The 71,383-nt window shown below is 37.7% G+C and overlaps 5 protein-coding genes across 9 annotated transcripts in view; 4 read left to right on the plus strand and 1 right to left on the minus strand.

Moving 5' to 3' along the window:
• The first annotated feature begins 10,331 nt into the window (after nt 1–10,331).
• Nucleotides 10,332–11,749, plus strand: LOC122092180 (TMV resistance protein N-like). Its single transcript, XM_042662522.1, has 2 exons — nt 10,332–11,075; nt 11,199–11,749. Exons 1-2 carry the CDS (start codon nt 10,573–10,575, stop codon nt 11,200–11,202), a joined length of 507 nt encoding a protein of 168 aa, XP_042518456.1. The 5' UTR covers nt 10,332–10,572; the 3' UTR covers nt 11,203–11,749.
• On the plus strand, nt 11,662–15,537 carry LOC122092178 (disease resistance protein At4g27190-like). Of its 2 annotated transcripts, XR_006144124.1 has the most exons (3): nt 11,662–12,183; nt 12,603–14,644; nt 14,678–15,537. XR_006144124.1 is itself a non-coding variant. In XM_042662520.1 (2 exons), the coding sequence occupies exons 1-2, from the start codon at nt 11,675–11,677 to the stop codon at nt 14,476–14,478; spliced, it is 2,385 nt and encodes a 794-aa protein (XP_042518454.1). In that variant the 5' UTR covers nt 11,662–11,674; the 3' UTR covers nt 14,479–15,537. The 2 variants fall into 2 exon arrangements, 1 of the variants encoding a protein (XP_042518454.1); XM_042662520.1 differs by having other exon boundaries at nt 12,603–15,537.
• A 16,704-nt stretch (nt 15,538–32,241) lies between these two features.
• LOC122092179 (GRF1-interacting factor 1) lies at nt 32,242–44,019 on the plus strand. The gene is made up of 4 exons (XM_042662521.1): nt 32,242–32,612; nt 42,246–42,322; nt 43,145–43,229; nt 43,353–44,019. Exons 1-4 carry the CDS (start codon nt 32,532–32,534, stop codon nt 43,788–43,790), a joined length of 681 nt encoding a protein of 226 aa, XP_042518455.1. The 5' UTR covers nt 32,242–32,531; the 3' UTR covers nt 43,791–44,019.
• Nucleotides 44,020–46,645: 2,626 nt separating this feature from the next.
• On the minus strand, nt 46,646–49,579 carry LOC122090742 (F-box/kelch-repeat protein OR23-like). Of its 4 annotated transcripts, none has more exons than XM_042660443.1 (3): nt 48,532–49,579; nt 48,325–48,358; nt 47,041–47,178 (listed from the first exon to the last, which is right to left on the minus strand). In XM_042660443.1, the coding sequence occupies exons 1-3, from the start codon at nt 49,479–49,481 to the stop codon at nt 47,173–47,175; spliced, it is 990 nt and encodes a 329-aa protein (XP_042516377.1). In that variant the 5' UTR covers nt 49,482–49,579; the 3' UTR covers nt 47,041–47,172. The 4 variants fall into 4 exon arrangements, with proteins under 4 accessions (XP_042516373.1, XP_042516377.1, XP_042516375.1 ...); XM_042660441.1 differs by having other exon boundaries at nt 48,325–48,380; XM_042660440.1 differs by having other exon boundaries at nt 48,325–48,404.
• A 9,439-nt stretch (nt 49,580–59,018) lies between these two features.
• The window catches only part of LOC122091530 (myosin-9-like), a 26,399-nt gene continuing 14,034 nt past the window's right edge, over nt 59,019–71,383 (plus strand). The window contains exons 1-24 of the mRNA XM_042661540.1: nt 59,019–59,844; nt 60,692–60,820; nt 61,429–61,572; nt 61,682–61,827; nt 61,907–62,063; nt 62,165–62,223; nt 62,696–62,855; nt 62,975–63,124; nt 63,232–63,368; nt 63,457–63,603; nt 63,723–63,824; nt 63,934–63,991; nt 64,077–64,178; nt 66,527–66,564; nt 66,760–66,886; nt 66,974–67,144; nt 67,312–67,443; nt 67,546–67,655; nt 67,856–67,916; nt 68,208–68,385; nt 68,614–68,819; nt 68,907–69,026; nt 70,147–70,245; nt 70,475–70,791. Coding sequence (XP_042517474.1) covers nt 59,842–59,844; nt 60,692–60,820; nt 61,429–61,572; nt 61,682–61,827; nt 61,907–62,063; nt 62,165–62,223; nt 62,696–62,855; nt 62,975–63,124; nt 63,232–63,368; nt 63,457–63,603; nt 63,723–63,824; nt 63,934–63,991; nt 64,077–64,178; nt 66,527–66,564; nt 66,760–66,886; nt 66,974–67,144; nt 67,312–67,443; nt 67,546–67,655; nt 67,856–67,916; nt 68,208–68,385; nt 68,614–68,819; nt 68,907–69,026; nt 70,147–70,245; nt 70,475–70,791 — 3,053 coding nt within the window. The 5' untranslated portion in view covers nt 59,019–59,841. The remainder of the gene's footprint in view (nt 59,845–60,691; nt 60,821–61,428; nt 61,573–61,681; nt 61,828–61,906; nt 62,064–62,164; nt 62,224–62,695; nt 62,856–62,974; nt 63,125–63,231; nt 63,369–63,456; nt 63,604–63,722; nt 63,825–63,933; nt 63,992–64,076; nt 64,179–66,526; nt 66,565–66,759; nt 66,887–66,973; nt 67,145–67,311; nt 67,444–67,545; nt 67,656–67,855; nt 67,917–68,207; nt 68,386–68,613; nt 68,820–68,906; nt 69,027–70,146; nt 70,246–70,474; nt 70,792–71,383) is intronic.

Genomic DNA, 71,383 nt, shown 5'->3' on the forward strand with positions numbered 1-71,383 from the left:
AAAAAAAAAAAAAAAAAAAAAATGACTTCCTGAAATTCTCCAAATCCTTTTGAAAACTAATCGGATGTGGATATAAATAATTTTTTATATTCGATTCAAAATTCAATTGCTTACATCCCTACTCACACAACGCCTCTCTCGTCTGCACCTTTGCATCTCCTATTTGCCCTGCCCAAGGCCTTACCTTCACCTTGTCCCATGCATCTTCCCCAACATCAAAAATCATTTGCGGTGAGGCATTGAGGTGCAGTGAGCATCTAAGATGCTCACCACACCTCATCGCTTGCTGCAAACAATTTGGACTCTCTTTCCCACACACCCCCCAACCCCGAAAAATCCCATGGTCTATAATTGTGGTTAGATTCCCAAACATTATCAAGGACTACCTACACCCTACAAGTAGTTTTGAATTTATCCATGCATCGCATAATCTTTCTTGGATTTGATGTGTCCGATGCATATTGCATAGGGCAAGAGAAGAGACTAAAAGGGATTGTGGGAAGCAATGGATTGGGAGAGTGAGTTTAGGAATTTTAATTTACTAGGAAAAACGAGAGGTGAAGATTATTTTTGGCAAAAGAACTTTACCTAAATGCGCATCCCAATGCCTAGACATAAGGGGTGGTGAAAAAACCACTTTGCCCCTTGGTTGGATGTCTATCCGTCTCCCCTAATTAGTCTCACACTAGCACAATGACCACATGACTCGGTAACGGACATCAACCCTTTATTTTATAAAGAAATAAAAAGGAATTTTGAGGTAGGAAAGTAGTTTTTTTTTTTTTTCTTTTTATTGAGAAAACTTAATTTTTTTTCTAAATTATTTTACATTTACGCAAATATAACTTGACGATGGCATGCCTTCAATTTTTTTTTTTTTCCTGATAAAATTGTAGAAGCATGCCTTTAGTTTAGGGGCCATAATGAATTTTTTATTTTTTTGGGTAAAGCTCAATGAATCACATAAGGGAAAAAAGGGACATCAGGTTTTAATCAGTTCTAGGTTTCAATTTAGTTGCATCGTTATAATTTAATGAAATTATGAATCATATTTTAACCCTCATGTCAGATTGAATACTTGATACCAAACTGGACCGGCTCAATCGATTCCCACCTTGTATGGCTATAAATTATCCAATGCTGACCCACTAACATTGGTTGAGGTCCTAAAAATCTGAGTTACGAAAAAGAATTTCTAAGGCGTAAGTGCTAGTGCTCTATTGACTGAGCCTTGTTAATTAAGAGATAAGCATCAAAGGGAATCATATTTTCTCAGTATAATATATATATATATATATATATATTTTTTTTTTTTTTTTTTTAGAGACATATCTTGTGGAAACCCTGCTTCACATGCTAGTCCCTTGGATTTCCATTTCTTAATTTACTTGGCATGGCAAGTGACTTATGTTATGATTTCGTATCAACCATATGGGTGGTAGATTCTATATCGATTCTAAAAAAGATTTGATGTGCACAGATATGATCTTGTATTTTTTGATCTTGTAAGTCAATTTATGGGGTAGAGTTCTCCCAAATTCAATATCAGTGGTATCATAGTAGCTGATATTCAACCCAACCCTCATGCAAAAAAGGCAGAGTGGACCAGATTGATTCCGTTATGAAAGGGTTGAAGGGGACGGCCTGATGCCAAAGTGAAACCATTAGTCACTTTGGGATCAGATATGATCTTGTATTTCTTAACCTTATAAGTCAATTTATGGGGTTGAGTTTTCCCAAATTCAATATCAGTGGTATCATAGCAGTTGATATTCAACCCAACCTTCATGGAAAAAATGCGATATGGACCATATTGATTCCGTTAGGAAAGGGTTGAAAGGGACGACTTGATGCCAAAGTGAAACTACTAGGAAACAGGCCTGGATACCTGTTATGACTAATTTCCAATCTCCCAAAAGGCTCAAAATTATGTCATTCTTGTAACCAACATAAGGTGTGATAATAAGTATGACCCCACTATTTCAAAATCTGCAGTCCTAGAGTTGGTGGCACTGATGCATAAAATCATAAAGAACGGGCAACACCATATATTTTAGGCAGGGATAGCAAACAATATCCGAAATTATTCTTCTGAGATAACCAAATAGTAATTATAACTCTTCCATGGGCAATTAACCTCAAAATTATATATATATGGAGGGGCAGGCTCTGTGAAGAATAATTGATCTAGTTGCTTTCAAAATGTGAATAATTCTGTCAAAAATTAACCACTTCTTATCTACTGGGGGAACTATACTAATCCGAGAAGAATCCAACAGGTGCCTCCTCGTTTTGAGAAAAGGGACTACTCCCCATACTTACTGTTACTCAAAGAAAATTGAGAAATCCACGGCAAATCTTGAGTGTAGAATAAAATATAAAATAGATTAAATTAAAAGGAAAAAAAAAAAGAAATTTTCTCCACATTTTTAATCAAAACTTACAGATATTGAAGACTTAATCACCAGATTTTCCTCTATCAAGCTATCAGGGTGAAATAAATAATCTTTCCTACTAAACTCTAAAATTCCTAAATGCACCCACAGAACACTGAACACTGAGAATGGCTTTGTCTGAAAACAGAAGGGAGTCAAGCTTTCGGAGATTGAAGAAAGAATTAAGTAACTGAAGTAACAATAATGAATATCATTACATGTTTATATTCTAAATGCTCATACCATAACGTTGGACGGACAAGAAAAAGTACAGGTCACCACCAAGACAGATTTCAATGAACAACTCAGTTATCTAACTGAAATAAATAATTCTATGATTTCTAATAACAAAGTTGATATCGGAAGATGAGAGTAAAGAAATTGTGTTTTCCAAGTTAAAAACACAGAAAAATATCAGAAAAGAAGTTCAGAATCAGTTTACATTTTCCAATTCTCGTTTCTCGTCACTTGTGAGTGGATGGTAGAGAGGAACTGTAGATATCTCGCCCAATTTCTTCAGATCTCAAAGCTAGAAGTACTGATTTCAGAATCAAGAATCGAAGCATGGAAGGTAGAGGAGCTGTCGATTTAGGGTCCCCGATCTCAGCGCGTAGAGGAAGCCATAAATGAGGGCGAAGGAAAGAAAAAGGAAGAGAGGGAGAGAGAACAAATAAAACCTGAACCCTAGAAAAGCTTCTCAAATGGTTCGCAGTAGAGACATTATAGAGGCTCGTGTGGAGAGTGGAGACTAAGAAATCATTTACTATTACTACTGCCATTATAGATTATGGAGAAAACAAGTTCTCTGACTTCGCCTTCCTTCTTCTTCTTCTTCCTCCTCCTCCTCCTCCTCCTCCTCCTCCTCCTCCTTCTCTTCTTCTGTTTTTTCTTCTTCTTCCTTTTTATTTATTTATTTTTTTTTTTTTTTTGGAAAAGGTGTTGGGTATGCCACCAATATCAAGTATGCTAACACCCATTGTGTCTATCTCTCTTTCATTTTTTTCTGAAAAATAACCATCATATTCTTTCCGAATGATCCTCCATCATGTGATCCTATTGGTGCTATCCGCTAGTATACTTCATATTAGTGGCATTATCTCTCTTCCTTTTTTTTAAATGCAGTTGAAAGATTGATTAGGTTTTTCGACTCGACTCGACTCACCTTGCCTTTTTAAAAAGTTGATGACTCGCTCGGATCAAACTCAAACCAAATTAGGATGGGTCAGATATGATTAGTGATATATAGGATGGTCTTAGATGTACTCGACCAATGGGAGAGCGTGGCCTATAATCAGTTAAATCACTGGTTGTTTGGTTGCTGGGTTTCCTATTCGCAGCTTTGTAGGAAGATGTCGAACTTTGTCTCGAATGAATAATTATTTCTTAAGATACCATCGATCAAACCTCGAACCATAAGATTCATAAACAAAGTACAAAATCTCTTCATATTTATACTTGATTTTCGAGCGAGAGCTCTCACTCCGCTTTTCTTTGCACCATTATAAACATGTTCAATAATATAAGCACATCTAATTAAAATATGTCATTTACAAATTTAATAACATGTAATTGCAAATCCTTATGGGTTTTGCAAACTCAACATTCTTTTGTGCACAACGACCTTGGGTGGTGGCTTTGAACCCAAAAAATAAAAATTCCATCCAACAATGGGATAAATCAACCACGAAATTCACAACCAAAACAAAAAACGAACAATAAGAATAAATTCATGTTCAATAAAAAAATATGCATCGATTTTTGTTCTGTGCAGTTGGCTCTGATGCTACTTGTTAGAACATGTCATAGGTTCAAATCTCGAAACCTTAGTTGAAAAAACCACACAAGAAAAGCAATAAACGAATCTAATAAAATTATCAAATCACACAGGATCAACCTTTCACCTAGTATGTTGAAGACGATCGACGTTGTTCTTAACATTTTTCCCTCTCTTGGTTATGGATTTTCTACAGTCCCTTAGACCTCTTTGGTTCTCTCACTTTAGTGATCAAGTAGGAAAGAGTGGATAATGACTGTAGAGACCCAAAACCTAGTGTTTATAATATTGTCCTGCACCCAAAATCCTACATCACAATGGTTTAGGTCAGCATATCCCTAAACTTGAAGGTGGATCATATCAGTTCATGCAACTTGACTCTCACTCATTTAATCAATCTGAATAATTAATTAAGCTCATAAATCTAATAGTGCCCATTACAAGTTACGTAAGGTACTTTATTTTGAGTTTGAGAGGTACAGGTTAAAATCCTTTGGCTAATCTTACCGGAAATGGATAAAATTCAATAAATTTAGAGAAATTATATGAATCATGAATTATTCACAAAATCATGAGTAGAGACACCAAAGACACGAAAGAATAATAAATTGAAAAAGAAGAAATTACACTTCTATCCCCTATATTTTACCTAATTATCAATCACCTTCACCCTACTTTGAAACATATCATAATCCTCCCTTGAAGTTCCTAGATGCTTACTTTCGTTCCATTATCGCGGGTTATCACTGGTAAATAATGACATCAGACTAACATCCATATTGCATTTTTTTACGAGATTCCTAAAACACCCTCCCCTTAACGAAAGCCTTTTTGTGGTCCCCCATGGTATTAGTTAATCTGACCCCTTTTGATCGTCTTATCTATTGCTTTTGGATTGGCGTGTGGAAGGGTCTAGGAAAGTGCGTCCCCCATGGTATTAGTTAATCTGACTCCTTTTGATAGTCTTATCTATTGCTTTTGGATTGGCGTGTGGAAGGGTCTAGGAAGGGTGTAGGAAGGTTCTCTCTCTCTCTCTCTCTCTCAAAAGGATAAAAATCGTCTGTTGTTCTCAATCTCTGTTTTTCCATGTTTTACTAGGTGCAGAGTGCGACACGTAGACAATCTATCACCAACGGTCAAGATTAAGAAGGTTGGTTGAGGGTTATTCATTCGGTTTACAAGTGTGAATGACTCGAACCGGTTCATGGTCTCAGTGTGAAATGAAGATCCAAAATTCGATCTAGAACCAATCTCTGATCTCTCGTCTCGGTCTCTCTCGCTCTCTTCGTTGTCGGATTTGGAATCGGAACTCGAGGTACTGTAATGGTCACCCCATTCGCTGCAATGAACTTCTTCCCTCTCGGTTCCTTCATCCTTTTCGTCCTCGTCTTCGTCGAGGTGGGGGTGATCGTTTTCTTCATCTTTTGTTCGGCGGTAGAAATCAGAACCGGGAGGTGAGGGAGGATAGAAATTCTCCCAGTTCCAAACGGATGAAGTCTGAGAAGGAGTGCTAGAATAGGTGGAGAGGGTCGGGAAGTTGAAAGGGTGACCATATTTTGTGGCCGGTTGTTGGCGGGGAGTGGAGGAGGGGCTTGATTCAGAGAGGATGTGTGGAATCTTTGAGCTTGCGATAGTGGGAGAAGGAGTTGGAGAAGGCGAAAAGGCAGGGGGAGGCAGAGGAGGAGGTGGAGATGGGGTCAGTGGTGGTGATGGTGGTGGTGGTTGTGTTGAACGGAAAGAGACTGAGGAAGGATTTCAGAGGAGAACAGCTGGGGTTTGGGCGGAAACAGAGAAAGGTTCTCTGGCGGCGAAGTCGGAGAGAGCGGAGCCAGTGAGGCGGAGGGAGCGGAGGTAGTCGGAATGAGAGGCGGCGAGGTGGGAGAAGGAGTTGGAGAAGGAGAAAAGGCAGGGCGAGGCGGAGGAGGAGGTGGAGATGGGGTCAGTGGTGGTGATGGTGGTGGTGGTTTTGTTGAACGGAAAGAGACTGAGGAAGGATTTCGGAGGAGAACAAATGGGGTTTGGGCAGAAACAGAGAGGGGTTCTCCGGCAGTGAAGTCGGAAAGAGCGGAGCCAGTGAGGCGGAGGGAGCGGAGGTAGTCGGAATGAGAGGTAGCGAGGTGGTGGCGAGCGTAAACCGCTTCCTTCATGAGGCGACGCCGCTCCTTGCAACATCTGACTGTGCCTTCATTGTCGAGCTTGGAGGCCGTGCAGCCCATAGTGGTGGCCCGTGGCAGTGTTGGTGGCGCGTTTTTGCTTCACTCGCGCGCCTGATGGTCAGTGCGGTTCATTTCACACTGAGACCACGAACCGGTTCGAGTCATCCACACTTGTAAACCGGATGAATGACCCTCAACCAACCTTCTTAATCTTGACCGTTGGTGATGGACTGTCCACGTGTCGTGCTCTGCACCTAGCAAAACATGGAAAAACAGAGATGGAGAACAACAGACGATTTTTATCCCTCTCAAAACGGTAGAGAGGTCAAAATTTGATTTTCTTAGTAAAGACTAAGAGGATATGAAGATTCTCCGCGTTAACGTACCATGTAGCAGGAAGAGACGCGTTTGCGTCTTAGATGGGAGCTCTCCTAAGGTTTAATTAATTCTTAATTACCATAAAAGTCCAAAGACTTAATTAATTAACTGGTTCTTAGTTCTTACATCATTATATAATTAAAAAAAAAAAAAAGCCTTTCCTTGGACTATGCATTGAAATTAGGTGTGTCAAATGGCCGATTTGATCCGGTTTTGATTGGGTCGATAATATTTGAAACTGAAGCTGACCCAATAAAGGAAGATTCGGTTGTTTCAATTTTATCTTATCTGACTGTTAACGATTTGATCCGATTTGGTTTAGGTTTATCATGTGTATATATATATATATATATGAATTATGAATTATTCACAAAATCATGAGTAGAGACACCAAAGACATGAAAGAATAATAAATTGAAAATTAAGAAATTACACTTCTCTCTCTTATATTTTACCTAAATATCAATCACCTTCACTCTACTTTGAAACATATCAGAATCCTCCCTTGAAGTTCCTAGATGCTTACCTTCGTTCCATTATCGCGGGTCGTCACTATTAAATAATGACATCGGACTAACACTAACATTTTAATAACCATATTGCATTTTCTTAGGAGATTCCTAAAACACCCTCCCCTTATGTCTTTGGGTTTGCAAAGCAAGTTACAAATCCATCATCTTCAATCGATCGATTTGTGGTTGCTCTTGAGCCCATGGTTTTAAGTATCTTCGATATCGATACGATACCCTCCGATACGTATCTTAAATTTAGTCGACCGATACGATACACATCGATACGATACATGAATTTTTTAAATCATTTCGTATCGATATATATCCTACAATACATACGATATGCATCAATACACCACTAATACACATCGATACGATACGATATGCCTCGATACGACTATGAAAATTATAAAATTGAGGTAAAATATACGTTTCGGTATGTATTTGTACGTATCGGTGAGTATCGGTATGTATCGATCGGTACGTATCGGTGAGTATCGATATATATCTGTATGTATCGGTGAGTATCGATATATATCGGTACATATTGGTGAGTATCGGTGAGTATCGATACGTATCGATGAGTATCGGTCATATAATGGCCAAAATATGTAATTTTTCAGAAAACACAAGATTTTTTTAAGGGTTTTTGTTTTCCAAAGTTGCTGTCAGTCATATTTCTCTATAACTAAAGTGGAAATCAAGGTTGAGAACAAGGATTTTACATTTATGGGACAACTACAAACCTTGAATTCTTAGTACGATACCCTCAATTTAGTGTTTATGCATAATACATGTTATCAATAGCATTTTTTTAACAAATTCTTTATGCAAAAGTATTTAAAAAAATGTTTCCTATCCATTTATGTGTGTATCTTTAGCGTATCTTAGTGTATCTCCGATACGATACGATACTCTCCGATACGTATCTTAATTTTGGCCGACCGATACAGCTACCGATACCGATACTTTAATCCTTGCTTGAGCCTCACCTAAAATCATTTCAAGATTAGTACGAACTCTCTCTGAGCTAAACGAGAGGAACTTCAAGCTGAACAAAGGTATATCATTCGTTTTCTCCACCCAATCTCTGAGCTGAACGAGAGGAGCTTTGATTATGCAACTCAAAAATGAAATCTCCATCTTCCCAATCTCCGACTAAAAGAAAATATAACCCCTTTGCTTCTGCAACTCAAGATCCAGGCCAAGACCAAATACTCTCTCTCTCTCTCTCTCTCTCTCTTAAAGATACCCTAATTTCTAAATTAACAGGGGAATCTACCATACGTAGTTGGACAGACAAGATATTTGAAAGAGCTTAAGCTATTACCTTTACTTCAAGTCATTCGTTCCCTTTTTTTAATCCACTATTTTTATGTATTAAGTGCTGAGAAGTATCAATCGAAAAATGCTAAGATTGTGTGGAGGGCTTACACTTGTGAGCCTTAAGGTAACCATGTTTCTTTTTTTGTTATCATGAAAAATTTTAGTGGTCAATCCAACCATTAGGACGATCCCCATCTGAGTTTCACTAATAGTTTATAGGTTTAAAGATTACAAGTCGTATGTCCCACTCTATGTATGTGGCCTATTGTAAAAGATATATGTGCTAGTTTCACACATAAATTAACAAATTTGGATTCGAAGATTATTCAAAATGATTTATTTTGTTACTTAAAAATTCAGTAAAGAAATTTGATTAAAAAATCAAAATTTATCTCATATTCAAATTAAGATTCAGAAATTATTCATTAACTAAAAAAAATATTCAGATGTTATTATTTATTTCATATGATCAATCACAATTATCACAAAACATTACAAAGGTTCAAAATATTCCCATAGTAATGAGTAGGATCTCTTTGTAGGGATCTCAGCTTAAACATTGGCATGACTTGCACATAGGAGGTGGGCCATAATATTATCACTGTGGTTCTACTTCAACTTCAGCAATTGCATGTTGGTTCCCTCAACCTTCCAAAGTAACCAGTAGGATCTCCCTTCATCAAGCATATTTTAATGTGGTGTTTTGATCAAATTAAAGTGCCACTGTCCATTTTGACAAATCACAGTTTGGACGCTATTTACAAGAGTATAATTAAGCCCACATGATCCAATGAGTCAATATCTTTTTCGATCACAGTTTAAAAAAATGGGAATTAGATCAGTGAATTGACCGATTTAGATCGAAATCGGTTATGACCGATCCATTACGGTCTAATATTTATTTAAAAAAGGAAAAATTATAGAAGTGCTGAGTTTTCAATCAAAGGCTGCCTATCTTACTTTTCGACCGAAAGCAGACGAAAAGATAAGGGGCCATTGGGGTTACTTTTCTTCACCAATAGTACAATTATTAAAAAAGGACAATAAATTTCGCTTTTAACTTCTTTTTTTTTTTGTCATTTTCTGCCTTTTCTTTTCTCCTCTTACGATGAATGAATAATTAAGTAAGTGTCAGCTTCTCATTTTATTTTCTTGTATAGACGATGACTTGAGATAAAGGGAGCAATGTCCGGATGTTCACATGGGTAGCAGAGAAACTTTAATTATTGCTGATCCTATTTGAAGCTTTTATGATGTTGCAGGTTTTAAAGCATTTAATGCCGCATGCAGAGTTGAGACCTACCAATTCTACCATCCAGATCATATGGGGTCATTAGCTTAATAGCATTTCGAATTTAATGTACCCAAATGTATGATGGAGCATCTTGTTTGTATTTCTTAGTTAATAAAATTCTTATCATTTGTTTAAAACAAAATGAGGTTTCAAATATTCCCAAGAAAATATCTTATTATACACAATATATTTGAATATAATTTTTTTTTCTAGGATAAACAAAAAGAATGTTCCATGATAATTCAGGCCAAAGCCTTCATAGAGGAAAAACATTTTTGCAAAATCAGTGAACGATAATGGGATATACCAACTCCATTAGTAAATACTTATATTAATACATGCTCTAAATTATTTAGTTCAGAATTACCCAAGAGGTAATTCTGAACCCTAAAGAGAAGTCTTTTCTTTTATATGCTTTTATTTGTACCAACATTGTAATCTCTTTACATATTAAAGAATATAGTTACAAATCCTCCCTCACATGGGGAGGAATTAATCCATTTCAAGAACTCTGTACATCTGAGACTCTAGACGACCTTTTTTGGCAATTTGCGCGGACACAACATCTATATGCTTCTTGATTCGGATTAAGTGGCCTGGAAATAAAAAATGGAAAAAAGAAAGTCTTCCATCCTTTTGTGAACTCAACTTTTTACAATTTCTTCACGGCGAAGTTCTGCAACTCTGTTTCAGATTAATGGCCGCTGCCGCGCCCACAGTCGTCCCGTCTTCATCAACCTCATCGTCCACGATTCAGTGGGATGTATTCTTAAGTTTTAGAGGAGAAGACACACGGGACAACTTCACATCTCACCTCTATGGGGCCCTGGTCAGTAAAGGGATCAAAACTTTCAAGGATGATGAGGGACTAAAAAAAGGAGAGCTGATCTCTGAAGCGTTGGAAAAGACAATCAAGAAATCAAGAATTTCCATAATCATATTCTCGAGGAACTATGCCAATTCCAGATGGTGCCTAGAAGAACTGGCCTTGATTATGGAACGCTGGAAAAAGAATGGCCAAAAGGTTATTCCAATTTTCCTCAAGGGTATCGATCAATTGGACGTAAAGCACCAGAAAGAGAGTTTTGGAGAGCCTTTTGGAGAGCACGAAAAGAACTTCGACCGAAAGATGGTGGAAAGATGGAGGTCAGCCCTGAGAGCAGCTGCTCAACTCCCCGGATGGAGCTTTATTGATTTTAGGTAATTACTTCCTCTTCATAGGATCCTCTTTTAATTTTAATCTTAATAAAACTGATCCATGTGATTTCACTTGTGGAACATTTCGATCTGTTCGCCTCATGTCAATTGTCCTGTTTTTGAAAGGTAAATGTCTCTGCTTCCCCAATTGGAAAATTTTCCTGATAGACCAATAATACTAGAGCTTTCTAACTCAGATTGGGAGTTGCAGGGGAGGGATTGGGGGTTGGGAGAGGTGGTTACAGGGAAGAGTGACCGGAGAAGAGGGAGGCGGAGGCGGGGCCGGCCCGGGGCCGGGCCCGGGGTTAATAATGGAAAAATATAGCCTTACTTTTTGAAAGGGTCCCACATATTCATTGATTGTGGACGGTCTGTCTTTGCTTCTGTTTTTTTTGGATGAAATCAACTCTCAAGTCCCAACTCCCAACCGAGTGTAGAATAATTGAGTCAGTGGTAGGGAAAGGTAGGACGTGGCCGGGTGGGAGGAGGGTTAAAAAGGTTGGGCGTGGAGTGGGACCTCGAGTACTGTGAGCATCTTTACCTTCCATCTCACTTCCAGAGTTCTATCAAATTAGTTCCGCAACTTTGGTTGCTTCAGGTTGATGGCAACCCATACTGTTATCCCGTCCTCCTCCTCCGCCTCTGGATTCAATTGTGATGTAGTTTTGAATTACCAAGAAGAAGAAGAAGAAACGACAGGGAACCATTTCGCAAGTAACCTCTACACTGCTCTGGAGAGGGCCAACATCAAAACATTCAAGGACGATGATAACTCGAAACAAGGAGAACAGATCTCTGAAGCGCTTTTGAAAGGAATCAAGGAATCAAGATGTGCAGTTATATTGTTCTCGAGGAACTATGCTTCTTCAAGACGGTGCCTTGAAGAGCTTTCCTTGATGATAGAATGTAGGAAAAAGCTTGGCCAAAGGGTAATTCCTGTTTTCCTTATGGGTGTCCAAGGATCGGACGTACGGCGTCAAGAGGGTTGCTTTGAGGAGCCTTTTCGCCTCCACCAACAGTGCTTCCCGCCCGAGGTGGTGGAAAGGTGGAGGTCAGCTCTGAAAATAGCCGGTGAACTCTGTGGATTCAACTTGAAAGACATTCCTCACGGGTAACCAACCACTTCTATTTTATGTTCTTATAAAATAGAACATGATTCTGTGAAAGGCTTATAAGAATTGAGAAGATAGGGTTCAAAAGCTGATGCCGATACCTGGCTGATCCTGGATCGGGTATCGGTTTTGGAACAGGGGAAAAATTGTAATGGAATTGTTTGTGAGAAACTGATAATACCTTGCAACTTCAGCTATACAACCTATTTACTCATATCCTGATGTATGGGAGATATACTTTTTGTTGTATTGTCGCCACTTCAGCTATGCAATTTGCAATTTTCAATTCTTAAATATTCTTACAATCTTTGGCTACTTCTGTAGTATTTTCTTAACTTACAGTTATGTAATTTTTGGCTAATTTTTTTCTGTTATTTTTGTTTCCTCTCTGTTCTATTGCGGGTTCCTATTATTGCAGTGATGAAGAGAAGTTGATTAAAAAGATAGTGAAAGACGTAGTGAAAGACGTCAACCCGTTTCCCAAAAGCAAGAAAAGAAAGCGAGAGACAAGGCCGCCTGTGATAAAGGTTCCAAACGACGCAATGATCGAGAACCAGCCATCTACCGAACGCATGGTGCAGCAGATGCTTGAATGGATACTTAATCCTGATCCACATTTTGGCATCATAGGAGTTTATGGAATGGGGGGAGTAGGCAAAACCACTCTGGTCAAAGAAGTAAACAATCACTTTGAAAAAGATTTGTCCGAAGGAGAAGGGATACCTTTCGAGATTGTGATAATGATCACAGTGTCTGCCACTCCCAACATACCAAATATCCAAACCTATATCAGTAAGCGCCTTGGATTACCAAATGATAGTGAGGCTGAAGCATTGTTCGATGCCCTAAGGAAGAAGAGATTCCTTCTAATTTTGGATGATGTGTGGAGCAAATTAAAGCTCCAGGAGATTGGAATCCCTAACCCTCGAACCCACAAAGGGAGCAAGATCCTAGTGACCAGTCGAAGTAAAGATGCCTGCACTGATATGGGTGCTAAAAAAGCAATAAAAATTCATCCATTATCAGAAGCTGAATCATGGGGGCTCTTTGTTGAAGTAGCTGGTGACCATGTTGTTGCCGATGAGATAAAGTGTTTTTCTGAAAGAATTATTGGAAGATGCAAGGGTCTCCCTCTCGCAATTGTCACTGTTGGTCACGCAATGGCAAATCGACTTGGGGTCGGGGAGTGGGCAAGTGCAGTAAGGGAAATGGAGCTATCAACCACAGATCTCCGAGGTATGAAGGAAGAAGTATTTGCTCCCTTAAAATTCAGTTTTGATAGATTGGAGAATGATATGCTTAGGAGCCTATTTCTTTATTTTGCTTGTTTCCCTGAAGACTATAACATAAAAGAATATGAGATTGTAAATTATTGTGTTGGAGAGGGATTAGTAGACAAATATGGTAGTCTAACAGCTGCCAGGAATAAAGGTGAGGATCTGATAAGAAGCTTGAAAATTGCTTGTATGGTGGAAGATGGAGAGTATAAAGGCAGTGTGAGGATGCATGACATGATGCGAGAACTCGCACTTTGGATTGTTACTTCTTCTTCAGAGTCTGATAGCAATGGCCCCAGTTTCTTGATAAGGACTGGTGAATTAGTTATCGAGACACCACAGGCTCATGAGTGGCTAAATGCAACAAGGATTTTATTTTATTGGACCAGCATAGAGAAGTTTCCGGAGTTGGGAGGGAGGTGCCAAAAACTAACCTCTTTCCTATTGAGCCATAGTTACATCTCCACTGTTTTTCCCCCAACAAATTTCTTGCAACACATGGATCATCTTAGCGTACTTGATCTTTCTTACAATAAATCGCTTTCTCTCCCAGATTCCTTGTCATGTTTGGTGCATCTTCGGGTGCTTAGGTTACAGGGTTGTAGGGACTTGAGATCATTGCCTGCACTGGGAATGCTTCAACTGTTGCAAGTTTTAGATTTGAATGGGTGTGAAGGATTAGAACAGAAAATCCAGGAATATGAATGGGTGGGAGGTCTAAGTAATTTAAGATACTTGGATGTGGCAAATTCCACGGTTTCCATTCCTGTGGGGGTAATTTCTCGTTTGCACAAATTGGAGGAATTGAGAATGTTGAAAGCAAGAAATATAAAATGGAGGATGAGTTCCGCTGAAGATGAAAAATGGGATTCGAGTGAGACTGGTCGTGAAGGACAAAAGGATGATCATCGCTCCATCATTGATGTGGAGGAGTTGTCCCACTTGACCATCTTTAACCATTTCATTCAAAGATATCATTATTTTGGACTATTTCAAAACTTTGGCCAACAAGATTAATAGTTTGGATCTGGATTGTTGTAGAGTCGTAAAACAAGATGCCCTACAAGCTCTCAATAAATCCCAAAATCTACGGGACTTGAGAATTCTAAATTGCTTGGGTCTGACATGTGTGCGAATTGGTGCTAGGTTTACTATCATACAAAACTGTGGAGATTTGAAGGAGGTGATCATACAAAACTGTGGAGATTTGAAGGAGGTGATCGATGGACCGTACTGCAAAGATTCGGAGGTGGTGTTGGATGGAGACCAAGATTTTGTTGGGAAAAACATGTACTTTGTGCTAACAAGTTTGCCAAAATTGGAGAGGATATGTGTCAGTCTGGAACCACGAAATTGCTTTTCTCAACTAAGGAACATTCAAATACTGTATTGCAAAAGCTTGAAGATGGTCTTCACGAAGGGAATGCTACACCTACTCAACAATTTGGAGTCCATTTATGTTTTCAATTGTGAGAGAATGGAAGTAATAATTGGAGCAGAGGAGGAGGAAGAGGAGGTAATTGGGGGAGGGGAGTTGGAAGGACGAGTAGTCATCTCACCCTTCCCAAGACTCAGACAACTAACTCTATTTCACCTACCAGCTCTACATGACGTGTGCAGCAACCACATCTTGCATTGTCCACTGTTGACTGCCGTGTGGGTGAATGATGAGTGTCCCAGGTTAAAGAAGGACCCTCTCAACATTCAAGATCGGGACGGCCGGTTAATTTCCACCGACTGGCAATATTCACGTACAAGCATATTCGGAACCATTCGTGCATGGATGGATGGGAGAAAATTGAAAGCTTTTCTGTGAGTTGCAATGTTGCATGAGGGACACCAATTCTGAATGGGACCCACATGTCTTTGATAATCTGCTCTCTTCTGTGCTCTCGATCACCTCTCCATCTTTCTCTCTACTTATCGAGATGTCTGTGTTGAGTCTGTTGACACAGCCATTTTTCAGGTTTGAACAAAAATGGTAGTCTCTAACGTCGTCTCTCCATCCATATTTTAACTGGTCCTTCGGGAGCGAGATGGATGCTATATCTACTGTCTGATTAGAATCTACCAGCCCAAACTCATCTTGATATTGATTAAAATCTCATCTACCCAAATCTGCCATCAACAGGTACACAATTTTGACCATCCAAAAATATGACAAACATTTTTTTTTTCTAAACCAATTTTTATTTTTAATTGAATTAAAATATAACAGCTCAATTAAGGTAGTAGAAAAGACCTAATTTTTCCTTCGGCTAATGAGTAAGTACTTTAGGCCAAAGACTTTAATTATGTTAAGCTGTGAGTTAGGTAAGCATTCAGCTTCTCCTGCATTTTGTATTATAAATAGACATAGGCTATTAGGAGAACTAAAATCTTATAGTTCACGTTATTCTAACTAAGGGTGTTAATTGGTTAGGTTTCGGTTTAAACGGTGCAGATCAGTTTGGTTCACATTTATTTGATTAAAACCATAATCGTACGATTTACTAACGGTTTCACTTTCTGAAATCGTGATCATTTAGTAAACGGTTTTGGTTTCCATGGTTTCTAAACGGTGTCAGTTTCATGGTTTTAAACGGTTTCAATTTCGGTTTATTCCATACAGTTTGTAAAACGATTCACAATCAGTTTGTTAAAACTTGCAATCATCTCTAAACTGAAGATCATAATCTTATCAAAAAATATTTGGCAACCACAAATAAGAGATTCTATATTAACGATGGTATGCCTTAATTTGATAATCTAGTGTTATTTCTTTGTATGGTCATTTTCAAACATTTAGAACTAATATCATACAACATCCAAATCCAGCCTTCTACAGCATAAAATATTAAAATGACAGGTGATTCAGCCAAAACAATCCATCTATGATAACAAAATAACATAGTAACATATATGGATTACAAGTTTATAATCTAAAGCCTAAACTTGAACTGAATTGTAATAAATCATGCCAAAGCAGGATGGACACTTAATTTAATTGTTAATTGTTATACGGATTACTGTCCCTTCTTTATTTAATTGTTAAACGGATTAATCGGATTGATTTAAATGGTTTCAATTCGGTTTGAAACCAATGGGTTTCGCGGTTAAAACTGACCTGAACCATTTAGTTAATCGGCCTGAAACTTGAAACCATAACCGCACCATTTACTAAACAGTTTTGCAGTTTCGGTGTAAGCGGATCAGTTCGGTTTCGGTAAACGGTTTCAATTATAAATTCACATCCTTAATTCCAACTAATAGAAAACCCATATATAGGGTGGATATGCTATGTAATGTAAATATTACTGCTTAATGAATATTCTTCTATTTGGCTAATCAAAAAAAGTGTGTTACTAATATCATGGCTATTCCATATGACCATGCTCCAATATGGCAATGAAACATATGAGATGGACCAACATATATAGAAACACTGTTATGGCCTCCTCATCCACTCTTCTTCTTCTCCATCCAATAATACCCTACTACTAATCATAGTAAGTTTGGGAATGACAATAATACGGGAACGGATACGTTCGGAAACTAAACGGGTCATACAGAAATAGTACTTTTCAGAAATCCAGCGTAATAAACGTGCATGGTAAAGATACGGAATATGTTTAATATGATTGCTATGTAAAAATCCGGGAGCAAAAATACGAGTTTATTTTGGTATTAATAATGAACTAAAACTGATTGTTTACAACTAAATTCTAATATCCTATGCTCTTATGAACACCTAAATCCAATCTAGCTTTCCAATTGGGGATCATTTCTCAATTGTTTTCGTTTAACATCTAATTCTGATAGGGATCATGTCTATCATAGCCAATGTTGATAGGTGATCCATCAACCATTTTTTTTATCAAAGTAAATAGCATGTGGATTAGGGGTGTCAATTGGATGGTTTGGTTTTATTTTAATCGGGTTGAATCGGTTTCGGTCTAGGAATGAGGGAGAACAAAACCAATCCGTTAAAGAACTTTGGTTTTCGGTCGGTTTCGGTTTCGGTTTCGATTTTAGTCCTGTTTGGTTTCGTTTTATTTCGGTTTTTTAATGTCGAGTTAATACCTGTTTAGATCGGTTTATTATTGGGCTTAATCCATAATGAATCTTACATTCATAACTTATAGTGACAAGATTTGACGGAAAACACACTTTAAATTTATGATCAAATCATGGTTTATCATTGTAAAGGAAAAATTAATATTGAAACCAATGGATAACAAATTACTAAGAAGATAAGTAGATAACTAATATTGAAACCACAAAATGAACCCTATTATTCAATCATACATTTAACTAACTAGTTTTCTACAGTGAACAAAGAAATCAATGGAAGCATTATTACAATTTACAAATCAATTTCTTTGTTCATAACCTAATATTCAATGATATGTAAAAATTCCTCTTACAATAAAAAATTTATTTATATATAAATATATATATATATATATATATGAACCAAATGGTGAAAATTAGTTCTTATTTTATCATTTTTATAAGTTAGGATTCAATTTTGTTGACTGTTGACCAGTAGTGTTGTCTGCAAGGGTAGGATTGAATGGATCTTGAAAGAATTAAACAATGTCTTCTCTTTGAACATATATAGGAAGTTAATATGGACAACCATGGTATATTTTAAGTTATATATCAAGTTTAATTGGTTTGAACTTGGAGCCCTCTTCTATTCTTAGAAGTTTGATCACAAGATTACGGGTTAATTGGGTTTAGTGACCTAGTAGCTAGCCTGGCCTATCCTGTCCTGTCCTGTCCTGGCCCAAATATTAGCCTAAACTTTTCTTGGCAACCTAGCCTGACCTTGCTGTTTGAGATATTCTACTTAAATCTCAATGTATGGCTCAATATACAAAATTCTTGTCGTTGATGTGTCACAAATACTTTTATTAATGTATCTCCTAAACTAGTTTCTGATTCAGAAACACTTTTTACTCCCTGTTACAAAACGTGTTTCACTCCTTCAGTAGTGTTCCTTGAGAATATATAGAAATAAGAAAAAACATTTATGGCTCATAAACACTTATATGGAACAGAAGTGTTAGCAAACGGTGCCTCTAGTGGGAGATACCATGGTAGTCTAAGAACATGAGAGGTATAGAAATTACCATTTTGGGGTATTTTGGATTTTTTGTCCAATAAGGGATGCGAGTTTATTCTACTTCTATGGTTTGCTACCCAACGTCATGATGTCCTAAAACTGCTCCACCTGCCAAAGTTTTTCTTTACTGCATTCCCACCCCAGGGAAAAAAATTAGAAAACTTTTATCCTAACATATATAAAGGATCAGAAATAATTATTTGGGAGAGGCTTCCCTATGATGCTTGAGTACTAATTCAGGCGTATGGAGATTCCCCATGACCAATCTTCAAATAGGGGGCTATTTAAGTCAATACAATGTTCAAGGGGAATAAAAAAAATTGGGTGTTGGCAAGTAAGTCACTATTTTCAGTCTTTCAAAATTTCTATATAAGCCCATGGGCCATATACAATGAAGCCCTCCAAATCGAAAACTAAAAACCCAGAGCCCCAGCCCTCCATTTCTGCAATCTATTTCATGGTTTTACAGCACAACATATGGAATCACTATATAATCTTGGTTACTCATCACTTGAATGGTAGTTCCATATCTTGGACTCCTCCCCCAACAGGCACTATCAAAGTCAATGTGTATCATTGTGATACCCAACTTTCTAAATTCGGTCTAATTACCCGTATTAACTTGGTTTGATCACATAGGGGCTAAATCGGACCGAACTGACGCGAGTACCATATGGAATATGGTAGCAAGAGAGACCTTGAATTCGGATTGGCCCGACAAGGCCAAGTGGGTACCAAGTGTAATATGTGCACCCAAGCCTCATACTTGCACGCATTACGAGACCATGTACAAGAAGTAAAGGCACGTGCTAGTAATTTTGGGTGCCTGAGCAATTTAATTATAAGTATGAGTTTGTCCCCATTAAAGTCCAAATGGAAAACTAGCAATGGGTTGACTAGAATGGTATACTCTCCTGACATATATACCCACATGAGATATACCCACCTAAGAATGCCCACATGAGATGTACCCACCTAGGACTAGAAAATATTTTTGGGGGCCCAGATATAAAAAGGGTGACATTTTATTGTCTTTTCCCTTATTAATGGAAATTGGTCGGTGGGAGAGTAAAGAAGAGAGAGAAAGAAGAAGAAAGGAAAAAAGAGGAAGAAGAAGAAAGAAGAAGGGGAATCGACCGTAGAGCTTCACCGTAGCTAGGTCTTAGTATTTTGAGTCCGGATTAATGATTAGCTTGTCGGGATCTTAGATTTGAGGTTGGTATTGCACATATTCCAAGAATCTTTAGGAAAACTCCTTTCTTAAACCCTCTTTTTGATTTTTGGGAAAGAACCCACTTGGATCTTGCTAATCTTATATGGATAATCAAATCTAAGGACAAATTGAAGGGGTGTACAATGATTTTGAAGGATTTGGAAGGAGTGTTGGTGAAAATCTAGAGTATTTGAAAGTTACTGAGTAAAAGAAGTAAAATTTGGGGTTTCATTGGTGTTCTTAAAAAAGAGGTAAGAATCTCCTTCTTTTTTTTTATTTGATCTTAGGTCTAGGTTGAGGATACATGATTGGATCTTAGATGAGTGATTTGAGTCACCGGATCGACCCCAAACAAGTTCCCTAAGCCGAAGAGAAGAAGGGGAAGAGATGGAAAATTTTCATTTCCAGACTGGGGATGTTCCAGGCCCACCTGTCTTTGAGTTTTTAGCCCACCTGAGTTCCTAGAACTCAATTCTGAGCTCTGAAGTAACCGGCGGGCATGAAACCGGTGGACTACAAAGCTCGCTTATCTTTGGCTCATGCCTACTTATCTTTCCAGAATACCCAGAATAGGTCCAAATTGGATGGGTAACCCCCATTTATGATTCTAAACCCGATTTTAGTGTTTAAACATGATGATTTTGATCCCAAAATAATGAAATGATAAACCATTATGTTTATAATAGGTTACACCCATTATATGCGTACCAACACATCGGATCTCTTACGTGCCAGGTACAAGCACCGTGTACATATACAAGTAAGTGGGGAATGGACTCTGATTTAATTTCAGAATGTTATGTATCATTTAACATATGTTAGTCTAGCCATGTCATTATGTCACTTGTGTGTAGACTAGACATCACATATGTCATATCATGTATTTGAATGTGCATTTACATAATATGCTATGCTTTGTATTATGATTGAATATTCATTATGTCTTGATGTATATGATGGAGGAATTTTATTTGGACATAATATGCATGCTAGATTTTAGATGCTATAATCGACTTAGAAATGAGTGCATGGTGGCTCGTGGAATGGGACTCAGTGCCATCGTGTAATCATACTATGCTCATGTAGAAGCATGCGACTAGGATTTATATATCACTTTGTACTACGATCCTTTCCAACAGGGGTTTATGTGTTAGGTTACTATTGGGAAGAAGTATCGAGTTACGATTATCGAACTCCTGCAGTGGTTAAAAGTATACATGACTGATCGCTAAGACATTCGGTAACCCCGGTGGTATATTTAGAGGGCCGATCATTCTATTTTTATTTCAGGTATAGTCACCCATTTATTTTCTGTCATTTAAATTTACTGGGAGTCGGCTTGTATTTTAAATTCTGGTACCAACGGTGGACCTTCTCTGACAACCATATGGGCGTATCGCGGGATGAGGTTTGCGGCTCGTACCCGAGATATATGCACACTATGGTTGTGAGTAGCACATAGCCTATAACCTAGTAATGTTTTTAGGGTACTAGGATTAAAATGAATTGCATATATATAAGAGCAAATGTGTGGTGACTGTTTGTGTGGTCTTCCTTTCCACTTAATGGACTAGTGAGTTTATCCCACATGCATAATTCTTTTTAGGTAATTTTACAGGTTACCCACCTAGAGATTAGGAGCCGGGCCCCACTGTGGGGTTTTCCTCTCAGGACTGGTGAGTCCTTGATGAGTTCCAGCACGATGCCGATTGCACGTACGAGGACTGTGCTGCATGACAGCAGTGACTCCTGTGTGATTCTTTTGATTCTTTTTTATGTACTCCCTTTTGATTACTTGATGCTTAAATTGTTATATTTTTGTTATATATCATGCCTTCAAGCCCAAATGTATAAAACTTTTATGATTCAATTTGCGTATCAAGTGTTTGGGAAACAATTACAGGTATTATTATAAACAGGTCTTCCGTTGAAACTATAGGTCTTATCTTAGTTTAGTAGATGTATGTTGTATTGCAGTTACTGCATTGTTGATCTTGATAGGTTTGTGAGTTAACTGGAGTTAACTCGATCACCGGCTTGGTTCTGTGTGAGCGAGGTGTGACAATCATGGTTTTAGGCATGGTTTTAAGTATCGGTGCGTATCGTGCCGTATCGGCCGATACGTATCCGTATCGGTAGGCATCGGCACGATACATACCGATACGCTACGGGGAATTTTGGGCCCCCTTTTACGTATCGCTGTATCGTGCGTATCGTACCGTACTGTACCGTATCGGTACCGATACGTACGATACTCTACGATACGAACTTTTGAAAATCTGGAAATTCCCGAGAGTATCGGTACCGTATCGGTATGTATCGACCGTATCGTGCAGTATCGAGCCGTATCGTACTGTATCGGTACCGTATCGGTACGTATCGACTGAAAATATGAAAATTCCCGTGAATGTGCCTTTTATTGTTTGAAACAAACACTTCAAACTCTCACCAATAGTTTTCTATATTTCTCTTCTTTCTTCCCCTTTGATTCACACACCTTTTTGGAGACTCAAATGGTAGATTGAAAGAAACATTGTCGAAGTGAATGGTTCAAAGAAGGAGAAAAACATAGTCCAAGAAGAACCTTGAACTTGAAAGTTGAAAATTTTGAATAGTAAGTTCTTGAATCTTTACTCACTTTTTTCAATTTTAACCTTAGATTTTCAAGTTTTTTTACAAATCTAAGGTTCATCATAGGGGTGTCAACCGGTCGGGTCGGTTCGGTTTCGATCGGGCTTAATCGGGCTTAAAGACTTTCAAAGGCTACACCGTGTCCGCCCATTTAACTAATCGGGCTTAGTTATTGAGGGCATGGTACACTTTATATTCGGTCGGTCGGCCTCGGGCTATAATCGGGCCACCTTAATCGGGCTTTAGTCGGGCCTTAATTGGGCTACGGACATGTTTAATGTTAAACGGGCTTTAACCGGTTTTTAAACGGACCCTCTTTAAAATGTGCTCTTATATTCCGGCCCACTCATGCAAACCCAAAAAAATGACAATAAATTAATAAATGATACCAAATATAACCATTATTTAAAATATGAACATGTTTTTACTTTTTAGTTTTTACTTTCTAATTTGGGGGGTAAAATAGGTATTCTACAATCATTAAAGGGTCGGGCTAGGCCAGTGCACAATAGGCCGGTCTCGATCGGGTGTTAAACGGTCGGTCTCGGTCGGGCGCCCGACGGTCCAAGTAGCAAAACCAAGACCGACCGTTTATAAACGGGCCGGGCTCAAGCCCGACACGTTTAATAAACGGTCCGGGCTGGACCGTTTAATAAACGGTCGGTCCATATCGGTTTAGTCGGTTCGGGCCACGAATTGACACCCCTAGTTCATCATACTTAGAATCACATTTTGTGCATCATTATTACATGAAATCATTGGATTTATAAGGATTTACAAACTTTTTTCAAGAGAAAATGAGGGTTTCAATTTATTTCAAATTTCTTAGATCTACTCATGCTCAATGATTAAAAATGTTTAGATTTTTTATATGTTATGTAAAAACAAGTGTTCTACAACTTCCATGGAAAATTTTGATTTTTCTCAAAAAAATATATTTGTCTATCAATACCATACCCTCATCATTTTGAACATTTTCAACTCAATATATTTGTCTATCAATACGATACCCTCCACTTAAGTATTTATGCATTCTACATGTTATATATAACTTTTTTAAACTATTTTTTTATGCAAAAGTGTATAAAAATGTGTTCCCTATCCATTTATGTGCGTATCTTTAGCGTATCTTAGCGTATCTCCGATACGATACGATACCCTCCGATACGTATCTTAATTTTGACCGACCGATACGGCTACCGATACCGATACTTTAATCCTTGGTTTTAGGTATAGGTATTAAATTCGTTGTATCGTATTAGTAACAGTTGAGACCAATCTTGATACTTAATCCATCCAGGATAGGGTTGCTTTCAGAATAGGGGTAAAATCATAAAGTAACTAATTTTTTTGTGTAAAGCAAGATAAAATTGATCGATCGAACCAATAAAGGCTCATCTAAGATCGACATCGACCAAGACTGATATCAATACCAATAACTAAATCCTTGATGTGGATTGACCAAGTTTGGAAACTCTTGATCCAGCCGGCATCAGTGGAATTTTTTACGAGAACACTTTATTTGCAGAATATGGTTGTTCTTATGCTTTTGTGTCTAAGATGCTTGTAGTGACACAGACCTAATCCACTACTACTAAGAATTTTCCAAGTCTTTTTGTTGAAGGCATGGTTCAAAGAATTGATATTAGATCAAATGCCGTATCATATTGATATGGGCTAAGACCAACACCAATACATGACCAATCCAATACATAGCCTATGCATATTGCTTGGTGTTTCAACAAAACCAACATGCCATGCACTGGTCAGACCAAAAGTTGGTTTTGGTTCAGCAACTTGTATAGATAAAAATTATAAGGTTTGATTTAATTGTAAACTAAATTTATGGTCTATGAATAGTATATGACTCAATTATAAAAAGGAAAATAAAACTCGGTGAGTTTCACAAGACTCGGACAAAAATACATAATTAATGAAAACTTATACTCACTCAAATATGGTTTGATCATTTCTTGAACCCATGCTACTCTTCATGATTCATCACCCGATTTCATGATTTTTTACTCAATTAAAGTGACTGTCCGAGTCAAAACTTGATTTTTCAACTATGTAGGAATACTCAATTGTTAATCGATCAATGCTTGAGCCTAGTATATTCAGTAATTAATTATACAAATCTGGGGCTACTAGTCGATTCTAGTGAGACCTACCAATGTGAGCCAACTTTTGACACCCCTATATGCAGGATTTATGTAAAAGAGCTTGAAGTAACACGGAGTAAGGACTGGGATTCGCGCCTGGTTGTATGGGCTTTTCTTTTTTGCTCATATTTGGATTGCAATATAATCTAATCATGGTTTCATTATTTCTATTCTAAGTCCCCTGATAAAGTAAACTTTTAACCCTGTTAATTTCATATATCCAAATCATCCCTTAATGGCACTTGTGCACTGTACATATTTAGATTTTTACTTTTGGTAGAAGTTGTTACATTAAATTAATATGTAATGTAATATATACCTTGTCAGGATTGATGTGAATATATGAATAATAAAGTTGTAAGCATTAGATAGCTATTGCAAATGCGACATTAAAAAATAAAAGGATTTACTCTTTATTCCCATGCTTTTGTGTCCAAATATAGAGGGTAGCAAAATGGCACTCACATTCCTGTGAACCTAAAAAAATCCACTTCTTCGATAAAAGGAAAAAAAATATCCACCCCTTGTTTATGTCAATGTCCACCCTTCCATTGGCCTATGTGTTGACACATAGGCTGCATGACAAGAGAGTATTCTTTCACCTAAAAATTTATTAGGTTGTCTCAATATGTACTTAGGGAATAGATCTAAAATTGAGAGAAAACTAATAATTCGCACCATGGATGCCAATTAGAAATGTGATGGAGGATAAATTCATAACTTTTTCTCATTGGAGATAACTATTTGCCAGACTCACAAAACACCAAAATTATCATAATGCAAAAAGAAAAAAAATGTAATGCTACGAATGCTAGAGTTTTCCGTACTTCCCACCCACCCAATTTTGTCTTGGATCGACACCATCTTCCACTCTCTCCTCGTCGTGCATTCACATTATTTGCCAAAGTTGTTGTAGATCTCTCTCTCTCTCTCTCTCTCTCTCTTTTAGGGGAGTGCACCTGCACATATCCAACGACTAATGAAAGTGCATGAGAAAACATCAAACAAATGTGTCATTTTTCATTTCAAGGGTAACAGGCCGATCATTCACCCCACCCCTGCATACATGCAAGGACCAATGAAAACACTCAAGAAAACATCAACAGATGTCATTTTTCATTTCATGGGGTGCAAACCGATCATTTAACCCCCCCCCCCACCGAACCATTTTTCCTTCTCTTTTCTCACTTTCTTTTTCTCTAAAACAATTTCACCTAATCAAAAGAAATAAAAATGTGATGTTATAGTCATACATTCATGCCCCGTTTTATTTTTCGGTTCAGGCCTACCAACAAATTGGTCCTTACCCTCAAATCTTTTGCTTACTAAACTATGATTTATAGAACTCATATTATCCCCTTGGACTTTGATGTAGATAAACACTTCAAATTATCTTAATAATTATCTTAATGTTAATTTTTTCTTTCTAAAAAAAAAAAAAAGTGATGTTGTAGATATTTTCCTTGTTTTCCTTACTTTGTTATTGTCACTTTGGATTCAATTTCTCTCCAGTCATTCTGGGTATACAGTGCACATCCGATGATCAAGAGCCACTTGAAGTGTATGCCCAGGATGTTTTCAACCGTCAGATGTGGCTAGACATCCAGTTACACATGACAGGAGAGGATCAGAATCCTTTACCCTGCTATGTGTGGGACCCATTCTTCTACGATCCTACCCCATATTCCGTTGTACTTCCATGCAAACAATCAAAACCCGGAGGAATTATGAACAACTGTTGTGGGCCATTCAAGATCACATTTGACCGCTCAAAACCCAGTCAAAAGTAAGGGAAATGTATAGAAGGGACCAACCATCATCATTATCTGTCTGCTCTGATCCACACCAGATGAGCCATGCACCCCATGTGACGTACATCCACACCACACATGACGTGAAACCAGACCTTTCCTTCTTTTCATTGGACCCCACATATTTCACTTGAAATAATCTGGTTCGTACAATATTGGACCCAACCTTATGTCTCCATCTGTGTGGCCCACAAAATGGATGAGCCCAGTGTCCCCTACCCTCGTCCCTTAGTGTGATTATTGAATTGGGCCCCATTGGAGTTCAATTTTGGTTGGTCAAACTTACGGTTGCCGAATGTGTGGGCCCATCATGGATTTTTACATCAAAACAACAAAAGCTTGCAGAGGAACCACCCGTGATTGTTGTCAGATGGGCTTTTCTGTGTAACGACGTAAGCCCATTATTAATTCAAAAGCTACAATAGAGATCCACCGTTAAAAGGAAAAAAGGAACGGTTGAGATCACAGAAGAGGCAGCCAATAATGGAGTGGGCCCTTTAGTGTGGTTTGGATATTGGAACAGTGAGAAATAGTGTTTGTACAGGTTCATTGATAGCCAAGCGACGTTTGGCAATTAGTATCACATGGGCTGATGGGCCTTTTTTCTTGGTTGTCATTCCATAAAAGACCAACCCTACTTTCTGCCCACTGCAGCACTTGTGGGTTATTCCATAGTTATCAAATCAAGGTCACAGCAGCTTCATTTGAGTATACATGAGACTAGAGAGAGCAAGAAACTTAAATTTTTGAAAAAATTGCTGTTAAACCTTTTTCTTCCTTGGGAAAAGGACTTTGGCACCTTTTAATGGAAAAGGTTGTTGCGGATCTCTTTCCTCCTAACATGAAATAATTCGATTGCTTTCTTGTATATTTCTTTCCTCTTAACATGAAATGATTCGATTATTTTTCTTATCTTTGATATCATTTTGTTGTACCTTATTAATCTAAGTCTCTTTGTGATCCTAATAGGTAGAGGAGAGACAGACTAGGGGGCATGGTTCTAAATATCTGTATTTGATCGGCCGTATCGATTTGACATGTCTTTGATCCTGATACTTGGTCAATATTGTATCTATTGAATGGTACGGAATAGGGATAAACAAAAACAATATATATATATATATATATATCAAGCAATCCTATACCGGTCTATTTTGATACCATATTGATTTTTTAGATGATTGATACCCACTCCAATGCCATGCACCGATACCATTGGGGGAGGGGGGGAGGGGGGGGGGAGAAGAAAATACTCGCCCTTTAATACTAATAATAAACATCACCATTGCTTCCACCTATGTTTTTGTTTACCACTCGAATGTTACCTTTGCCTCTCGGTCCTTTTTTTTTTTTTTTTTATCCTTAAATGAAAATAGAAAGACACTTCAATCCTTAAATGAAAATAGAAAGACACTTCAATATTTATTGGCAGTAGCATCCTCCTACTAGGCACACCTTGGGCCACTCACACAGGGGTGTTTGGTGCTTTCTTCATTGCTTTCAATGAAAGTTGAATGATTCTCATTCAACCCCGATATGACCCGATCCATGCGGATGTGGGGTTAATTTAGGTCCATGGTTGAATGATTCTCATTTAACCCCTATATGACCCTGTCCATGCGGTTGTGGAGTCAGTATGGACCCACGGGACTAGTCAGATCGAAGGCTTGGATACCGGTAGTTAGCCAAAGAAAAAAAAATTGGTAGTAGCAGCAAGGTTTTAAAACTTAGAATCGATGCAGTCTCCATAGATCATAGTCTAAATGGATTGAAATTGATTGGAAATGAGTTGGGTTTAGTTGGAATTAGATTTATCGTGCTAGACTCAACCTAACATGGTTAGACTTAATAGGTACAAAATCGAGGCTCACCTGATTCTAAATCATATCGGTCGTCGATGTGTCCGGTTATGATCTAATTTTAAAAACCATGCCTTGCACTCGATTAGCTTACATGTCAAGTTGATAAAAATTCTTTAAATTAGTTGCATACTTACATGTCAAATTTAATGGCTCAATTTTACCTGATTACCCACAAAAAGAATTCTTCCTTATGTGCTTTCAATTGGTCATTGTTAAATAATATTAATAATAAGAGACTAGAAATAAAAGTACTTTTCTTGCATCCGTTTTCCATTTTAACAAAAGAATATTCATATAATTTTTTCCCTTCGTATTTGCATTTTTTTCCTTATACTTTCCAGTCATTCTTTAAAAGATAGATAAAAGAATGCTATCCAATCGTGCACCCTTGTGCTCAGACGTCGGGGCAACGAATGACTACCTTACACCCCTTTGTTGGATGCCTCAATGATCACTCTTATTGACCCTCATTTTAGCACAAGGACCACACGACCAAATAGTATCTCTCTTCTTAAAAGATTTATATACTTAATAGATTTTCAAAATTTCATTCTACATAGTATCAAATCTATCCATATTAAAACTTGACATGTGAGTAAGAACTTATGATCCCTATAATCTGTCAGGGATAGATACCACAATGTGAGAGGCAAAGGAATGCGCAGGTTACACAACTTTTGCAGCAAAATAATATTGGGAAAACGCAGCCTACCTCTCAAGAAGTCATCCAGGTGAGATGAATCATTGAAGAGTTATAAATAGATAGGCCACCAGACTAGAATAATTTGTCTTAATGGGGGCCACAAATAAGACTTTTCTCTACTATTGATAACTAATGAAACCAACAAAGGGTGTCACCGACCCCATAATTTGGTTGAGAGGTTGATTCAATTTAAAAATGTTGACTTCATTGTGTTACAGTTGGGCCAACATGTCAAAGGTTTAATAATGCAAGAGTCATATATGGATATTCTTTGATTTCTTTTAATGGCAAACCAACAGAAATATATTAATTAGATTTCATCTACATTTAAATTGCCACGTGGTAAAAATGATACATGATTATGAAAATCAAAAGTCAACAATGTGGTGAAAAAAGTTCAACCATCTTTCTTTGATGGGAGGTGGGAAGAGGAGGGAGGGAGCTTTTGGGAATTCACTACGTCTACATTGAAGGCCTATTAACTCAATACCACTGGTTATTTTTGTCATGACTCATGAGTGTGATCTTTTGATAATTTTTTTAAACAAAAAGTCCAAAGCTCATCCTTTGGGTAGATCGGGCAAACTCTTGCCCATGTAAAATATTGGACCAAGAAAGTCAAAATTATTGAAAGAATGTTCACATCAACATTTTAGTTATATTTTAATTTTTTTAATATTATCTAGATTATCTACATTGCCATATTAATGTTAAAAAAAAAAAAAAAAAAAAAAAAAAAAAAAAGCATGCCCATGTGCTCATACACAAGTGGCGTAAAATGATCGCACACCTCTTCATGAAATGTAAAAATTATGCCCCTATTGACCCTTTTATGTGTGTCCCCATTAGTCCTTGTGTTGGTGTTAGACCATGCATGCTACCTTTCAAGAAATACTCTACCTTATAAATATTAGGATTAGAATTGTTGAGAAGAGGGAAGAGGGAAGAGGGAAGAGGGAAGAGGGAAGAGAAGAAAAGAGAAACTCCATCCCTTGAAATGTATTGGGAAGGCCCCAAGCGTTACCAGACCTAGCAAAACTTCCCCCCTCATGACTTGAGTGTACCTACCCCTGCAACCCCCTATGCCAAATCAGTTGAGTGCAATAGAGTACGAGTAGAGGAGTTTCTCGAGCAGAAAGTTAGTTAAGAGAGAAGTAAAACACACTGGGAGGGAGTAACCTTTGGCACTCAGTGTTACCATGTATCATATGGTTGAAATAGAGATCATCAAATTTGACATGAGATTAGTCTAAAAAAAATTCCCCTTCAATCTACTTCTTTCTTATAATGATTATGGAAAATGTTATCTAAGGCTCTGAGCTATCAGGGGAGGGTAGCACTCATTATCTCTATCTCTCTCATCCTCACATGAAATGATCTTGCTACCTTTCTATGTGAGATGGCATTCCATTACATGTCATTGGTGCACTCTTCTACATCGCTTGCTAAGAAAAACCCTATCCCTACCAATTATACTAATTCCACCTCTCCCCCAATACAGTTCCAAAAAAGCCTCTACTTTAGAGTTTAAGGGGACAAAAAAAAAAAAAAAAAAATTGGCCCTCACTCTTAACATTTTATGGGAGGAGATGTCCCCAGTATGCATCCAACGGCTGATAGTATCTCAAACATGCATCCCAAGTGCTACCCGAGAGAATCTGGTTCCACATTTCATATTCCCCTTTCCATGCTGCCTGGGATAGAGGCACCTAGAATAATTTACGCAGAAAAGAGTGTAATGTGGGTCCTTGAAGAACAGAGTGTAATGTGGATCCTTACTCCTTATGACCCTTGCCCTATCTACCAGCTCATAACGTACTGAATTACTATAAGAGAGTAACCTGATAGAGGTCTATAACAATGAAAGAGATGCTACAGAAACGTTTGAAAGTTGGCAATGGGAACACATACTTCTCCGTACATCATCAGGGTCCTCTGGTCTGAGGGGCGACTGGTCTCTCAAACCTTATCTACCACAGAGAGAGAGAGAGAGAGAGAGAGAGTGGACCACAGAACAGAGCATCATGGTACATTGCAATCAATAACAACAACAGGCACCCCAACAACCAATCATGTTAGATAAAGTGAGGAAACTCAATAAAGAAACATAAAAAAGAAAAAAACCCCTAAAGGGTAGACACCCTCTAAGATTTCTAATCTCCCTCTTCTCCTTTTTGTTGTTCATGTTAATTTTGTTATGCAGGCTTAGAGTTGAGAACTTGAGAGTTCATAGTTAGAAAATCTAGGTCAATCTATCATGATAATTTTAATTTTTTTTTAATAAATGACTTATGGTGAGGGGAATCTCTCAAGCCATAATAATCACGGCATGCGAAATGATTTTGAATAGTGAGGATTCACATAGTCAAGGGTGAGAGAAAGAGTATCCTCGCATTTTTTCATTGGGAATCTTTTTCTTATTTTTTTTAAGGAAAAGGAAAGTTGCGTGGATTCATTTAGGAATCCCTAGATGTAAACTATGTAGATCCTATTATACTTTGAGCTTAATATATTCTTTGTTGAATTTTAGTTAAAAAATACTTGTCAGGTAATGTAATCCTATGCTTGGACACATGAACAGTGAAATTACCACCCTACCCTTGTGAAATCAATAATATCATCCACATATATACCCCTGCATGGTTGCACATTCTCTCACTGAGCTACACGCAACCAGAGAACAAACTCTTGTCCTTTTTTCTTTTCTCAATTAATTTATTTATATCTTGCCATATTATACATTTTTTTGTTATCCTAAATTAAATATGAAAAATTTTAAGCATACAGTTTAAAAACAACTTGACGAAATTGACAAATTTGAACTCAAACCGAACAAGGTATGATTCCAATTAATATTGATTATACGCATATTGAGTCTGATCAAGTGTGAGTGAGTTTGGCTAAATTCAACCCAATTCTCCATTCTCGCCGATTCTAAAATACTCAAATCAAAATCGGCAAAAAATTAATCAATTCCAAATGATTAAGCCTTGCTCAAATGACCAAGAATACCAAGCAAAGGTTCCAAAATTCCAATTAATTCCAGACTGATTCTACTCTAATTTTTATGAATTCAGATCATAATCAAAGTGACCGATTCGATTCTCCGATTCCGTTTCTGAAAACCTTGGTCCCAAGACTTCCCAACTCCCAAGCGGTCCAAAAGAGGCCACCAATATCATCAAGGGCTTTGGTCGGGGCTTCTGTGTCTTTGCGTCGTAGGATTCTCTCCAACTCATAATTGTTCAGAACCCCTTCATTAAACATGTGATATCTGATGCAGTCCCATTATTAACGTGAAAAAAGCTTTGCAACTGATAAGAAACCCCCCCAAAACCCAAAACTCAAAACCCAAACCCCAAAATCCCGTCCCAAAGGCCAAAACACCCTCTCTCTTTTACTATTGTTGGTGAATAGTGTGACTTTCTCTCTCTCTCTCTCTTTCTATCTCTCTGGTCTATATTGTCTGGAAGCCAGAAAGAAGAAAAAAAGGAAACAGAGTAGAGAAAAGGAGAATAGCACATCATCTCTAGCGGTGCAGTGCTTTAGGGTAGTAGCTCAGACAGATACATAAAAGAATGCAGCAGCACCTCATGCAGATGCAACCCATGATGGCAGGCTATAACCCCAACAACGTCACCACTGATCACATTCAACAGGTCTCTCAAACTCTTCCTGTCTCTGCCCTTTCTTTTATTTTTCTCCCCATACTTCTCTGTAGCTTTGTTCTTCGAAGTTTGTATTTTGGTTTTCTTCCACCCTGTTACCTCTTAACATGTGTTAATAATCTTTGTTTCTTAGGTATCTGTCTATTCTATTGTTGTCCCTTAGCTTGTACTCAAATGGGTTATTCTTCATTCGTGTGTTTATGCTTGTCCTGTGCTTCTGTTTTCCCTTTATCTGAACTAGGTTGGAGCTTCTGTTTTCGTTTAGAAGTATTGATGTGTTTTGAGGTTCTGGAGCTGACTCTACCCATTAGTTCTTATATGTGATTATTTATTTATTTATTTATTTGTACTATTTAGGGCTTGGTATATGATATTGATGGATGTAGAACGTCTTCTCTTCATTGCTTTGTCTGTTGTATTTCTTTCTCTTTTTGTTCCTTGTTTCTTTATTATTATTAATTTTTTTCCCCTCACCTCTTTACAGAAAGGATATTCTGCCTTTTATGTTTAGATAATAGAATAATGGAGGACAGGTGAAAATTGGGGTTGTTGGGTTATCTTTCCTCCTTTTTATTTTATTTTATGTTTATTTATAGATACCAAATGCAGATTGGATCTTTATGGACCCTGTAGGAGTTGTGCGTTTAATGCCTTCTGCACCTGATAATTCTGATTCTAGTGCATTTCCACATCAGTGCTGTTGATGGGGGGTAAATTCAGCTAGGATTTGATGAACTTTCATTCTTCTTCTTCTTCTTCTTCTACATAGAAGAATTGTGGTTTCTTGTCAGCTTTTGCACTGAGGTTTATTTTCCATTTGGAGCTATAAGACCCTACCAGGCAGAGCAGTTTCTCTACCTGGTTACTGTGAATTGAGGCCATTTCAGCGGCTGTGTTCATCGGCTATGGACCCATGGTTCAGGATTACAGTTATTCCAACTGCACGCCTTGTAAGGGAACCAAGGGACAGGAAAAGTGTGTTCCACAAAGAAAGCTATTTTCCTCTCCTCCAAGGGCATTGACGTATTCTAAGTATTGTTGGTAAACCAGATCCCTCAGTTCAGGTCTACCTTACTGTTTTAGAGGTTTTAATGTTTAATGATAGTAAGATAATCCTTATTGCTTGAGGTTTCACCCTGACCTGATGTTATTTATGCTGAAAGTGGTCTAACAACCCTTGTTTTCTGCTTAACTTGCCTGAAGAAAGTTAAGGGTTCAGCTTTCAGTATAACAAAAACTCTTCTTTCTACTGAAAGGTGTCATCTTCAGGAACAACTTCATATGTTTCTCAGTTTTATGATTTATTGTTTATGCCTTTAGTTGTCAAGGTGTCACCTAGGCATCCAGGCGGCTTTGCCTAGATTGTCGCCTTACTGGTGTCGCCTTAAGTTTTGCCCCCCCTCAACTCCCTTTGGTTTGCCAACATGCCCCGACAACTATGGACATAATTGAACTTTTCTTTTTCTGTGGGGAGGGGGGTGGTGGTAAATAAACGCAATCTAGTTGCTCCAATAAACACCTGCAGGCAGGTCCTTGATGTTGAAAAATTTCTATCATTGCTTGATGTAATTCCCCTTTTATCGTAAGATTGAAGGAAATTGACTTTCGATGTAGATTTAATCGGATTTTCTGAATTTAAACTGTTCTGTCCTAAAATTTCAGCTGGCAAGTACAGATTCAAAGTGCAGATTGTAGGCAAGACTTCCATTATTAATTCTCTGACTGCTGCTTTTTATCTGTGATTTTCAGATGTCCATATGAATTTAGTCAAGTGACTAATCCATCCTTGAACATTATCTGTTACTAATACGTGGACCTCTCCATGTTTAACCAGCTGTTTGTTATTTCATATTCCTAGAAACCATCACACCCCTTTAGGTTTCAAAGGTTGTGCATAAGTCCCTTTAAAAACAGAATGTAGAATGGTTGAAAAAGAAAAAGAGAAAACATCACCTGCTTTTGAGAAATTCAAGCACACCCTCTACGAATTCTTCCTTCTTTTGACCTCCTCAAATTACTTCTGAATTTCTCTTAATGAGTAGTCCTTTCACCCTTTTAGATGAGCCTTGATGCGGGCTTACTGAACCCGCTTCCATGGTAGGGTTGCAGCGTCTTGATTAAGCTTAACCTGTTTCAACAAATTCTGCAAATACTGTAGCTTCCCCTCCCCCACCCAAAATACGAAAGGAAGAAGAAATAAAAGCAGACAAATCAGCAGCTCAGGACAGTCCTTGATAAACAGAGAAAAGAAGGCACCTTCGTCTTAGCATTCCACCTTTTTCTGTTGATTTAGTTTTCTGTCCATTCTTTCAGGTTAATTTGCTTTAATGCCAACATGATTTCGTTTTTCCCCCTACTTCTTAATATGACATAATTTCATAATTTGGTTTAGATGTTCTTACAGTGTAAAGTCTTGTTTCATAGGAATAATCTTGACTGTTTAGATGGAGGGTTTTGTTGCTTTTCCCCTCTGGGCATTTCGGTAGATTCTTTCAAAATGCAACTTTTGTAATATTTCCCCAGTCAGAAGTGTCACATCCCATTTCTTATCAAATATAATGCCAAAAATATTGAATGGGTTTGGAGTTTAGACAGCATAGGAGAGTATCGAGGCCCCTGGTCATTGTGGATTATCCTATTGTATGATTAGCATTACAGGGTGGGGTTTGCTCTTCTTGGGTCTTTCATCTATCCTCCGTGTATTCTTCTTTTTCTTCTCTTCTATTTCTCTTTCATAGCCAGTGAAATTGGAAAGCATCAGAAGTTGCCTTTTGCGAATTATGCTGTTAGAGGACATATTACTTGGATAAGGCATGGGTAAGTATCAAAGTCAATATATAGCCATTTACTGTTAATTGGTTGGAGAGCACTTGTTATGTGCTTTGTAAGGATAGAAAATCTTCAAATTCTGTGTTCTTTGCGGTAATCTGGGGTTGTTCAATCAATATATTCAAGGGTGGAGGGTTTGGCAAAAACGGATGAATTTTGATGAGCCTCTTTCTTTTTTGAATCAATTTATTATTTGTTAAGAGAAAGGAATCTGAGAATCTTAGATGAGTGAAACAATTTTCAGGTGGTGGAGGTAGAAGTGAGGTTTACATTCTAATTTGGAGAAGTTCAACTACGTGAATCTATATTATTATTTTTTAATTGGGATTTCATGCATCTTGGTGATGTCTGATTTTGTATTTATTTCATTTTTATATAAAACAGGGTTCTAATTTCTAAATAGCTTTAGTTTTTCCCACCTTGTATGTCCTTTATCTGCATAATTTTTGCATATTCAACTAGATGTTTTTACTGGGTATCTGTGGTCAGAATTTGATAGTTTCATACTTCTGTGACACTAATCCTTTTGGAAGGTCACCAAGTCATACTCCTTTCTTCGAGCGCTCCGTTGTGGCTGCTAGAGCGGTTACTGAGAAGCATGCCAGACTGTTGCTTTTAACACAAGTCTTGTGATCTGTGATGAGTTATCTTAAGAGTCTTCAGTTTTCTTTCAATAATGATAAGCGTTCTCAATTTTTTTTTTTTGTTTGATGTCATTGCTAATATGTGGTGTACTGAGGGAATAATTTTGAAAAGTCCTCCAAATCCTGTACTTTCAGTATGCTTCAAGTTCTTTATTTCAATTTAATAAATGGGTTGCCCCTAATTCTGGTGAAAAATCACCTTCAGAAATTTCATTTCATTTTTTCTGCATTTATTTGAGCTCCTCATATACTTGATGGTGCTTGTATGCTTCGGGAGTTTCATGTCTTTTTTGTGCAAAAGCCTCTTTCTCATGTGAAATCTTCTAGAATTACAATACAAGGCTAATTACTCCGTGATGTTTCACTTGATTCTTTATTTTCTGAAGTGAGAACTTAGAAGAAGCATTTTATTAGACTAGTCATCCATAGAAATTCCCTAAACAACAAGATGTAAACTCCATGGTTTCATTCCTTGCATCTTCTATGTAGCTGTTGTGAGGATGCAACAATAAGATGCATTTACAGGAGAAAAGAAAAATGTTAATTGGGTCATTCAATCTTAAAAGTCTAATGGTTGTGTGTGTGTGTGTGGGGGGGGAGGGGTTTCAAGTCAGAATCAGATTGGCCAGTTCGCCCACTTTTTATTGGGATCAGCAGTCACCAATCCAGCCAATTCCAGCTGATTATCACTTATCTTCCTCAAACATCAGCCAATATCAGGCCAGATCAGCAGCCACATATCTGGTCTCCGATATCCTTTTTTCCATACTTTGGAGCATCACCTCTCTCTCTCTCTCTCTCTCTCTCTCCCTCCCTCCTTCCTGAATAAATGCCCACCATGAAGGAGAGTATCTTTTCAGCATGTTTTCCCTGTAGAGCAAGATTTGCGGCATTCAGGTTCAGAACACTGTACTTTTTGCTTAACCTTAATGGGAAAAAAGTGGTGCACAGCTACTGATTGAAACAATGGGCTGAGTGTTAGTTATTCAGTGTTGGATGGCCAATTTTTTCAAGTTTGGGGAATGAGGAGAATGTTATGGTTCCTAATGTGAGCTGGTTACTGAAGATGAGGCCTAAGAGACTTAAGAGGAAGTGAAGATAATGGTGTACTGTGTCAATTTCAATCCTTCTAGCGAGAAGCACATCACCGATCTCAGTATGATTGAATTTTTGTTTGCAATTCCACAAGTATGAGAGAAAGTAGTAGATGAAGTAGCACATCACCTATCTCAGTAAGTATTGGAGGAGATTGCTAAGTTTATAATTGGTCTAGCATCATGTATTTTTGTATGCAATTCCACAAGTATGAGAGAAAGTAGTAAATGAAGAAGCACATCACTGATCTCAGTAATTCGATGGTGAGGTTGATTGAGATTACAATGGCATTATCAGGAATGACAATTGGAGGTCCGGATTATGGATGTAAATGAAGTTCTACTGATCCATGGTTTTCTGGCTTGCTGCTTGTCATATTCCATTTGATGATCCATCTTACTTGTGGGATGAGCTCTTGGAATTTTAAAATACATATAAAAAAAAAACAACTTTAAGTTGGTGCCATATTGCACCAGCCCAAGTTGACACCAACTTCCCCACTGAATTGAAGGTCACTAAAGTCATCCTGTTTTCATCATTATTGGTTACAAGACTGATTCCTAATTCCATTCTTTTCAAATCTTCCTCATTATTGTTTCAATGGATGAAATAAATCAATGAGATGGACTGATCTAAATGATCTTTCAGGTATTAATTCGAAGACTGGAGATTTATTGTTCTAAAAATTGTTGCCCCAATAAATGTGTGTTGTTATTGTGATGATCTTGCTGGCTAAAGATGGTAGTTATTATATACTTGATAGAATCTTGATCGGGTAACTGAGGGCTATAGTTTCCCCGCATTTGACAGCTGTGTTCGTTGACATGGAAACTAGAATTGGTTGGCTGTATTCATCTTACTTGCGCAGTAGAAACAATCTTTAATCTGTAAGCAGTTTTTTTGCGACAGCTGGGTGTTAATCTGGATTAACATTTTTATTTTAAATTTTTTGTTTCTCTAAATCCTTTTGAATTTTCCAGAGGTTGAAAACAAGTTTGAAAAGTCTAGATAGTGACAACATGAACTCAAAAGGAGCCGGTTTAAAATCAAGAGGGGGGGGGGATATTCTCATATATCAACTTGTTTGGCTGCTTCAGTTTTTAGGCATTTTGTTAAATATCACCTTTCCAAGGTGTTATTTTTCTTTTTGGTGTGTGTGTGTGTAGGGGGGGGGGATGCCAATCTGATGTCAGTCTGGACTTTGTACCATATATGAGGTCAACTTATTGGTAGACTTACAAATTATGAGGCAAGTTGAATAGGTTCATATAGTAGCTGATTTGTTGATGTGGAACCATGGATAAACAACACGTCTGAGGAGGGACGGGTCCTATGTGATCTAGTCTGACATCACCCATGACTTGTGTGGAAGGAAGGAGTTGCCACCTAGATTTAGGGGTCATTAATTTAACTTAATGGTCTTTCTTTCTGGTTGACTCTAATTGGTACCGGTCTGACCATGAGATCGGTAAGGGTTAGGTTTCGGTTTGGGGAAGGTGTTAGGCACCCTGATCCACCCAGTCTAAAACCGATCTTCCACACTTAGCGTTCTAATTAGAAAATAAAATATTCTAAGCCTAGACACACATGGTAACAGATAAAAAAGAAAGTAAATCTAACAATCAAAACAGGAAGTTAGAGATGATCACAGATTCCCACCGTGCGACACAGGAAGGTTAGTATACAGATATGGAAATAAAATCTAGTGTACATAAGGAAGGAAAATCAAAATCTAACTTTATATAAGGGAAGTTCAGAAACTTACCTTAATCAATTTGCGCTACATAAGAAAAGTTAGTGGACAACAATGTACATACTAAGAATACAAAAAAAGTTATTTAAGGGAAGAAACCCTAATTAGGTTATTTATGGAATGCAATCTAACCTAATATTGAAATAAGGCCTACTATGGAAGGAACAATTATAGAGGGTGGACCTTGGCACAATGGTAAGGTTGCTCCATTGCGACCTAGTGGTCGCAGGTTTGAGTCGGGAAACAGCCTCTCCGCGAAGTGGAGGTAAGACTGCGTACTTTATTACCCTCCCCTAACCCCCCAGTGGCGGGAGCCTCGTGCATTGGGCCTGCCCTTTTTATGCAAGGAACAATTATGGGAATGCATGAAAATGCCTATTTGATATATAACTACAGTATCATAACAGAGTAGCAATTTTTGGGAATTTATAGAAATTAAATTAGGGCAAAGATTGTCAACTGACCAAAATGGCCTTACATACAATGCAATGCAAAATGTAATTGTATGTAATTAAGGAAAAATATAAAATGCTAGGAAATCAAGTCTAAACTTGCTTTACTGTCAGAATGACAGTAGGATATTTTTGGGATCTTGTAAATCTTGAAATTGGTTTAAATTTTTCTAATGACCAAAATACCCTTTTATTGCAATGGGATATGCAATAAATACTATGATAGGGGTGCAGAAAAATATGGGAAAATTATACTAAATACTATTCTGTCAGAAGATGCCAGAAAAACAAGTTTTTGAAATTTTTAGAAATTGAAATTAGGGGTAGAATGGCCAAATGACCAGAATACCATATTCATAAAAGTAGGAGGAAAAATAGAAAACAGATATTAAAAATCACAAAAATTGGTTGAACAATGCAAGAAACGCTAGAAAAACCATTGGAAACTAGAAACCACAAAATCCACATAGTTGGATGCATAAAACCCTAATTCTGGAGTGCAGAAAAATACTAACATGTGATGCACGGAAAGTCAAGCTAATAGTGGCTAAAAATTGTGAAAATGTTCAATAAACTATCTAAATTAATGGGGAGGTAACCCTTAAAAATTAGACCTAAACTACCTCTATGCACGAAATTAAAAATAAAATACAGGTGATTCTACAGTCCCACTATGGACCGCAGCCTCACCCTTGTATGATCATATTGTAATGGCTAAGCTAAAGACAGGTAATTATCTTCGATATGCAACCTTCCAGGGGCTTGGGGGATGCTCGAAACTCAGAAGGCGAACAATCAAACTAGAATAAGGAGAAGGAAGTGGTCAAGTGTATAGGGTCTTCATCCATATCGCTACTTGCTTCTCCCTCTTCAAATGTTTTGTAACTCTTCTTAGCTTCTCTGGGTCCTCTCTTGGAGACTTTTGTCTTTAGAATGTGGGGTAGGGCCTCCATTTATAGTGTTGAGGTCACTTTATGTATGTATGACAACTTAATGATAGTAATCAACTACCACCATGGCACTATTAGATGTAGGGTCTTATACCAAGTGTTAATGTTAGCCTACCCAAGGAAGCCAACTCCTCCTCTGGAAGGTGTGGGTACACTAAATGTAAAATTTGTTAGCCACAAAATAGAGGAGAAAAAGCTAATGCCAGTAACCCATTATCACCATTTAGGGTTTTTTGGATTGGAGGGTCAGGATTAAACGAACTTCCCCTTAGGTAGGTGAATAGACACCAAATCATGGGGTAGCAGGCAATATTTGGTGTCCAAAAAGGTGGAAGTAGGTTAACGGTAGTCCGTAGTCCATAGTCCACTAGCCTTTAGATTTAGAGTTTTAGTCGTAAAAAGGGTTGCGATTTAAGCAGCCAAGGATGGTAAACCCCTCCCCCCCCCCCCCCCCTTTTTTTTTTCTCACCCCAACAAGGAAGGTGAGGATTTTGGTAGTGAACAACCTTAGCCCTAAGATGAGTTAGGTGGGAATACAAGGAAATGGGAATTTGTTTTAGGGAAAAATACTTTAGGAAGCAATGAGATGCACATGATCTGCTAAGATCACGTACACACAATGGGGCTGCCCTAGGCAGCTCCAAAATAAAGTGAGTGGCTCTTGTTGTAACAGCCGCCTGGGCAGCTCCCCAAGCCACCCTAGAAAACTTGGTTTGTCAAATTTGGTTAAAAAACCCCAGAAACTTCAAAATGTCACAAATTCTGATCCTGTCCAAAATAAAGTGCGTGGCTCTTGTTTAACAGCCGCCTAGGCAGCTTCACAAGCCACCCTAGAAACTTGGTTTGTCAAATTTGGTTAAAAAACCCCAGAAACTTCAAAATGTCACAAATGTTGATCCTGTCAAAAATTTTATGTATTCAGTGTCGTTGGAAAGATATTTCCGAGTACTATCTTATGGAACAAGAATAGGTCGCTGTTTTGACTGAAATAGTTTTGAAAAATGCTTTCGGGTTTTGGGCCCACCTAAAAGTAATTTGCATAAAATAATGAGGAAAATGCGATGTTCTTGTCCCATCTTTTAGTACTGGGATTTTAATGATGAAAAGCACAATTTTAAAGCTTGGGCCAATTTGAAGATCGTTTAGTCAGTCAAACCCTTACAGGGGCAATTTGATCTTTTTAGGGAAGATTTTTGAAATAGCTTCAGGGGACGCGTAGCAGTTTGTTTTGTTTAAGATCAGGGGGTCTTTCCACTTAAAATTAAGCCCCACACACCATTCCAAGACAAAATATCATCATCATTCCATGCATCCTCTAGGGTGACAAAATGAAGTGTCTACAGTTGGTTCTATTTATTTAAAAACATAGCTTGAGATTTTTTTTAGCTGTAAGCCTGTAACCTGTTTTAGTTGCTCAAATTTTTTTTCTCCCTCTTGTCATGTGAGAGGATGGGGCGTCTCCTTCTACACTTCTTTCAAAGCTTATGTTAGGATTGAATGCAAGATTGTTTCAATCATTACTTGTTGCTTCTTTCTTGTTGTGGCCAAAAGAGACAGATATGCTTGTTTTCATTAAGAATCATGCCTACACTTTTCATATCACTAGGTCCTTTTTTTCTTTCTTTTACAAGATGTTGGATTTACATGTGACTGAAATTGCTCCCTCATGTGGGAGTTTTCTTATATATGTCTATTAAAGTTATGCCATCAGGACGGAATGCAGACTATTTCAATAAACAGTTAATTGCTTCATTCTTGTTGTGTCTACACAAGATTTTCCTGCTTTGCATTTTCTTTCTGAATCATACCTTCCTTTTTATGTGAATTAACTAGCTTCTTCCTCCACCCCCCACCCCCCCCCCCCCCCCCAAAAAAAAAAAAAATGTAATTTACATGTGCAGTATCTGGATGAGAATAAATCATTGATTTTGAAGATTCTTGACAACCAAAACTCAGGAAAACTCAACGAATGTGCAGAGTAAGTTCACCTTCCGTTATTAGATCAAACTGCAATGATCATAGATTTTGACATTTCTTCATATTGGTTTCAACATAATCAATTTCCTGTTAAGTATTATGGTTTCATTTTATGAGGACATAGTTGTTCCTTGAGTCTTTCATAAATGAGTCTTATGGTTTATCCAAGGGAAACTTGATTTTGTTTTAGTAAATAATTCTTGTAAAATTGCTTAAACGTCATACATATTCATGACAGCCACTTTCACTTAAAAAGTGGAAGTTAAGATGCTAGCTGTATGTAAATGCAAGTCATTTGATACAGGGAGCAGTGCACAATACCATGTTAGCAGGCCTTAGTGTGTTGTTATGATCATGGTACCAGCAATCCCTGGGTGAATGTGCTTTTTTCATATGTTCAAGCTCACCCTACTTGGAAGAACAATCGGTTGCTGATAAGTTACCTAAACATCAGTGATCTCATTAATTATATCCAATAACCATGTGATTGTGTATGAGCGTGCTTTTCTGACCACGCTAGCATGGTGTCCATAGTGTAGATTTTTCAATGTGTTTGGTGCTGCATTTTCCTGTCCAAATCATTAAATGATCATATTTTACGGTGCATCTCTTTGTGAACCATTGGTTGTCTTAAGGGGTTAATTTTTGTCAAAATGGAAGGTAAAAGAGGGATAAAGATAAGCAAATAAAAACAAAATTCTTTCCTAGAATACAGAGATATTCCTCTAAGAAATGGCATCAAATATTTCTTTTTCCCTGTAACTGATGAGAGTTGTTATAATTGGGAATGCAAAGGTCATTACACTTTTTTTCAATACTGCAGGAATCAAGCAAGGCTTCAAAGAAACCTCATGTATCTGGCTGCCATTGCTGATTCCCAACCACAACCACCAACCATGCATGCTCAGGTAGTTCATCCACCTTGCACAACCCCCCCCCCCCTCCGCCTTTTTCTCCTGTTCTTAATTGTAGTATTGGTAACTTTTCCTCTTGGGGGCTACTTCACTTTGGAATCAATAATTGTTCTGCAGTTTCCTCCCAATGCGGTCATGCAGCCTGGTGCCCACTACATGCAACACCAACAAGCCCAGCAGATGACACCACAGTCACTCATGGCTGCTCGATCCTCCATGTTGTATGCTCAGCAGCCTCTCTCAGCGTTGCAGCAACAGCAAGCAATGCATAGCCAGCTGGGCATGAGCTCAAGTGGGAACACTGGACTTCACATGCTGCATGGTGATGCCAGTGTGGGAGGCAATGGGGCACTTGGGCCTGGAGGCTTTCCTGATTTCGGTCGTGGTACTTCTGGGGACGGCTTGCAGGCTGCAAGCAGGGGAGTTACAATTGCGAGCAAACCAGACATAGGTAGTGGTGGTTCCGCTGATGGTCGAGGTGGCAACTCAGGAAGCCAAGGTGGTGATGGAGGTGAGCCTATGTATTTGAAAGGTGCTGAAGAAGAGGGTAACTGAGAGGTTGGTATGGTGCCTGATGGTTTACTTCTAAATAGGAGATTAAGGATGGAGAGAATCACATTGGCTGTTGGACTTCTGATTTGGTAATGATGACAACAACAAAGATGATAGTTAATATGGTTTTTATTACTCTGTTTTTAAGTGTGAAACATGCATCATGCATTGACATTTCGTGTAAATTTGTAGGTTGTGGAAGGTATGGTCATTTCCTTTTGATTCTGCTCAATTAATTTACAGCGACTGGTGTGTGATCTCTAATGTCAGTTAATGACCCGTCAAAATAGACTAATTATGCTACACCTTTAGTAGCTGTGGTGTGTAGAATACCAAATTTTCCTCTATATTTGGTTTCTGTGTTACAAAGGTCACTGTTAACAGGGGCTGTTTCCTACATGGCCCACTTCTTAGCGAGGCTTATTTGTTGTTCAGTCTTTGTGAATACCATTTATGTCTATGGTAGGCTTTGTTGTTTGACCTTCACTCCTATCTTAAAAATTATAAAACCCATGAGAATGCAAAAGCTGTCCGAAATCTTGATCTCATTCTGGGTTTTATCCAGTAAGATCAGGCTTTCGTGGAGGGCAATCTAAATATGGAATCTTTGGATGGGTTCACCATGTTCTGCCACATGGAAGAGTGATGTGGCAATTTAAATTTTTGGATATCAAAGGTTTTGTATGGATTGTTGGTCTTTGATTTTAATATGCTATGTTTGCTTGGCTACCTCTGATTGAGTTGAAATTTAACATGTGAGCAGAAAGTTTACCTGTCCACCGATTTTGAGGCCCATCTGAGCTATGTGGCAAAAATAGATGCCCCCTCCAATGATTCATGTTTAGGCTGGTGTGCTATCCTAGAAAGACACTCTCATCCACTGAAAGTTGGTGGGTCTAAATTGGTCTTTTAGATATCTGGGTGGCCATTTTGGTATGCACCAAGGGACGTGGTTTTGATCCATTATAAATTTCTAACAGAACTAGTATGTTAGAATTCTCAATTGACCATAGGGATGAGCTTCAAGAAGGAAGAAGATATAGGGGAGGGAAAACCGAAACCCCAGAGCAGTATGAACAGTATGAAATCGTTCCATATAAGTGGTATGGTTTTAAAACTTGGATTGAAATCTAGTGAGTTTGACCTATTCGACTTGAATTTGATCTTGGTGGAAGGTGGGAATGGGTCAGAGTCAAAAGATTTGTCCCTACTCAACAATGGTGCTTTTACATCTTAACTCGAAATGAAATGGCTGAGGAGAGGAAATGTTCTGTTTTTTCAGGGTACTCCCAAGAACAGATCCAGCAGAGATGAACATCGCTACGAACTACAGTGTCAATCTGTTTTGTGCCCTCTCATTGGTTCAGTATCCTACTCTCGAATCCTGGGAAACCTTTGCCCAAATGAAGTGAGGTCACCTTCTCTTCTTCCTAGCCTACGTTTATGGCTTCAAAAGAAACATATGACCCATATGTCCTTCCGTGATGCACCAAAATCGCAACACGTTCCCACAGCTACCCTTCCTCATTTGAAATAATAATTCAAATGGGAAATGCCTTCTGCCGGGGATTATTGCATACGCCAGCACTGCTCTATATCTCTCTCCTCCTCCCTATAAAATGATATCTCTGTCCATTACATTTACAGGAAGGAGGAGAGAGAGACACAGGGATGTAAGCGACACCCCTGAACAGAAAACTCTCCCTAATTCAACATACTACATAACAATAAAGCCAGAAATTTTTCAGAGACTCGAAGCCTGGAGAAACGCAACCCTAAAATGATGCAGAAGATAATGGAAAAACAAGAACAAGCAATGCACACAGATTTACGAGGTTCGGCAAGATTGCCTACATCCCGGTGAGATGAGATTCTGTTTCACTGTCAATGGAGAATAGGGTTACAACGCTCGTCCTCACATCTCTCAGTATTGCTTGCATTACAGAGAAAAAAACTCTCGCTACAAATATATAGCGAAAAACCCTAATCTGAAAAGTACACAATTGCCCTCAAATAAAAAAATTCGAGCGGGTCTACGCCCCTATTATGTAGGGGGGCCTCCTACCCCCCTTGCAACCCCCACGGCCAACTAATCGGCTAACAGGACTGTCATCCTACCTGTCGAAGCGCTGCACCAGTACTCCTTGGATTAAGCTGTGACGGAATACAAGACATTGTACACCAACAGAAACCTTCATGGAAACTTAATGCCATTCTTACCCAGAAATTCCCTTGCCTATTTCTGGTGCCGTTCCCGGCCTATTATCGTTTGATTCGTTTCATCCCACAATGTCAAATGTCACGAAAAACTGGATGACTTTGCTTACTCTTTTCAATTATTCACTATATAACACTACACATTAAAGGGCCACATTGATCATTTGACTAACTACAACACTAAAATCATCATTTGAGCAGAGGATCTAATACACAGTAGCATTGTGTACAACCCTTTTTTCCCTACTGTTTCTCCATCTCTTCCATGACCATCTAAGACCTTGAATTATGACGCTTAAACCATGAAACCAGTTTTCTTCATCTCCAGTCAACTTTTCCATCACTTGAAACCTTAAACCTTGTACCTAAAATATATACCTCATCTCCCCCTAATCGGATGAACCCTTTGTGAATGAAAAAAAAAAAAAGGGTCTATAATCTATATTGCCACCAAAACCAAAACCAAAACGAATTACCGAAACGATATTTGTGATAATTTCCAATTTTTTATCTTAAGAACTATCTTCATGTAGCACAAGTCATAAAATAGCCAGGTTCAAGGCCAATTTCATACCAAAAAGTACTTTTCCATGTAAAGCCTTATGGTTGGATTAAGTGCCAAAAAGAATGCATAGAAAAGATGACAGAAGAAGGATACAGAACAAATAGCATTATTAGTTCTTAGTTTATACAAGTATCCTGTACAAATCAAAACCCAACCTGAAGCATTTACATACACCCAGAATTTATAGATCCATGCCCCACAAAAGGTAATGAACAAAGCCCAGATTATGCTCCACATTAGCATCACATACCACCATATGAATTTGATATTAGCAAAATTTACACACAGAATAATACTGCACAAAATAAGACATATATACCGCACTACAATCGGATAGTACACATCACTGCAGTTTTGAAACTCAGTGAGCACTGCAATGGTGGTTTTGTCGTCACTAATCTCCATGTTCTCCTTTTGGGATGGTAGATTTGGAGAAATAATGTACTCTTCCTGTTTTTCTGTCGAGGCTTTTGGATTTCAACAGAATCAACTGAATTAGCCATCACATGCAGCTCTCCATCCAGTGCAACAAAACCAAATGAAAAACCTGGTGCCGCTTTTCTTGGTACACTTGATTCCTTCCACCACCGGTTGGAGGAGATATCATACCTGTTAAAAAGAATATACCATTGTGGTTAAAACAAAACAAAATATGAAGAAAGTGCCAACATTCCAAAGAAACTTATCCTCTTTCACAATGCAAAATACAAATGAGAATAGATCATAATTTAAAACTCTGTCAACGATTTTGCAGGGCTGGTCCAAAATCTAAATAAAGGAAAGTTGCATAGGCTCGCAGTTTCTCCAACCTTTAGCCTGCTCTAACCATTTAAACATGACTCTGCCATAGGCAAAGTAAGAAAAAGTCCAGTGATGGAACAGAGAAACTAGATAGATTTTCAAAAGGGATACAATAGCCTGACATGGTCTTCATTTCTTCTACTCCTCCTCCACCCTCACTATTGTACACACATGGTTCAATGAGCCTAGTAGATATTGATGAAAAAATGTACAGCAGTTCATAGACTATACCAAGCTTTTGTCTTTAAATATTTTATTTTAATATAAACTATCCTTAGCACCTCCACCACCACCTCCTTTCCAAAAATAGAATACAAGGGGTCACTATTATGGAACTGGCATATGAAGTCACGCATGAGGAAGATTGAAATCCAACTCAGCTGTAGAACAGGGATTATGAACCATATATAACCACACAGTGCATTTTTCTTGAAACCAGACAATTCCCACCAACATGCTCATAAATCCTGAGGTCCCAAAAGGAAAACCAAACAATTCCCACCATCATGCTCATAAAGCCCAAGATCCCAAAAGGAAATCCCAAATTGATGGAATTTCAAAGGAGCACGTAATACAATATAATCCACACATAACAGAGCTTCTTCAGTACGTACGCGAACCAAGACCAAAAAGGCAACTTAAGCTCATCCCTAGCAGGCGAACAAGGTGAATCCTCCTATAATTCTCATGCCAAATATATGGAAAAAGGGTGCTTACACATAACAATAAATCCATACAGGTTGAGAAGAGAATAATCAAGCAACTACTCATAAAATAACGTACTAAAACTTAACAGTTGCAGGATCACCAACAGTAAGATACGAGTCACTAAATAATCAAGTAACTAACTACTCATAAAATAACGTACTAAAACTTGAAAGTTGCAGGATCACCAACAGTAGAAGAGATGTTCATGACTAATTGAAATTTTCCATGGAATCCCTAATTACGTACCCACATCATCCCATCTTTTTTCTCGCCTGTCTTTCTGCATTCTGAACTCTTTAAGTCTTATAAAGTAAGAAAACCCAAAGCTAGAACATTCATTAATTTAGACACAAAATAGTTATAATAAAAAAAAAAAAAAAAAAAAAAAAAAAAAAAAAAGGGGCGGGGTAGAGGGAGAGGAATTAACACAACAGAGGAAAAGAGGTAAAATACCTAAAAATTTCAGTTCCGTCGAGCATAAAAATGTCAGGAACTTCGCCCTCCTCGCCATCAACAACAACTACATTTCCCAGACGGCTCCTTTCACCTTCCTCCCACATATCCCCAATCTCCCTCCACTTCCCACCCTTCTTCAACTCCAAAACCACACCATCCTTGTAGAACTCATCAACAGGAAACACACCCGAAATCGTCCTCGATTCCCCATACCCACCCATCACCCAAAATTCCCTATCCTCACCACTTCCAACCAAGAATCCAACGCACCCTGCTCGAAACCGCGGTAACCCATCCAACGCAATCCATTCATCCTTCTCCACATCGTACCTCTCCACCGAACTCATCCGGCTCCCCGCAGCCCCAAACATCGCGTGCCGAGAGCCCCCTCCGGCGACCAGAATCTGACCCGAATTGGAGTCCGCAGCGCATGCGAAGCTACCTCGGGGAGACAGCATCGGAGAAAGCCTCTCCCAGGACGAAGTAGAAACATCAAAGCGGAAAATAGAGGAAGAAGGAGAAGGACGATCAATGGGAAAGGATCGGGTGTCGAAGTGAGAGCCACCTATGACGTAGAGATGAGGACCAATGGAAACGGAGATGAAATTGGAGAGGCCGTAGACATGGGGATTGCAGGGCATGAGAGAGAGTGGACACCATGCCAAGTGGCGAGGATCGAAGAGGTAAGGTAGGGAGAGAGATGGGTCCTGAGGGAAGATGCAGAGAAGGTGAGACAGAGATGAGTTTGGGAGCCGGGCTCGCCTATGAGAGAGTAGGGTTTTGGAGGAAAAGAAGGCTCTCCATGTTTTGCAGGTGACTCTGAGACGATCCTGGTGGCAATATGGGATCAAAGTGAGGATCAGAGAAGAGATATCGTATGGGAGACCTGGAATTAGGGTTAGGGTTTCATCGTGAGACGGTGAATAAGATGAAGAAGATGAAAACATTTGTAATTTGTGCGAGGATGAACAAGAGAAAGAAGAGAACAGATGCCTAGGGAGAAACTGTGTCACTTGTACTATTCCAGTCGAAACTGAATCTGAATTTGTTTGATCTCTCTCATAATTTCCAAGCTTCTAAACAAAACTCAACTAAAATGAGAAATGACACGTGGCAATGTTGTTGTTATTTTATTTTATTTTATTTTTTACATTGACATTTGGAGTTAGGACGCGCCACCGCCATGTGAATTGCGTCGGTCGGAGATTGGATTTTTTATTTTTTTTTTTATTTTAATTTTGGGAATGCCAGCGGGACACCTGGGTATCAAGTGTGCTAGCGATATTTTAACCGTAGGATTTGAGAGAATCGTTAGATTGAGAGGAAAAGTCCAAAACGTCAATCCACACCTGTCACACCTTATCACCCTCAATAGCAATGTCAGAATGTTGCCCGGTCGGTGCTCTCAGTTTTTTTTTTTTTTTTTTTTTATTGTTCCTCTCTCTCTCTCTCTCTCCCTCTTTTTTCAGAGCTTTCTCTTCCTAGGCAGCGGCTGCGATACCGGCAGCAGCTGCATTCTTTTTTTTTTTTTTTTTTTCTGGTTTTTGTTGTGTAACTCTCTTCCCTCGATCTTTCTTCTTCTTGGATGGGGACTGCGGCCAGAGACGACAGCGGCAGTGACGGTAGCCAGCGACGATAGCGGCAGCGGCAACAACCAGCTGTAACGGCAACAGCTGCACTCTTTTTTTCTTTTGGTTTTTGTTGTTACTCTGTCTCTCTCTCTGCCCGAGCTTTCTTCTTCTTGGACAGCGGCAGCGACTGCGACGGAGGCGGCAGCAGCATCATCTCCGTTCCTTTTTTTCTTTTTTCTGATTTTTGCTATTCCTCTCCATCGACCGCTGTTCCTCTCTCTCTCTCCCTCTCCCTCCGAGCTTTCTTCTACCTCCACAGCGGCAACGGTAGTGGTAGCGGTAGCGGCTACGGCTGCAGCAGTGGCAATGGCAGTGGTTGAGGCTATGTGGATGGGAAATCGCCGGAGCAAGTGAGGGAGAAGAGTGACTGTACATCGTCAGGCTAGATAAGTTACCTAAGACAACAGATATCTAACGGTATTAATGTAGTCTATCTAATCCAACGGTCTACATTTGCTAGCACACCTGATTCTAGGGTGTCCCGCTGGCTTTCAAGACCTTTTCCCTTTAATTTTATAGGTAGGGAGAGAAATAAGTAGCAGCCATAAGATTTGAATTCAAAACCTCCTAATGAACGTGTGTTTTTAGTACATCATAGTTCACCAACCTTTAAAAGGCTGAGAATCTATATGCATGCCGCAACCCTTATAACCGCTAGATCCTCATTTCTCATTATCACTTACTACAGAAGATTTGAATCCTGCAAGGCTACAAAGCATTAAACCCAACAATCCAATGTTCCAAACTAAATTCCCATTGCCTGGCATTTTATCACGTTCTTTCTTATGAAAATTCTTAGAGGAGAATCACCTCTTTTTATCACGTGCTATTCAAATTTTATCACCTTCGTTTTTTAGTGTTAAGCCCCACATTGAACCATAAGGATCCACAATAGATTAAATGGGGCCAATGGGGCACACTTATTGCTACATCATTATTTTTTTATAGAAATTGCTATACTATTAAATTTAGCGCATCCCAAAAAATTAGAATAGTGACGTTAAATAGTGCTTCTTATGAATGTATGGAAGTTTGATACACAGGTTCAATGCTTTGTCTGCATAGAAATTTATAATGGGTACAACTCTTCTTGTTGATGTAAAAAAGTTATGTACATAGAGTGAAGTCATATTAGATATTTTTCTAAAGGTGTTTAAGAGTCTCTATTGATGCAATTAGGGTTGACTTGCTCTTAAACTTTCAAGATGAAATCATTTTTGCTCATAAAGGTTACCCCCGTTTTTTTTGGACAAAAATAAAGGTTAAATTCTTAAGTGTGATTATATAGGGAGTTCGCAAGCTATAGTTATTAATCCAAGAACAATAACTAGAACTAGAATGATATGGATTGAGAACATAAACGAAATTTGGAAAAGAACAAAAACAGAAATACACTTTAGTTCACACTAATAACTGAGTATATCTTAATTACTCAGATTTTTTTAACACTTATTCCTTTGCAGGAACAAGGTATTTATAGACTAGATTATACTCTTATAGAAGCACGTGTGCGTCTACAGATATGTACGAGTTTGTCTTTGTCTTACATTGTGTGTCTCTTCCTTACACCCAACCTTAATCGCGATCATGCCTCGGCTTAGCTCGTGCATGTTTATAAAAGCACTTCAAACAACTCTCCACACATGAGAGGAGAGATCCTCTATATCCTTTAAACATCAATGCCTAAATATATACCATAAGAAACTTTCTCAAGTTTTCAAAGCGGGACCAAAAAATATTCACACTTCGCTTGTCAATAAAAGCAAACACAGGACAAAAAGAAAAATTTCAAAGTTCAAGGGAACTAAGGGGTCTTTGACATGATGTTTTGAAACTTAAAACATCATCAGTCGCACTTGATGGTATCATGCTCACATTTGTTTTTGATCGTTAGCTTGTTTATCACATTCTCAGAGATTTTCTAGGGGTGTCTCTTCATGATTGGTTTATTTCAGCCATGTGGCGGGCAACAAGGACATTGGATTAGATAAATAGAGATATAAATAGAGATAAATCTTGAATTTTTTTATAGGATCGAGTTTTCTCACATCCACAGTCCCTTGATCGGGGGTTTGAATGGTGTTGAGAGGTTATTACATAAAGGGTGAGGATATTATCGACTTTGAATTTCTCCTAACTCGCTTATATGTCAAAATCCTTTGCTTATTCTCAAATCATTTAACCCACCTTCCTCATGGAATTCCTCCCCCGGCCCCGGCCCCGGCCCCGGCCCCGGCCCCGGCTATTTATACATGAATTAAGTGGCCTAACGACATGGTAATTATAACAATTCAATAAATGGAGGATTATGAATTTATTATTATTATTATTATTATTATTATTATTATATCCATGGAAATTAGTAATTAATCAAATTAGAAGCCCCAATCACTTGACTCACAATGGGATATAGTTGATTGAACAAATGAAATTTCCCAAAAAAAAAGAAAGAAAAAGACACAATAATTTCTCTCTTTCTCTTCGCTCATGGTGAAGTGAAAATCTCTTTATTTTATTCGAATATGATCATAGGGGTGAGAATTAACAATGAACTCAGAGTCCCATTATGGAGTTGAGTCGCATCACTTTATTTACCGTATGTGGATGAAGAAAAAATTAATCCAAAAATAAAAAGGAAAATTTTTCAATCTAACATGATTTAACAAATGAAAAATCCACAAGATCATGAAGGAGATTAATCATATTCAACAAAACGATCCAGTAGAAGATATTCATCATCAACCATTGTCTTCGGCGACATCTTTGAAGATTGAACAGGAGAGAACACATTCATGATTCCGGCGATTGCGGCGGAGGTGTAGGCGGCACTCTCACCATGATCAGAATCTTTACCTGTTAATTCTTGAACGATCACCTTAAACTCAGTAGCACTGTGAGCTATAATCATCATTGGGTTTGAAATATAAACAATCTTGATGGGCTTCTTCATAACTTTGGTGAGTGGTTTGCTCCTAATGGGAAGCTCATGATCATGGTGAGAATGGCCTCTGATCAAACTGTTCTTCATCTTCTACAGATGAGAAAGTTGGCAACTCAGAAATTTAATTTCATGTACAGAGATGATTAGTAATGGTGGTTTTAAAGGGTTAATATGATTTGATAAGAGGTAAGTTCCAGGAAAATGAAAGCTTAAGAAGAAGATGGCGAAACGAGAAGATTAAGTGAAGAAAATTGTTGCGGCAGAGAAGGCATGGAAGGTACGGAATCGGTCTTGAGAAATTTTCAAAGATTCAAGAATGTCGGCCCAATAGAAATTGAACCGTATCAGCTTTGAATCTTGATTCACGTACAAACAAATTGAGTGGACAAATCAATGGGCCTGCCGCCTGCCTCACAAGCCAGATATGTGGAGCAGCAGCTGGTGGGTATTGCAGCGTTCAGCCCGGGGTTTCAAATATCTGTATCGGCCGATGCCTGACCGATCTTGTATCAGTGAAACGGTGCCCACTCAGGGTCAATTTTTTTAGAGAAATTACAACACCACCCCCTAAAGAATGCCATTATTAGAGAGACGTCCTATTTATAATACCAAATTACACTTGTACCTCCTACCGTCAATCTCTGTTACAGAGTATACCTTAAATGCTTATATCAGATGGTATATTTATTTCTAAATACCAAAATATCTTTCTAAAAAGTAAAGTACCTAATATACCCTCTCTTAATCCGTTAATCCCAAATAGAAAAAGATGTCATTAATCCCCAAATCGATACTGTGCTTCTTCATCCCCAAATCATTTTCTCCCCGTAAAGAGCATTGACGATTCCTCTCCGTGAAGAGCAACGATAGCGGCTATAAACCAGTGACGAGCGCCGACGTGAGAAGGAGGTTTGCACTGCTTCTTTCCCAAATCGAGACAGGTCTGTGCTTCATCTCTAGCTTCCCTTTTAACACATCGATTCCTCAGGTTAGATAACACCAAAGAAAAACCAGAGATCAATTTGGGGATTATAAGGTTTGGGGTTGGAAATTCTCAAACAAGAGATCAATTTGCCGGTATCGAATAAAACTCATTTTCGTGGAGTATGATTTTTGAACCTCCTCCTTCTTCCTATTCATTGCGCATGCAAGGGATGTCATATGTTTTAGTTATGTGTTTTAGTCAAAAGGGTAAAATCGTCATTTCAAAGCCTCACTTAACAGAGACTAACAGTAGGGGGTACGAGTATGATTTGGTATTATGCAGGGGGTGTCTCTCTAATAGTGGTATTCTTTAAGGGGTGGCGTAAAAAAATTCTTTTTTTTTTTTTATTAAAAATGAGGATAGAAACATCCAGTATGGCCAATATGTATTGGCATCAATAGCGGCCTAGGGCCCTAGACCAACAAGAATGCCGATACCAATATTTTAAACCCCACTTCAGTTTGGGCGTCCTTTCCCATAACTTCTCAGATCTTTGACACTCTCTCTCTTCCTTGATCATGTGGATCATCTACTTAAACATCATTTTTCTTATTCCATTAGTGTGGCGTGGAAGATTCCCTTACACTGGCATTGTCGAAAATCTTCTCCCCTAATTTATAATTTTAGATCCCATTATGGGTTTCACCCTTTTGTAGTCAGGTACTCATGTGTTGTCTTCAAGGATTTTAAACTCTGGGATTAGCAATCAAATTGATCCCTATAGATTCCGATTTGTATCAGATTGGAATTGGCCCCAAAAACCTTAGAATTGACCTCCCATATCTATAGCTAGCTATCTAGTTCCAAAAACCCTAGAATTGGCAGCTTTGGAATGGTTGTGATACTGATCGCTCATAGAGATCAGCTTATATAGATTCTGATTTAGATCAGATTGGAATTGACCCCAAAAACTTTAGAATCGACCTCTCATATAGTCAGTTATTCAGTTCCAAAAACCTTAGAATCGGCAACTTTGGAATGCCCGGGTTACTGATCACTCATAGGCCTCATGGCCGAATCAGCCGATTTGGCCAATCTATATATTAATTTTTTAAACGCTGGCTATCTTCCACTAGTATTACAGTAGGTTCAGATCCATTCAGGGGTTGGGCATTTTAGTCCATACAAGTTGCTTTTGTGTAGGGTTGCCAATTTGGAATTAAAATCGAAGACTGAATAAAATAGAGCTAATCGAATCAAAGAAGAATTGTTTAGGTTTCAAGGGTGAACCTAATCCAATTAAATCAAATCTACTCTAAATTATAGTAGTAGTTTAGAGTTGGGGTTTCTGGGCTGCCACTAAAACACTCTCAATGGCAACGGTGCAAAAATGAAAATTCTACGTAGAACAATCCTATTTACAACTTATTTTAGTTGAGTTCTCAAAGATTAAAGCATAAAATATCATTAAGTCAAAAGTAAATTTGGGATATTAGTTGAATATTTATACTTATGAATCCAAATGATTAAATATACATTGTGTACTTTGAACTATGATTGATTTCTTTGATTCTTTCAAATAAGATTTTAGAACCTTCTATGGCTTGTGCACTATAGTCAAGTCAATAAGTCACTTTGTATTAGTAATTGGAGTTAAATTTATATTATTTATTGGTGAAATGTTTATAGGATTTAAACCGAATATAAATCAAAACCGAACCAACTCTATTTGGGTTTGGTTTTAAAAATGTATTTTATTCTCGTTTGGTTGGTTTCTGTATTCTATTTCTTGGACGGAACGAAAAGTGAAGGAATAGCGTAAATTGAATCAATTGACACTCTTACTTTTGTGGCATATGGGAAAATGATCCCTACAATATATGGGATCCTTTCCCACACCTTTTTACATATATAACCATTGTTCTAAGTATCGGTATCAGATCGCCCATATTGGATGAACCTTATCAATATTGCATGTTTCTGATCTTAATACCTAGTTGATATTGTATCGATTGAATGGTATGTATTCGGGGTAAAAAATGTCAAAAATTAAAAAAAAAATTAAATTAAATATGTTCTTAAGAAAATCAAGAGTATTTCTATCTAATAACTTTTTTCTTTGTTAACTAAGTTGTCCAGGCCAGCTTACATGCATCTCGACTAATTCTTGGGGAGACTAGCGCAACAAACTACCCCCACAGTCTCCACTTAAATCGCATATTGATATCATATCAGTTTTTGAGATGATCGATACCCAATTCAATACCATGTCTCTAACACCCTTTTTCTAGGCCTTTATTGAGAAATTCATTTTCCCAACCACCCCTCTCCCTCTCCCTCTCCCTCTCCCTCTCACTCTCCCCACGGCGTCAAAAGAATACATATCTTAGTGCTATTGTTGAATACCAGGCAAAGTAATTTAAATGGATTCCAAGGAGTTCTTCAGTTCACGTTAGTAAGTTCTCTCAAAAGTTTCAAATAAATTAAAAAGGAACCACTGCAAAAGAATATAAGTTCAGAATTAACTAGATTTTATTAATAGCTTCAAAGTCTTAACTGAGGATACCCCGATTCTTCTAGTTATGGATTCAAACTAGCAGTTTTTCTTAGTTTTTTATTCATTGGAAAAAGTTTTCCTAACACATGGAGGCTGGTTCATCCATTATCTTACGGTTCGTAAATCCCTATAGAGTTTTAGAATCTTCCCAAAATACCCTCCCAATACCACTTACTGCATCTCAAGCTCTACGGTGAATGGATTCTTATTCACTGTGGGCACAAAAAAAATTGAACCTTATTTTATTTATTTTATTTTTCCCCTCTTGAACAAAGTAAAAACATAATTTTCCTATTTATTATTAGCATGACCCTCTAATGAAAATTTTAGACAAAGAAATTGTAATAATGCGAAGTTAGTGTCGAATAACATAACAGTAGACGCCTTTGCACATACTTCTAGTGTAAAACCTTGAGGAATATGAACTGCTTGATAGAAACAACGAAAATAAGGGAGACATCATAAGTTCTAAGGTAAATTTGGAAACATAAGAGGGTGTTTTTCATTGTCACTAAGTAGGTGAAATAAAGATTTGTAACCCTTTTTTTTTTCCCCTTATCTTATTCTTAAAAGTTCTTTAATATAGTATTTAATATGTAGATAAATCTTGTTATTTTACATGTAAAGTACATTAATATTTAAATAACTTTCCATTTTTTTAACCATAGTCACACATTAAATACTGAATTAAATAATTTTTGTGAATTGATTATAGAAAGAAAAAAAAAATTATGAATAAGACAATAGGCAAAAAAAATAACATCTTGCTTAACCTTTGTCCTATTGTATTTTATAGTAATAATTTGAGATTTCATAAATTTATCAAAACTTGACTTGAACTAAGGAGTTAATCCCTTCTCTAATAGTGATGTGACCATGTGGTTAGACTCTTGGACCATCATTAGACTCTGACCTCCTAGTGATAGCTAAAACTAGGGAAAATTACATGATTATCCACTTTTGGGTTTCCCTTTACAAAATTACCCATAAAAAGTTTTGGTTAACAAAAATACTTAAAATTATGTTGGGTTTACAAAACTATCCACCCAAAGTTTCAGTTAACAAAAATACCCAAAATCAGGTTTGGGTTTACAAAACTACCCAAAATAGTGATTCTTCATCTTCCACATATAATGTGTATTTTTTTTATTACTAAAACTTTGAGTGGGTAGTTTTGTAAACTCAAACTCAATTTTGGATTTTTTTGTTAACTTAAACTTTAAGTGGGTAATTTTGTAAAGGGCAACCTAATTTTGAGTATTTTTGTTAACTGAAACTTTTGATGGGTAATTTTGTAAAGAGAAACCCAAAAGTGGGTAATCATGTAATCTTCCCCTAAAACTATCCCTCTCCATGCCAATTTGACATACCAATGGCCATGATGAGGGGGATTCCTTTTTCACCATGGGTGAAAAGAAACTCGGTTCAACTCGATTTAGAAACATGTGAAACTTGTAGACAAGGGAGTACACTGATGAGTTCACAAGAGAATGTGTTGAAGGATCAATTTTGCTCCAAAAGGTATGGCCTCATAGCTGAGTCCATAACAAAACATGATCTAAAAATAAAAAAAGGGAGGGGGATCATCGTCAGGTTGCGTAGCCCGTACACCAACACTGGGGTTAATGAGAGCATGTTTGGAGGCATCCAATAGGGGTGAGAATTTTCATTTCATGGGAGTATGCTGGTTATTTCACCTTTCGTGTATAAGGGCACAGGACCTCGTTGCTCACACAACCTCCTTTTTCCTATAAATAAATCCCTTTAAGTAATTGATCTGTTATGTTACGTAGATTAGTGATTTGACAAATTCGACCATTGAATATCGAGAGAATGGTTTGATTCTATCACTTGCCAGAATCCATGCGTAAATTCAATCATATACCCTCGCATTTATTTTCATGCATCCTTTGGCAGTGCTAGATTTTAGAAATTTTAATTTAGGGCGGGTGGGCAACAAATCATTGTCTGGTCACATAACCCCCACATTAGCATAGGGACCAATGAAAGCATGCAGAGAGGCTTATACATGGATGTGATTTTTTATTTCATAGAAGGTTAATTATCTCTAGTCTTCAGGACTTCTTCAAGAACTCAGCATTATCTATTCTTCCGGTCTTAGATGATACTAAGCACCTTATCTCTTATTTTGATGTTTGTGAATTTTCTTGTATACTCCAAGAGCTGCTAATGTTATAGCATATGCTTTAACAGAAGGGTTTAGTCTATTACGAATAGGACTGTGTGACCTAATTCCGATCCTAGTTTCGATTGCCCCCTTAGTTGCGGGTCATCTGTATTAATCAATAGATATCCTTTCTACTAAAGAAAATTAGGGTTGAAGACAATTCCAAATAAAACAGGAAAAAGGGTATTAATGTCATTAGGGGGAGACTCTTTATTCCACCATGCTTGCCATGCGTCTGTTACTTCAGACAAAAGGAAGGATGAAGTTCCATCTTCCCAGCTCTCATGCCAGAACGCGTCCACAACTGAATGATTTACGCGGCGAACCGATGTAACACACCAACGGTCAATAGGCAATTTACACATATACTGATACGATCGGGGAGTTCAGTCAGATTTAAGAAGCTTTTGTTGTTATTAGTTTCATCTTAAACCTCATACGTTATATTTCGATTCAGAAAATTTCCGCCAAAATTTCTTCTATAGTTAGCAGAGGATTACGTGGCATAGAAGAGAGAGAGAGAGCCCAGAACGTAGAAGACTTGAGTTAGCAGCCACGAATCTCCGACAAATTGGCGACGGAACACTTGAGAGAGCGAAATCGAAGGATCCGAATTTTAAGGTCTTTTGAAGAATGTCATCATCTCCACAAACTGATCGACACGAACACAGGAGAGACAGTGGAAGAAAAACGAATCAGAATCGCTTGATCAGAAAATTTTGGTGCCTCAACGGATTTTTTTCCCGTCCGATACTCTTCGTTTCGCCTCGTTTCTTTCCCAGGCTTTGGAAATTTAGACCTAAATCGTCTTACAAGACGGAATTTGATTCAAAATGGATATGGTTTGTTGTTGTTTTTATGGAAATGCTTGTAGATGTTGATCGGAAATGGTATCTTCCGTTCCATGGAAGAAGGTCTCTGATGGAGAAATGGATCCGAGGAGCTGAATGTACGATATCTAGCTTCATTTTTTTCTTCGGTTTCTGGAAGAAACTTGAGTGGTCAGAGCCGATCGTTCTGGAGCAGGGAAATTATACGTAGCTTTGGTTTTTGTTGAAGAACATAATGGTATGTGGACCTTTGAAGTTTAATTTTACTTTCTGTTCCTTATGGAATGCGGCTTATAGCATGGCAGATGTTTCCCAACTGTCTTCCCTTACAGTATGATCAAAATGTTCTTCAATGAAATGTTACTGGTATTGGGAAGAATTAAAATCAGTTTAAATTCCGTACACAATTTTGAACGGTATTGGGACTTGAGCAATTGTCATGAACTTAAACAGTCATATGTTGGGTCAAATTTTAGTCACTAACATAAAACGTTGAGGGCTCCTTAAACTGTAACGAATGAATATTTGTTCCTTACTTCTATTTTTCTATTTTTCTATTTCTGAGAAAAGCAGGACTTAATAGATTTCAAAATGCAACCTTTGCATCAGTTCAAACAAAAATTTTAGATGAAAATGAATGACAATCTATTCTATTCTCTTTTTCTTCTGATTGTCGAAATTTTCATTTGTAAAGAGAATGCCTTATCTGGTTAGAGGACTCCAAGTACATTCTCTAGGACCTAGACTGGAGCACAGCAAGAAGTCAACTAAATTTTGAAACAGAGGGAAGTCATTGAAGAAAGCAGAACTGCAAAGATAAATAATTGTTAGATATAAAGATATAACCTTAAATTGGTTAGCTGCCTGATGATTCTTAGGGAATTGGTGGTCGAAGAAACTGGACGATCTGGAGCAAAGCTTCACGCATAATCATAAGTCATGTGCTGACCTTTATGTTGGTGTATATGTGTGATGGAAGTAGTTTTAGACGCATATTTTGATTTTTCTATCTGATCACCTTATTGAAATTCATGCCCATTTAATATTTCCCTGTACTTATCTACATAATTTCTTCATTGCTGCAGGGCACTCCAGTGAACATTATTGTAGGTTCTCATGTATGGGTTGAAGACCCAGCATTATCTTGGATTGATGGACAAGTATCAAAGATTAATGGTCAGGATGCTGAGATCCAGACCAGTAATGGAAAGAAGGTATTTTGAATTCTTATGCTCTCAACTTAAAAATTCTACATTGCTTAAGCTAAAAAATGAAGATTTCAATGGTTGTGCAAATGAAAATTTATGCATGCACCTAGCGTCTATTTGATTGGACTACTCAGCGAAAATTAAGGGTTTCGTTGATAGGTTCTACATGCCAGGTTATGAGGAACAAGCGAATGACCATTTTCCATGTTAAATACCTCCATTGATTTGTTTCTAAGTGCTTCATCTGTTCTATTTGCTTCACTATTTTTATCATAACCTTTCTTCATCCTTACTTGACAATTCCTAGCATCTCTTGCTTTTTCTATCTTGAGTTGTCCATGTTTCTGGGAACTTCCCCATTTTTTGTTTCTAGTGCCTTTTCTCTATGTTGCAATAGGAGTGGGGAGAAGATCCATATCATATTTATAAAAACTTGTTCAACACACTGCTTTGAAGATTAGGTAGCCTCCCTTTGTAGTTTAATCTCTCCCCCAACTCTCTTTCTCTCTCTCTTGAAATTTACGATCCTGAAATTAATATTATGGTTGTCTTTTGTGTTACGTGTTATCTTCGCTTAGCATAATGATTATTTTTTTCACTTTGTTATTGTTCAGGTTGTTGCAAACTTGTCAAAACTATATCCAAAAGATATGGAAGCCCCTGCTGGTGGAGTTGATGACATGACAAAACTATCTTATTTGCACGAGCCTGGAGTACTGCAGAACCTGGCAACTAGATATGAACTTAATGAAATCTATGTATACTCTCTACCATATTCATCTTCAGCTAATGCTTGTTCTTCATTGTTTCCTAATTAGATATTGTTGTACAAAAGCATAGATGTCCTAATATTTGATTTCATGGCAGACTTATACTGGAAACATTCTTATTGCAATTAATCCTTTCCAACGATTGCCTCATCTTTATGATGCTCACATGATGGAGCAATATAAAGGAGCACCATTTGGAGAACTAAGCCCTCATGTTTTTGCGGTTGCAGACGTTGCATACAGGTGATTTTACAGTTGTGGTTAAAAGAGTTGTTGTAGGAAATGATGGTCACAATTTCTAAACTGGATTAACTGCAAACAGGGCAATGATTAATGAGGGAAAAAGCAACTCCATTCTGGTAAGTGGTGAGAGTGGAGCTGGTAAGACCGAGACAACAAAAATGCTAATGCGTTATCTTGCATATTTGGGTGGCCGTGTAGCCACCGAAGGAAGGACCGTTGAACAACAAGTTCTAGAAGTAAGATAGTTCATTAGCTCAATATGGTGATCAGTCCTTATTTGATAAAGTTACATACCTACATTATGCTCAGATGTTTGTGCCAACTGATACAATTGCAGTCAAATCCAGTTCTTGAAGCTTTTGGAAACGCAAAAACTGTCAGAAATAACAATTCCAGGTAAGATACCATTTTAGTCATGCTATGAGATAATGTATTATGTTTATTTCTGTTTTCACACACCATGTATCACTGGGATCTTAATCAAGTCAGACTAACTTGTATCAGATAGTGATTCAGTCATATTTGTCTATGTAACACAACAATAATCAGGGATTATTCCATTACATCTTAACATTTTAAAGAACTGGCTCATGTATCTTGTGCTTTGTATTTTTCTTGAAGTCGTAAGTTCTCCTGCTGTTGGTAATTGCTTGCCGATTCTTCAGAGAGGGAAGCTTTTGGGTTGGGAATCACTGCCCCAAATCTTCTTCCCTTTGCTACTTCTGATACACAGTTTTGCTTGTAGAAGGAAAATAGTATTAATAACATAAACTACCTCTGGTTCATTTAGAAATGTTAGATTCATACAATTTCTCAAAATTTGTTACTGTATCCCTAATCAATGTTACCCTTAAATAAAATGGTGCAGCCGGTTTGGTAAATTTGTTGAGATCCAATTTGATAAGCATGGAAGGATATCAGGGGCAGCCATAAGAACCTACCTTCTTGAGAGATCTCGTGTTTGCCAAGTTTCTGATCCTGAACGCAACTACCACTGTTTCTACCTTCTTTGCGCAGCGCCACCTGAGGTAAATGTCATCCTTTTGGAGTAGTAGCTGTTGGCTTGATTTCTATTTAACTGGTCCATGTCTGTCAATTTATAATGTACAAATTTCAGTGGATCATGATTAAGATTTTTAATTCGCAGGTCATTGAGAAATATAAATTGGGAAATCCTAAATCATTTCACTATCTTAATCAATCAAATTGCTATGAACTTGTTGGTATAAGTGATGCACATGATTATCTTGCCACTAGGAGAGCTATGGATGTTGTCGGAATAAGTGAAAGAGAACAGGTATTTCCTTTTATTATGAAAAGTTTGTAAAGACTGCAGATTTCAATTGCTTTATAGCTTAACTGGGGGGGGGGGGGGCTTCTCCTCACTTTAATTCTTCCTCTCAGGATGCAATTTTCAAAGTTGTTGCTGCAATTCTTCATGTGGGTAATATCGAGTTTGCAAAGGGTGAGGAGATTGATTCATCTGTTCTGAAAGATGAGAAGGCCAAGTTCCATCTTAAAATGACAGCTGAACTTCTCATGTATGGCTGGTGTTCTGATATAACCTTCATAGTTTTATTAGAACCTTTAGATCTGCTGGTTACTGGTTTAATTTTATCATTATTTCAGGTGTGACGCTCAGGCCCTTGAAGATGCACTCTGTAAACGTGTTATGATCACCCCAGAGGAAGTCATTAAGAGAAGTCTTGATCCTCTTGCTGCAACAGTTAGCAGGGATGGTTTCGCAAAGACAATATATTCTCGCTTGTTTGATTGGTAACTCCCTGATGCACATCCTGTATCTGTCTGTACTCCTCTGGTCTTTAAAGTTGATGAGTTAATTCTAAGTAGAAAGCTGCAGACAGGATGCTAAGGGCTGTCTAAATTATATACAGGTTGGTTGATACAATTAATGTCTCAATAGGACAAGATCCTAACTCAAAATCTCTCATTGGTGTACTTGACATTTATGGTTTTGAAAGCTTCAAGACTAACAGGTAACTTCTGATATCGAGGAAGTATGGGATGTTATTGATATTGCATGTTTCTTTGTTTTATTGGCTCTAACAAATTCTGTACTTGACTTCTAATACTCATATTTTGCAGTTTTGAGCAGTTTTGTATTAATTTTACAAATGAGAAACTGCAACAACATTTTAACCAGGTTAATCATTGGACCATATTTGGTAAATTCATCCTTGGTTCAATATTTCCCTCTAATCTACTAGTGTTCATGATGTGTCTTTCAGCACGTATTCAAGATGGAGCAGGAAGAGTATACAAAGGAGGAAATTGATTGGAGCTACATCGAATTTGTTGATAACCAAGATGTCTTGGACCTTATTGAAAAGGTTTTCTCCACCTCCTCTTGTTGTCTTTTTGTTCCTTTATTACTCTCATTAGCATGGTACAAGAACTCGGTCGAAACCTGCAAAATTTCGCAAGTTTCGACCGTATCCCCAAGGGTCGAAACGATATGTCCTGTGAAGTCACGGGTTTCGACATGTTTCAATGTGTTTCGATGAAATTTTGAAACATGGGAAATTTTGACCAAACCAACTGGTACGACTTGAACCAGGTCATATACAAGTTAGTTTGAAAATAAACCCAAGCCTTCTTTAGCAGAATTCGACCCTCTCTTCTTAGTTTTTTCTCCTAGGAGTGGGAAACTTGGGGAAACAGTGGAGATTTCCATTTTTTGCCTAACAAAGTTGAATCTAATGGTGGTTCTTGCTTCATCTACATAAGAAAGACAACTTGGACAAAAAAGGTAAGTCTCAACTTCCCCAAAAATCAATTTTTTTTATAGAATATACTTGTAAATAGAGTAGAATTTTGTAAATTTTTTATATGTTACTTAGGAGGACCTGTTCTATGCATTCACGGTGGCCGAATTTTTTTTTGCATGTTTATGCTTTTTTTTTTCCTATTTTTGAAAATGCATTTACCTATAACATATTTCAGTCAACAACTTAGCGTAATGATTACCGAACCTTTGGTTCACCACATAAGTATGACTTTTTTTTTAGGAAATTAATGATGTGAATGTGTTAGAAATATCTAAAATAGGATGTACACAAAAAATCAGGAAAAAAAACATTGTTCGGGGGTCGAAACCTAAGTTTCCACCAAATCGGGAAAAATTCAATGGTTTCCTAGAAATTTCCCCAAGTTTCGACCGAAATTTCGGTCTCCCCAAGGTTCAAAACTTGGTCGAAACCCGATACCTTGAACGTTGCTCATTAGAAGTATGCTCCTAAGTCTTAGTTATATAGACATGTCAATTAAAATGATAATATGTTGAGAGAATTCCTCTTACTTGATGCTTATGTATATTTGCACTCTATATGTGGATATATTTGTATGCTTATTCAAACAATCCTTAATACTGGAAACCAGTGTTGGCACAAGAAGAGAGAGACAGAGAGAAGGAAGAAGAAGAAGAAGAAGAGAAGAGAGAATAGGAGCCACAAGTTTGAGAAAGAGAGGAGACTCACGGTTTGGTCAGAAGACCAAACCTTGATTCCTATGGTGCATTATATTTATATAACTTAATAACAAAATGGAAATTACTAGTATAACCCTATTACATAAAGCATTACTACAGAACTATGTACCCAAAATACCCCCTTTGGTAATACTAACACTGTAGGAACAATCTTAGCACTTATGATTCACTTCCTATCTCAAAAGTACAATTTACTTTAATATCAGAACTGCTTTTTATAACTTCATTATCAAGAGAGGCTCATCCTAACAATCTGGCAGAAGGAAACGACTAATGTTTCTTCTCCAAAAACTCACGAGTTAAGGTGTCAACATAACATTAATGTAAAAAAAGAAAAAGGGTACAAAGTTTGTGTGCCTTATGCACTTCTCTAGAATCCCAACCCCCAAAACCTGCCTATGCAGTTGAGTAATAAGCCCCATTGAAGAATAGGGCTTAGGATATGAGGTTCAAGGTGTGGACATTGGAAGAACATTAAAAATGTTTTGATGACTTTATGAGTCAGGTATTAGATGCGAGCAGTGAATCAGATGTTTGGTTGGCACCTGGGAGAGAAATTGTGGAGTTATAAATGAAAATTTGGTGGAATATTGATGCAACCATCAGAGCTGTAGATGATTTTTACTCGATGACCATCTGATCTTTTAGGGAGAAAATTTTCCTTTTTCAATTACTTTGGCATTGTGGGAGGAAATAAATAGAAGATTGTTTGAAAAAAGGGCAAGGAATGCTTCCAAAATTTGTTAACTGGTCCTTCATCATGGGGCGGCTTTGACTGAAAAACGAATTTTGATCAATTTTGTTGGAAGCTCTAGATTAATTGTTTTTCACGCTTTTTTACTAAAGGAATGGAAAAATTTTATTTATCTTTTGTTCCTTATGAGACCTTTCTAGCTCTTGCCAACAAAAAACAAACCTGGAAAAAAAGGGGGAAAAGAATGGAGTTCTGATTTAGCTCACTTTGCGACCCATGGTCCTAAATATGGCTGGTTCTAGCTAAATACCATCTTTAGGAGGCACATTATAACCTTTAGTTGTGGTTCCATTTTAACTCTTGCTGATTTCCTCATTGTTAATTCATCTGCAGTGCTTTCAATTCAGATATGAATTCTGGATGAACTTATTCACTTTGGTTTCAAGAATTTGCATACTGTAGCCTGTATGGATCTTAACCATGTCATTTCTTTGCAGAAACCTGGAGGAATCATTGCTCTCCTTGATGAGGCTTGGTATGCCAATGTTTCTTTTGATTTGTTTTTCCCAAGAATTCTTGGGGGAAGTGGGCCTCTATTCATTATTTATGTTGTCATAGAAAGACTAAGTCTTAAAAATCTGTTGAAGGAATAGATTTTTTAAGCTTCTCCTTTCAAAGCAAGAATGGAACTGGCTTTTACTTTTATTTGTTTCACTTATTCTATTTCCAGTATGTTTCCAAAGTCTACACATGAAACATTTTCCCAGAAGCTTTATCAGACGTTCAAAAATCACAAACGCTTCGTCAAGCCAAAACTTTCCCGTACCGATTTTTCCATTGCTCACTATGCAGGAGAGGTGAGTTTGAGTGCAGCGACATTAAATTTTTTGTAAGATGAGTTTCTGTTGCATTTAAATATCTTCACACTGTATATTTCTTTTCAGGTGTTGTATCAGTCTGATCAATTTCTAGATAAAAATAAAGACTATGTTGTCCCTGAGCATCAGGACTTGTTGAGTGCTTCCAAATGTCCTTTTGTAGCAGGTTTATTCCCTACGATCCCTGAGGAGACAACCAAATCTTCTAAGTTCTCTTCCATTGGTTCTCGCTTTAAGGTATTTCTTTTTCTTTGATCTTGTTAACAAGATAGATTTCACTTATTTATGTTTAGTAAAAGGCATCAATGTACTCATCTTTCAGATCAGGTCCCAGCAATACTCTTAACTCCCTTTTTTACTGTAAGACAAGTTAATCTGATCATGATAGAATCTGAATGATGCAGCTGCAACTACAGCAATTGATGGAGACACTAAATTCAACAGAACCTCACTACATTAGATGTGTGAAGCCAAACAATCTTCTCAAACCTGCTATATTTGAGAATGTCAACATCATGCAGCAACTGCGATGTGGTGTGAGTATAATTTGAAATCAAGTGTTCTTTAGATGCTTTATACAAGCAGCTATCTTTTTCCAGTAATTTCTGCCCCTTTAATACCTATTCATTGTTGTGTAGGGTGTTTTAGAGGCTATCAGAATTAGTTGTGCAGGATACCCTACTCGCCGTACATTTTTTGAATTTCTCGTCCGGTTTGGTATTCTTGCACCAGAGATCCTGGAAGGGAAGTAAGTACCCTCTATATAGCTTCAATTGTAAACTATGTCAGATGTTTCTCCTACTTTGTGGATGTTTGTAGTTGGTCACCTTGTAGTTCCTGGTCAAATCTGCTGATTTTACTTGATCATAGAGGATGTTCTCTTGTCTGAGTATCTTACTTGATCATAGAGGATGTTCTCTTGTCTGAGTATCTTTTGTTCCTGTACAGCTACGATGAAAAGATTGCATGCAAAAAGATACTGGAAAAGAAGGGCCTTGCTGGTTTTCAGGTACTGTGGCTGTCCTTAGTCATTACACTTGGTATATGAAGGCAACTTCTCTAGAAGTTGAATTCCCTTCCATGGCTGTGTAGTACACTTAAACTAGATACTCTAGCAAAGTAGCACTCGTTCATTTGGCATTCATCTCTATAGGATTACCAAGGACCTACTTCTTGTCCATGCAATCAGTACAAACTCAGACCATTCTGTTCCTTTTCTCTTCTTAATTTCCCATTAAATGATAGTTTGTGCTTGTTAGGGGTTTTGCTTATTTTAAGGGACTACCAAATGGTTTTGCAGATAGGGAAAACCAAGGTTTTTCTAAGAGCTGGCCAGATGGCCGAGTTAGATGCAAGGAGAGCTGAGGTACTTAGTAGTGCAGCCAAAACTATTCAGCGGAAAATACGAACACATATAGCGCAGAAGCAGTTTGTTGCATTGCGGAAGGCTTCTATCTGTATTCAGTCTTGGTGTAGAGGTGGGTCCATCTGAAAATGCTTACAAAACATTAAATTAGGTTTATAGTCATGCATTGCCACTCATTTTTATTGGTTTTGTTGCTCGATAAGGTAATTAGAAGCACATATGGTTATGGTATCAGCTTAGCCAAGTCATGCTAATTTGTGGCATGGAAATCTACAATATTTTTTCTTTTTCATCTTGAAAAAAAGGGGGGAAATTTACGTGTTTGCAATATCACCTGTAGGAAGAATGGCTAGCAAACTTTATGAGCTCATGAGAAAGGAGGCAGGTGCTTTGAAAATTCAGAAAAACGCTCGCAGATATCAGTCCAGAAAGGTTTACAACCGGCTCCGGTTATCAGTGCTTGCCTTGCAGACAGGTTTAAGGGCAATGGCTGCTCGTGATGAATTTAGATTTAGGAGACAAACTAAAGCAGCAATTGCCATTCAGGTTATTTACTTGACACTATAGAACTTAGAAGACCCATTTTGTTGTTTGCACTGCTCTCTCCTGGGAAAAATAATAATAAATGTGCAGGCCCAGTGGCGTTGTCATAGAGCTTCATCCTACCATAGGAAGCTTAAGAGGGCAGCAATTGTGTCTCAATGCAGATGGAGGGGAAGAATTGGCAGAAGAGAGCTGAGGAAGCTCAAAATGGTTAGTACTGGGGATTCTCGACGAGAAGTTGTAATACTTTTTTTTTTTTTTTTTTTGAATATTCTGTACCAGAAAATTTCAACATTTTTATTGTTTGATGCAAATTATTGGTGAGGACAGTTAGGGATCAGATGCTGGCTCCAATTGAGGGCATACCTGTGATGCATATATGACACATTTGACTCATTCCTTTTATGACAATGCATTTGACTGAAAGTAATGAACACTCATTTTTTGTTGAACTAATCTTGATGACATGTTTGGTCTAAGAGGTAAATATTTATATTTTTTTCTTGCTATCTATCTCTCATTAAGCATGTTGAATGAGGCATGAAAAAATGTCAAGCATACTCTGACAAATTGCCTTGTGGAGATGTCTGTGTATTAATTATAAAACCATATTAGAATTGAGAAAATATAGAAACATCTGAAGCCATGCAGTTATACATTAAAATTCCAATGTAAATACAGTAATTTTCCTTCGTGAGTTACGAACCTCTGACTTTGTAATTTCTGTGCAACACATCTATGTGCTCAAACTTATGTGAATAGTTTCTTTAGAACATGTATAATAAAACTTGTGTATTTTCCACATTACACATAAAAATAAGTCAAAATATAAAATAATACTACTTTTTAGATTTAGCATTTAAACTTGCCCCCAAAAAAAAATGTTTATTAAGCTTCTGATTAGTGTATTAATATGCATGTCCTTTCCTCAAAAGGGGAAGGAAAAAAAAAAAAGATGCATGTCCCATGAATGTCATATGTCAATCGCTTGCACCCTATGGGCATTCCCAACATGAAGATCTTCGTCATGATCAACTGCCCTTTAACAGAATGGCATTCACTTTTGCACAAGGTAAAAAAATGGTGGTGTGATTATGCTTTGTGACCAGATGAAAGATATGGTGTGTGAATGATAACTTAATGTGCTTTCATTCATTTTTATTAATAAAGAAGTGTCTTTTTTCAACATGCACATATATCTCATGAAATATTCAGTGCAAACCTTGCTTCATGGATATGACATATTTGAAGTGAATCTTTGAACTCATTTCATATCTTCACCTCATGTAGCCAATTTCAAGTACTGATGTGCATTTACAATTTTGTGAAGGCTGCAAGAGAAACAGGTGCACTTCAAGAAGCAAAGGATAAGCTAGAAAAACGAGTAGAGGAGCTCACATGGCGTTTGCAGTTGGAGAAACGCTTAAGGGTAATATTAATTTTGTGCATACAGTTTTTGTATTTTATGCAAAAGAGATTGTCACAATGTAATGTGCTTTCTATGTACACATCCGCCCAATACTTCACAAATTATGATTTGTAGCATTCAGATTCTTGCATCCATCAATCTATACTTGTAGAGTGTGAAAAATTAAATTCAAATTATATGATGCTTGATATATATTTCCTCTTACCGAGATCTTATATATTGTATGCAGACTGACTTGGAGGAAGCAAAAACACAGGAGATAACCAAATTGCAAAATTCATTGCAAGATATGCAGATCAAAGTTGATGAAACAAATGCTTTGCTTGTGGTGGAACGAGAGAATGCACGAAAGGCAATTGAAGAGGCACCCCCTGTTATCAAAGAGACTCCGGTTGTTGTCCAAGATACTGAAAAAATTGATTCTTTAACAGCGGAAGTGGAGAACTTGAAGGTAGTTCGATTTAGTCATAGTAAAGATGCCTTCTCTTTAATCATCAAGACGAGCATTGTGTTAGTTTTTACAGGATTTCAGCCAATGCTTCAAATGTCCAACATCTGCTTAACATATTTCATTTTAAAAATCAAGAGCAATAATCACTACTGAGAATTTGTCTGAACTAGCAGACTAATGATAAACATGAAGACAGTCAAGTGGTTCTATAAGGAGTCAATTTCCAAACCACATCTTTAGAGAGGTAGTCCTGGGTCAACTGGTTTGTCTGTCCAGTGATTGAGGGCCTTAGGGAAGAAGGGGAAGATCAGTAGCAGCGGGGAAGGATGGGAATCATAGACTCACACAGAGTGCAAATTCAACCAATTCTCACTCAAAAATTAATTCACTCTAACTTGTCCATCGGTTACAGCCAACATACAGAAAAGTAAAGACTCAATTAGAAACTCAACTGAAATAGTATCTAGCCTAAAGTAGGAAACTAATGTAAGGAAAGAAATCCTAGTTCCTACATTCAAATCTGGAAAATAAAAGGCATGAAATAAAAGACAAGTAAACTACTAATTTTATTTTCAACCCTTGTTGGACCAGAACCCTGGGCTGGACCGGTTCTTCTTGGCTCTTGGCTTCCAAAGATGCTTGTCCAACCAAGCAAGTGCAGCCATGTCTGCATCATCTAGTTTTCTC

This window comes from Macadamia integrifolia, chromosome 10, assembly GCF_013358625.1.
Source record: "Macadamia integrifolia cultivar HAES 741 chromosome 10, SCU_Mint_v3, whole genome shotgun sequence".
Classification (NCBI taxonomy): domain Eukaryota; kingdom Viridiplantae; phylum Streptophyta; class Magnoliopsida; order Proteales; family Proteaceae; genus Macadamia; species Macadamia integrifolia.

Coding starts and splice junctions, on each gene's coding strand:
- LOC122092180 (XM_042662522.1), top strand. CDS start 10,573: ATGGCCGCTGCCGCGCCCACAGTCGTCCCGTCTTCATCAACCTCATCG.
- LOC122092179 (XM_042662521.1), top strand. CDS start 32,532: ATGCAGCAGCACCTCATGCAGATGCAACCCATGATGGCAGGCTATAAC. Junction 42,323..43,144: donor AAACTCAACGAATGTGCAGA/GTAAGTTCACCT, acceptor TCAATACTGCAG/GAATCAAGCAAGGCTTCAAA. Junction 43,230..43,352: donor CACCAACCATGCATGCTCAG/GTAGTTCATCCA, acceptor ATTGTTCTGCAG/TTTCCTCCCAATGCGGTCAT.
- LOC122092178 (XM_042662520.1), top strand. CDS start 11,675: ATGGCAACCCATACTGTTATCCCGTCCTCCTCCTCCGCCTCTGGATTC. Junction 12,184..12,602: donor TTGAAAGACATTCCTCACGG/GTAACCAACCAC, acceptor CTATTATTGCAG/TGATGAAGAGAAGTTGATTA.
- LOC122090742 (XM_042660439.1), bottom strand. CDS start 49,481: ATGTTTTCATCTTCTTCATCTTATTCACCGTCTCACGATGAAACCCTA. Junction 47,179..48,531: donor GACGGAACTGAAATTTTTAG/GTATTTTACCTC, acceptor TCTTTTTAACAG/GTATGATATCTCCTCCAACC.